The following is a 66421-nucleotide window of genomic DNA, read 5'->3' as shown; positions in this document are numbered from 1 at the left end:
ATTTTTTACTGAATTATCATTATTATTTTTTACTTTTTAGATCCCTTGTTTTCTTCCAGTCATTATTTGTATGCTATTGTTTGCAGACTTGCTTAACTTGAAGGATTACTTCTCTGAGGAGGTCTGAACTGAATCATGCTCTACAGATGTTAGTTAAATGCAGCAGCAGTGTGGATGGGGAACGATTTGTCCCCTGTGTTGTTACAAACTGTGCTAAACTGCTGATTGCTGGGAATAGGAAACACTGACTAAGACATTTGTTTTCAGGCATGTGCAAAGGAGCTTGAGTTCTACAGGGAAGGCCAGTTGCAGAAATGAAAAGCTATAGCCACACAGGGAGTCTACCGACCTACCATTTCTTATAATTATGTCAAGTCCTTTCCACTCGTGCTTTTCCTCTTGTCTATGCTATGCAATGAAGCCATATGCTTCCAATCCACAGGGGAGAGTCAAGAGCAAATAAACACAAGAATTTACCAGAACTTCTTATCTTCCAAAGCACATATAAACATATCAGAGTGTTTGTTTAAAGGTGGCTCTTGAGATACTGGACAGACAAATGGTTGAAGGGAAGGAGAGGATAGCAAACACATCCCATCCTGGGCTGTCCAGAACATGTCGTTTAAGCGTCAGTGATGATTCACTCCTTCATGTTTTAATCATGAAGCGAGCTTTTTTGGAAAGCAGAGAAAATTTTAGAGACTAAATGACCTCACTTTGTCTCCCCAGAGAGATGTTTTTGCTCTTCTGTTCTTTATGTGAGTCTGTGGGTTTCAACGATTGTTGCATCCCAGAGCCTTTGCTTCCGTGGTTGTGGTATAGTAATGACAGAATCACCGTATCGTGGTGTTGTGATGTTACTTGTTGCCCGGGACTACATTTCAACTCTTCTTTGTAATGTTACTTAGTGGTCTCGGAATGATGATGTCACTGACAACTCTGCAGAGTTTCCACTGCAGCAGAGGGCCTGCAGAGATGAAGCGAATGTGTGTGCGAGTTTGTGACGTGCAGTCAGACAGGCTTTTGCAAACAGACGTTTGCACAAGGAAGAGGGTCGTGTTGAACGGAACCACAAAAGAGACGTGTTGTTTTCATTGGTCTAGTCTTCAGGGACTCACCGTCTGGGTCAGTGTTATTTAAGTCAATAATAAAGTCGTACTCCTGCACATGCACGCACACACGCGGCAGTAAGCAGGTCTCCATTTCATAGCATACTCCCTTAACTTATGGTTACATAACACATTTGCCCTCTCAGAAGGATAGTAATGAGATATGAATAGTGGACTGGACATGGGAAATGGAAAGAATGGCAAAGAAATGACATGCATGAAGTAAATTATTATGTAAATTATGGATAATTCAGCTGGAGTTATTCTCATTTTAAGTTACCTTTGGGGAGGCCCTAAACGTTTAGGAAATATATTGGTGGGATGTGGAGTCAAACAGCCATTCTGGTTTTGTCTCCACCTCTTTCCTGTAATGCAGACAGTTGGAAAAGAGCACCGAGTGAATCTAAAATGTCAGTTCAGGAGATTTTATTAGCCTAATATTTCTGCCAAATAGGGATGTTGTTGAGTCTGTCACTGGCTAATAAGTTCGAGGATGACAAAAGATGTCTATGAATTTGAGCAATTTGGAGAGTAAAATTCTCAACTGAAACAGACAAAACATAGTAGGTTAGAAGAAGCCAAACAATGAAATCACATCGATTAGACACATTCCTACTGCTGTGGATAAACACAAACCAGATGTCCTGCAAGAGACTCATACGTGATGTCAGAGTTATTTACAAGCTCCTCATTTTTCCTAGATGCCATTAATGCTGTTCAAATTAAAAATGTTGCTGTTTCCCGCAAACATCATATCCTTGATTCAACTTCAAAGGCCAACTTTTCAACTTTTATTGGACGTGTGTTTAACTTGCTGCATGGCTGTGTAACTACACTCATAGTGAGGGCAGATGAATTTTCTAAAATTGTGGAGGCACAATAAGCAAAACATTTATTTAGAACATGTAAAATGAGAAAGTAAAAATGACAGTCCTTGACGATGATAATATCTTCACATCTTAAGATCTGACCTCTGGCTATGACAATTATTTTGCATTTCTGCACACAACTGTTTTTCATTTGAAATCTAGAAATGATAAAACTGTTTTTAAAAAGTTTTACTTCCCATTTTCACATACTTTCCTAAATTGTTAGGCAATGGGACCTCTTCTCAGTGACTTTACGTCAGAAACCTCTAGACTTCCTCTTTCACTTAACGACACTCACCGCTGAACTCCACAACAAACACAAACTTTCACACTGACAGTGACAGACAGTCAATGACAATGCAAAGAATACTCCTGCACATTGTCTAACTGGCAGAAAATTTTCGTGTAAAAAAAAAAAATCGTTTGTGTGGGAGTTGTTTTTTTTTTACCTACTTGTCCCCCTCCGACGCACCTGTCTCTGGTTATAGAGGTGCAAAGTAATTAATTAACTGTTCTGAACACTGTCTTACCATGTCATTGTCACATTTTCAACAGCAGAAATTGTATATCTTTTTATATGGTACTGTGTATTCAAATACTTCTGTGTCTAGAGGTCTTTAATCAGTGGCTGCAAAGTTTAGTTCAACTATAGTTCAAACTGATATACAGTATCATAAAAGAAATATCAGAAGATACTTTTGTTTTCCATGTAGGTATGTATTGAAAGGTAGTTAATCACTGACTTGTCACTTCCTCTACCTGTATATGCACTTCACACCATCCTGTTGCGTCACAGTCTACAGTGAGTCAGATGAATGGCAGGTCACATAAGCCTCTAATGTGTAGACATGTGAAGATGTTCCAATTTTTCACCTTTGAATAGTGACAAGCGTGTGGTCTGTTTTATGTCATCTGCTGGATTCCTACAGGGGAGGATGAGCTGTGTAATTATAGGAGGTCGAAAATGGAGACTGACATCAAACACATATACACACATGCATGCACATAGACACTGTGATAATGTCATACTTGTTTCTATGGAACTTCTATGATCATCTGTTTAGCGGTCTTTAAAGCTGAGACAGATAATTAACCCTGAGTTGACCCTGATTTGTCAAATAATTGCAGTGGATGTGAGACAGGGGCAATGTTTGTAAGAACGTCTGACTGAGTTTTAGGCCTCAGGTCCTTTGTGATGTTTGCAGCTTCACTGTCCTGTTACTTGTTGCTTTTTCTCGTAAATGCAGCACAGATCAGTAATTTTCACTTACTGGCACAACTGAGTAGTGAAGTAGTAGTAGTCATACTAAAACTATCCTGCCTTTATTAAAATGTCATTTTGTTTCCATGAGTTTGAGGGTGTTTTAATAGACTTGTAACTCTACTTGGAGTGGTGAACTGTAATGCTCTGCCTACTTTGCATTTAACAGGGAAAGCTTTGGGAAATTCCTTACAGTTCATTCTTAATGCTTTCTCCATACAGAAAAATATTCTGCTGGGAAATAATGTAATAAGCTCTGTCAGTGTGCCCATCCAAAGACTGTGAGTCATTCTCTCACAGTTTGGTATGATTTTTTTGTGCTGCATCACCATCTATGTGAGTTACTGCCAACCTGGAGAATTGTTAGAACCATAGCCAAATCAGCCCTGGAGGTTATTATTGCACAAAATTTGCTTTATTCGGCTGTCTGTTTGATAAATCAGATGGTTTACTGCAGTAAACCATCAACAGTCATATTCAAGTAGCAAACACACTGTAGGCTTAAAGTGTTGTGGTTATAGTGTTTGGCTCTCTGTGGCACACTCAGTAAAACAATCCTACATTTCCCTCAGAAAACAGGACTGTGGCAAATGTTCTGAAGAGCGCTGCTGTCATTCTCACATGGAGAGAGGCGTTCAGACCAAAAAAGGTAGTGGAGAGGAAAGAGGAGTGCGGGGGATGATGATGTGGGGAGGGAGAAGAAAGGATAATACAAGGCAAGGTAGAATGAAATCCTCACCCACATGGAATTATTCTTTGATGATGCTGCTGTAAAGTGTGCCTTCACTTTCCCTTTGCCTGAATACTATTTGCATCATTATATGTTTGCTTGAAAGGCTATTCCAGCTGTATTGTTTGTTTTAGCCAATTAATCACAATTATTATGCATTACTGCTGACCTTTTTTCAAATACCACCATACATTTGATGACATCTATTGCATGTCTGTCCGACCTGGGAGAGAGATCCCCCGGCTGTTGCTCTTCCTGAGTATTCTTCCATTTTTTCCCTGTTAAATGTTTTTTGGGTGGAGTTTTTCCTCATGTGAATCAACGGTCTAAAGACAGACTGTGTTGTATGCTATACAAATGGTAAAGCTCATTGAGGCAAATGTGATTTCAGAAATCTGGCTTTATAAATACATTTGACTTGACTTGGCTTAACTAGAGTCTTTTTTGTTGTATTATTAGTGTAATGGAAGTATGTAGATGTTAAATAAAAGAGGCCCAAAGATTGAGCCTGGGGGAACTCTTGACATCATGTCAGCACTCAGATGCATCACAGAACAAATGAGACAAAGTAGTTCCTGTCTTGGAGATAAAACTTGAACCAATTCAGGGTTGTGTGGGAGAGATAAATGCAGCTTTCCAGTCTGTTTAGCAGTGCGGTATTGACAAGTGTATCAAAAAGTGAAGATTAACTAACCCACATATTTCCATAATCAATTTTAATTTACTGAAATGAACTAGAACAAATTTCTACCTGGAAGGCAGGATAAACTATAAACAAGGGGGTGGAGGTTGGGGTGGTAGATAGGCGTGTAGCGCAGGAGACTTTGTGTACAGTTACAGACTTGCAGTTAACAGTTGCTTTTTTAATTAACTGTAACCACAATCTATCCTTAATCAACTGTTTTAACTGCCAAACCATTGTTACGTCCCACCCTTTGGTGGCAACATGGGACGAACAACATCCCAACACTGACCCAAACTCAACACAAATAAACACCTTTACAACAACCAAATCAAGTGAATTTATTAACATAACTAGACAATAAATTAAGAACACCAAAAACACAATACAAAAATGCCCCAGCTGGGAAGCAGCAAGGCTAGCAGTACCAAATCAAGAAGGGTCCCCTCCTGACACTTGCACAGCAGCTTTTAAAGCCCGCCTTCAAAGGCCAGGTGGACCTTATTCGGTAATTAGCTGGAGCACTTCCAGAACAGAACTGAAAGACAGAAAACATGGACACAGCACAGGGAAATACATACAGCCGTAACACCATACCTAAACCATAGTTTATTTGCCACAACCACAATCTTTTTCTTACCCTAACTGTACTTCATGGCAAATACATGCTCAATAATGAGCATGGCAACTACAGTACACATTTTTAGTAAAGAATTGAAAAAATGTTGGCAATGGTTTTGTAGAATTATGTAATCAGAGTTCTTGTCTGGTGATAGAGTTGTAATATCAGTACTTGTCTGTCTTTGCAGGAGAGATCACACTTTACAGCCCCAACATCATCACTGCCCTACCAATGCTGAGAAATGCCATTATATCCCTCCTGTTAGCCACTGGTAGAATCATTGTCCGGGTGTGAACTGTGACCCAAGCTTCGCTCAGCAACTAGAGCAGACTTCTCTGCCCTTCCTCTACCATCTCCCTCTCTGAATCAAGCCTCCCCACCACTGCTGTGCTCATGTTAGCCTGACATTGTGTATCATTTCTAGTAGTGGTGTCAAAACAGAATACTAACACAGGAGTGTCTGTAAAATTGAAGACAGGGAGGAAAGATTTTGCTGTGGTAAGGATTACCCTTAAGTAATTTTTCAGTTCTTGTTTCATTTACATCAACTTCATGTGACCATATGCAACACACAAATGTGTGTAGAGGCTGAGTACAAACATCAGCATACTTTGCAGACTGTGTTTGCTGAGGTGTCTATGTATTTCTGTGCATGTGCATATTTGTGCAGGTGTCTGACTGTGTGTGTGTGTTGAGTGGACTGTGGTAGTCTGTACATGAGTACTTGTGTTACACCTTCACACAGGCTTCTGTCAGTGCAGTTGCTTTTTTTCAACCTAAGCAGACCTTTTCCAATTCAGGAAGTAGCTACACTGTGGTTCCTTCACCATATAATGTTAATAGAATCAGTGGGGCTTGTCATGCATGCAACAGGCTGACCCCACCTGGGATAAGGCAGGTGGGCCTCCTCCTCCAGCCCCAGGTGAGCTGGCATGTCCATGTTGTCTAGACGGGAACAAGTGAGTAATGGTGATGCTTACAGCAAGGTACCCAGTAATGATATTTCTCGTCACTGGTTTGGAAAGTGTGTCAGTATGATTAAGCCTCAGTTGCAGAAAATATTTAGGGGTGACGCTCTATGAAAAGCATAGCTGAATCACATGTTTGTGGCACACAAAGGGGGTGAGTTTTGACAAACATTGCTGCTTTGGTAGGAAAATTATTTTGTCTTTAGGCCTTAGAAACACACATTGTCAGAGAGAGAGAGAGAGAGAGAGAAAGTGCAGACAATGAGAAAAACACAGCAGAAAAACTCAAAATTAAATTTTTTTACTTGCTATGGTCTCGTAAACATTGATTTTGCTTCCCTGCATTGTCGGCATAGTGAAAGTCTGCTTTACGTCGGTGATGTTGTCAAAAAGTTTTAGGAGGCAGGCAGGAGAGCTGGAATATACCCTATTGTGACCAGCTGTGTGCTATGTGCATGTCGCCCTAACGTAATGTAGTGACAACAACCCTATTGTCTAATAAAACACACAGTGAAACAGAACATAATGCACATAATGCCTACTCATCAACGCTAAATGTTTTAAGACGTGGGAAAAATACCACAAGTAAAACAGCTAAGACTGGGATCCACATTGGCTCAGCATTTGGGGCACAAATAGCTTTTATTGCGGAGGGGAATTAATACTCATCAACAACAATGGCATCTTTGTGTTTTCCTGTATATGTTTTGTCTGACTGTTGGACGGCTTATTTAATTCTACATTGGTCTGTTTCACCTCTCCTGAAGGGCAGCAAATGTTCTGCCCTCTCAAAGCCCCTCTTTGTCTCCTTCCTTCAGGAGCTCATGAGGACAACCTGCTCAGTCAGAGATGACGAGGCAGGCAGGTTGTTGTGAGGGGGGAAGCGGACACAGACACACACCAACAGTCTGAGTAACAAGACTGACCAAGGTCAGGGCAAAATGATTCTCTACCTCGGCGCCTTTGGAGCTTACTGTAACTCCTTTGGAAATATGCCCTGTCTGTGTGAATATCATCACCTTTCCACTGGTGGCCTAATCAGGAATTAATTAATGTGATGAATTGTGGCCTCTGTTTTATAAGACAACCAGTCTTAGTTGGTGTGACAACAGGAAAAGGCACAGACATTTTCACATGGGTCCCAAATTCTGTGCATGTCTGCGAAGCTCATTTTGCAACACTAACAAAGTGGTTATTTTTTCATTTTGGCGGGTAAACAAGTTGCAGAATTGTTTCCTCTATTTTTCTCATTGGCTTTATTAAAACCACAGGGACAGTCTGGGAAATTAACCCCACAGGAAAAGCACAGCTCCTCCTTTTCACATGAGTGAATTCACTATGGAGAAACTGGACTGTGTATGAGGGGACAGGTTAAAGAAGCACACAGTGTATACTTCGACAAAGACCACATTTCCTTTTCTTTCTCTCCTCTGTCCTCTATCACATAAACACACAACACACTACAGAAATGGTTACCCTGTTAGGGTCATGCTTATTTACACCTGGTGTCATGATGTGAAAACGCAGACAAGGTTTCCACATCCCTGTTTGAAGGAGAAATGTCAAAGAAGACTGCTGTCCTGGAAGTGGCAGCACAGCTAATGTTGGCGTAGGTATAAACTGTGACTAAACTGAGGACACACAGCTGTCTGCAGAGGTGGAGGGCGTAGGTCAGCATTCACAAAGCTTTGCAGTGGGATTGCTGTTCTTGGATCAGCATGGTCCACGAGAAAAAGGCTAGAAAGGTGAAAGACATGGGAGACCTCCTCATATTCCACCAGTGAATAAAGTGTCTTATAGAGTAGTGTTGTAGTATTCGAGACCGGTCTTGGTCTTAAGACCACTTTTTGATGGTCTTGGTCTTGTCTCGGACTCGACCACCTTTGTACTTGACCGCCTTTGTACTTGGTCTTGTCTCGGTCTCGGACATTGAGAACTATTTTTTCAAGATCAGTCAAGACCATAACTTTGGGAATATCAATAAATTGCTTTTGCATTGTCTGATTTGTTAACATCCTAACTTTGATTGGAAGTAAAACTTATTGCTTCAAATGCAACCAATAACCCTAATTAAACATGTGTTGTTCCCGTTAACAACTGTCACCCCTCCCTGCGATGCTTACGTTGATTTCAGCTCTTAATGTTTGTATGTGGGTGATTTAATTGGAAAGTGGATCTTTCAGATCACTTTCAGAAGTACCTATGATCTCGTTTCACATTTTATTGCGTGCCATGCAATGCAGGGAACTGGTCTTGGTCTTGAATTGGTCTCGCCCTCCCTCGGTCTTGGTCTTGACTGCATCCTTAACCCTAAGAGTCTTGGTCTTGTCTCGGTCTCGATAAACTCTGGTCTTGGTCTTCACTTGATCTCGGTTTGGGCAGTCTTGACTACAACACTTTTATAAAGTTAAGATTGCACATCCCAGCGAACCACTCTCATCAGAGTTTTCGGCCACATTAACCAGACTAGCAACAAATGGCAAATGGCATTAGTTCAGTCCGAGGGGGCTTGGTTTGGGAACTCGAGGGCCGCCAGTTTGAGTGCAGCACCACGGACCACTGCCAAAGGTTCTCCATGAGCAAGACCCTGAACCCCTAACTGCTCCCTGGGCACTAAGCAATGGCTGCCCATTGCTCCTAATTAGGATGGGTTAATGCAGAGAACATATTCCGCATTCACTGTACTATGTATAAATTGCATGTGGCCAATAAAGTTGATTATCATTATCAAAGTGGAGCATTTAGCAGCTAAAGAGCCAGATACATCCCTGACGAGTTGGTGGAGAGCAAAACAGAGTTAAAGGACAGTTCATATAGGACTGTTGATTTGTACTGGTTAGATGTCTAAACAGGCAACTGTTTGATAACAAGTGTGCCACATTAACTGTATCAGGTTCCACGGCCCCCAAGTGGCCATAAAATCAATTATTGCAGATTTACGTCACAAAATTAAAACTTTTTGAAAGGTGACTTGACAGGTGACTTGGTCTCAACTATATTAAAAACACTTTTAGCACACCTTTGGAAGTAATAATGTACACTTGAAAGGTTATTTTTCATTTTAGCATTGGGAGACCTAGAAGAGGGCGGTGCGGTGGTGCAGTGGTTAGCACTGTTGCCTCACAGCAAGATTTCAAAGCCTGGTTGCCCCGGTCTTTCTGTGTGGAGTTTGCATGTTCTCTCCGGGTACTCCGGCTTCCTCCCACCATCCAAAGACATGCAGGCTAGGTTAATTGGTGTCTCCCTTAGGTGTGAGTGGTTGTCTGTCTATGTGTGGCCCTGGCGACCTGTCCAGGGTGTAGCCTGCCTTTCGCCCAATGTCAGCTGGATACAGGATAAGCGGTTGACGATGGATGGAGACCTAGAAGTCTTAAACCTTGAACATTTGTGACTTGACTTGAGACTTATTTGTCAAGACTTTCTCCCCAAAGACCTAAAAAACAGCTCTGTAACAGCTTGTATGATAAAATATTTTGTCTGGTCCCATTGCTCGTCCTCTGGACACTGAGGTTACCTCATCTCAAGGGTGTGTGAGTGTCTTGTGTGACTCAACATATAATTCAGTCGATGAAGCACTGCCATCAGTATCCATCCCTTGTCAAGTCAAACCCTCGCTGTCACTCTCCAAATGACCCCACCCAATCTTGTTTCCACGGTAACTCTATATTGTAGCACTGTGTTGTGGAATCTTGGGAAGTGCTTCGTCAGAGTGTCTCTGCAAAGTCTGCCTACTCTCAGTGACCTCTGGCATTTGTCATCAGCAGACCAACAGATGCTCTTCACATCCTGTGCAGAAAATTCTAGCTGATTCGGACCTGAGTTATGACGAGGAGCAGTGAGAATGCTGACAACCACACATTGTGTTGCTCAACCATTTTCTATTCACCCAATGCAGGGTATGAACTTCTGCATGTCATGATTTCAGGCCTTTGAATTTCTATTAGTTACTTGACTGTGAAAACTATTTGTTTAGGTAATCTATGCAAGTGAACAACATTGTGTTGACTTTTTAAATCAGTAATTATAGTGTATTAAATATAGTGTGTAAAGTGTACATTATTACTTTAACATTATATTCCATCATGCTTTAGAAAACCCCTTCACTTCTCGAAGCTCACAAATACAAACCACTCACACTGAGGGTCAACAAAAACACTCTGAAAATAACCAGTAGAAATAAATCTTTGTTGAAATATGGATGTCATGTATGGAAAACAGAGAGAGAGAAAAAGAGGTGAGGCTGTTCACTTTGATATAAGCCAGGCAGCCTTCCAGAAGCTTTGACAGAGACAGCTCATAAATCTGATTGTGAGACCGAACAGCCCAGGAAATTAAGTCATACCCCAAATACACCATTCTAGTAAGAACTGAATGTCTCTTTTGTTCACAAATATTTATAAGATCTTTTACACTAGTTCCTCCCTCATACTGCATAAGTGCACATTTCAAGAAAAATGTGTTGTTATAACATCAGTGCATACGGAGGTTTCACTATTAAAAGTAACACTTAAGATTATGCATCTTCAAACCTTCCTGTGTTTTGATCCTGGTTTGGAGTTGTTTCACAAGTGGAACGTATGTGGAGGCTTTTTCCACACGGGAGAGATCTGTGACTCAAATGCATTCGCTTTAAAAACAAGGACAGTGTTTTTGCTGTCTTCTTGTGTTTCCCCAAAACCATCTGTTTTATTCTTCAGCCCTCAGTTACGGCTCGTTCCACAAGCCGTGACAGGAATTATTACGTCGCAGCTTCACACACAGTAGCTGCTCTCCAGGCCCATGAGTAAGTTTAGTGTAACCACCACCACCACCACCACCACCACCGCACGTTTCACTTCTTGGCAGAGAAATTAACTTCCCATAAATGAAACCCACAACCATAATCAACCATGTTATGTACAGACATTTAAACCACAGATAAGATTAAACTACAATGTTTGTCTTAATTACAGTGTAAAGTACATAGCATTTTGTTCTGCATAACTGGAATTATCCATTAAATGTAGCCATACAGATAGCTCATTCAATTTAAATATTAAACTTATTTTAAGTGTTATGAAGCTTCACCTGTGAAGCACTGGAACAATTTAACTTTATGTGATGTGGAATCAGTGTTAAAATGCATTGTTTAATTCGACATCAATTAAAGGTTCAGTGTGTAATATTTAGATGATTGCAGAAATGCAATATAATACACAAAACTATGTTTTCAGTGGTGTATAAAGACCTTACATAATGAACTGTTACTAACTGTACCTTAGAATGAGCCATGTCTATCTACATACACTGCAAGTCCTCTTACATGGACGTCGCCATGTTGCGCCGCCATGTTTCTACAGTAGTACAGTAGTACAGGTAGTAGTCAACTGGTTTATTAGAAGCTTAGCTTCTCCTGCCCGCTTGGAAAGGGAGGGGTGAGTGGTGACTAATAGTGAATTCATGTGGTGTCAGAATAATCAGAATCTTTTTATCCTCCTTAAATCTTTAAATGAGTAATAAAGTGCATGGGACATAAAGAAGTATACAGAACTTTGATTCGTGCAAGATCACGTATTGCATATACATATTTTGCAGACATGTAATTTTTAATATGGTGATAACAGTTCTGGTTAGATGTCTAACTGTTCATGTAGAGTGAACTTGATGTCTGTGTTGTTTATAAGCTCTGATAATGATAATCCAACACATCTTTGTAGTAGCGTCCATGTTGATTCCACATTTCAATTTAAGAGCACAAGAACAGACACTGAAGTCGGAAGAACGACTTCATAACTGAGGAGCGTGTGAATGCACCATGAGTGGATGGATGGATGTTTTTGCTCATTTTAAGATGATAATTTCAGATTGTAACTTCACTGTACACGCCTACATCTTTACCGAATTGCATATGTTTGATAGGGGTCCCGCCCTGGACATATCTACAGGTCAAAATTCACTCATATTCATAGCGCCACCTTCTTGCATAAGGAAGTCAACCTTCAAAGAAGCAGTCCCCACATCCTGTTTCACCTCGATGAACAAAACTTTTGTGGCACATGCGTCATCTCAAGATACACAAAATACCCTCCTGGAGCCATACCCTAAACCCAAAGGGAAGTCAGCCACTTTCATTTGGATGTGTAATTTCAGCCCACTTTTTGCCTTTTACAGGATCCATACTTTTACGAACTCCTCCTACAGAAGTAATAGTATCGTCTTTAAATTGTGTCTGTTTAATCTAAAGGCAATGACAATGAAAAGTTGTGCTATCTTTGAGTTTTCCTTGAAGGACGTATCTATAAACAGGAAGGTGTTCTAACTCATGTGTCCCACCCTTAACATATATAGCTACACGCCAATATTCACTCAATGCCATAGCACCACCTACCGGCAACATGAAGTAAACCCTTTGCGAAAAATATAATTTGATTTACGTGACATTTTCACAGCATGGTCCACACTTCATGAACTGGTACACAACATAGGTATAATTAGCGGATGTTGTCTAGCGCCACCCAAGGGACACAGGAAGTGATGTTAAACTCCTTCATGACCAGTCCAAAACACGCGATGATTCAGAGCCGCGACCTCCGGCCATTGCGCAACAGCCGCAACACCCTCATGATGCGCGAGGGCCCGCTCATCGCTGTTTGCAGTTTTAATGTTAACATTTGGTTTTCCGCTGATAAACAGATGTAGTAAAAGACTTCCCCTGACCCCATCACAGCAGGTAGACTATGAATTATCCTGGTGACATCTCACTTGGAACTTAGCAGACTTCAATGCTCATTCATCTTTATAACTTGCTGTTTTTTTCTAGTCTCCTGGGTTCACGATCGACTCTCAGTAATGCCCGCACTCGGGCGGGTCATCCAAACTCCAGTTAAAGCCCTCCCCTTCAATAGGCTGCAGCGGTGTGCCCGGGTATAAAGCCATTGCTCTCCCCTCTCCTCAGTCTGGTGCAACAGCTGCGAGGCGGCAGTGGGGAGTTGAGAAAAAGGGACAGAAATAAGATCTCTCCAAGCTAAACCATAGTTGTGCACTTGCTTAATTTTTCTTATTCTTTTATTTTTTTATTTTTTTGAAAACACTCCTTTGTTAACTAGCTTTTTCTTCTTTTCCACAAAATGACTGGTAGCCCACTCATAGGGTTACTGGTTGCGCTGTGCGTAAGTAGCGCTGTCTATGGCTTGCCAAAGAAGAGCAAAAGACAATCTGGACAGTTGCAGATGTATCCTGAGCTCCATGATGCAGCAGTCGTCAATCCAGGTTGGTACAAGGACTTCATTTTAAAGTATTCTTGAGTTTAATTCCGCATAATGGGTAAAATGTCAAAGATGTTCTTCGTAGACATTAGAAAGTGATTTCTGTTGGATGACTACCTATACATTTTTACAGTAACTTCAGTCTAATAATTTCTCGCATTTATGTGGTTTAATATTTCTTTTGTGAAAAGCCAAATCAGCCAATATTTTAATGGCCATTTATGGTCCAAATTTAAATAATCTTGTAGTAACAATCTTCTTTTTCTATTACATGATTTCTAGTCGGCTGTGAGGAAAACGGTCGCTCATTCAGACTGAACGAGCAGTGGGATAAACCCTACCTTGGTAGTACACTGGTGTGCACCTGCAATGGAGCAGCAGGCATCCAATGTAAAACTAAACCTGAAGGTCAGTGAGAGACCAACCGGTTTAATACAGACATGTCTTAGCAAGCTGTTTCTTGTCACATTTCACATCTGGAAACGAGTGAAAACCCGACTTTGGTGTTCTATCTCTCCCCAGTCCACTATCATTTGTTTTAGAACTTTTGTGTGGTTACTAACAAGTAAGCCTAAAGTATAAGTTGTACATCGCATCATAACGAAAACAGAGTTGCTTTAAAGGCTCGCGTGTTCAGTTATCAGTGCGTCATTACGCAGAAATTGAACTATCCGCAGCAGGTTCGCAATAACAACATCTTAACTTTTAAATATTTCCTCTGTTTTTCTCTCAGTGGAGGAGTCCTGTTATGATAAGTACAATGACCGGACATACCGAGTCGGTGAAACCTACGAGAGACCAAAGGACGGAATGATGTGGGACTGCACTTGTATTGGTTCTGGTCGGGGCAGGATCAGCTGTACCATTGCGAGTGAGTAAACAGAATACTAAACTGCTTGCCGTTCAAAAATCAATACTAAGCAATACCAATCTATCTATTTCAATCAATTTCATCATTCAGTCATTTGTCTTTGTATATTTTTATATATATTTTTTTTAAATTTGTGTTCCCTGCTTATTTCATGAATTTTATGCACCTTATCATGTTTTAATTAAATTTTTTTCCTACATTTTAATCACTAAATACAACATTTGAATGATGGATGAAGGACATGTTTTGAAACAAATAGAGCATCTACATTTTGTTATTCACAGATCGTTGCCATGAAGGTGGGAGGTCTTACAAAATTGGGGACACTTGGCAGAGATCTCATGACAGGCTGGAGTGTGTGTGTCTTGGAAATGGCAAAGGAGAGTGGACTTGCAAACCTCTGGGTGAGTATTTTTACCATATAAATTTAAACCTGCAGGGCAACCAGGATGTTGCCGCTTTCCATATTGCCTCTGGAATTCAGATACCTGTGAAATGTTGCAACTTAAATGTGCAAATTTGACTGTCCAGCTGCCACCACACGCACACAAACATACACAGGGTTATTTTTCAGAAGCATGACTATGCTTGATACCAATGTAAATATTTGACAACATACCAGAAAAAACAAAGTGAGTCTGTGACAGAGCATGTCTCTTCTCTTTATCCATCTTACGCCACAGCTATTGCTTTTCACTTGGTTAATTTCTCCTGGAAGTGACTGGGGTGATTTAGACACTTTTCAAGTTGAATCTTACAGTATCTTGTGTCAAACTCCAGGGACAATAAATTAAGGCTTTCCTGTGTTTTTTGTGCAGCTGAGCGGTGCTTCGACTCTAGTACTGCATCGACATACCTTGTTGGGGACACCTGGGAGAGACAGTACCAAGGCTGGATGATGCTGGACTGTACCTGTCTGGGAGAGGGAAATGGACGCATCACATGCACCTCAAGGAGTAAGAAAACATAAACACACACATGAACACATACTTTTACATTCTTGAGTGGCGTCTGTTGACCACTGTTGTTCACCAACCAGACCGCTGCAATGACCAGGACACCAGGAGGTCCCACCGTATTGGAGACACATGGACTAAGAAGGACACAAGTGGAAACATTTTGCAGTGTCAGTGCTTAGGAAATGGCCGTGGAGAGTGGAAGTGTGAAAGACACAACGCAGGCCGAAGTGAGAAAATCTAAACTTAAATTTAATTTAAATTTTGCTGAAAATGTCAAACACTGTACTCTGATCTTCTCAGAATTCACAACTCTGACATTCATCATTCTTTCAATCTGTTTGGTGGTATACAACAACAGGCGCTCTCGTGGTAACCCCCACCAATTCACGGACTCAGCTGCACACAGGTCTCCTCAACCAGGGTACATGCCGCACAGACTCTGGAGTCACCTACTACGACGGGCAGCGCTGGTTCAGAAGTCAGGGCAGAAAGCAGATGCTCTGTACCTGTCTGGGCAATGGAGCCAGCTGTCAGGAGTGGGGTGAGTACAGGACGGAGGGAAGAATAGCAGGGGTCTCAGTACAGAAGGGGGGGAAGGGGGAATTATGATGATTGTGACTCTGATTTTAATGTAAAACTCATCAAACTTAAATCACTTTTGTTGTTTTTGAAAAGAAAAACCTTTTAGAGGAGATACGTCAAGACAAAATCCTTTCAAATATGACTTTCTGATTCCTTATGTTTCTAATTGACATTAAATAAGTTTAAGAACCCCTGATTCATGTCACACCACTCAAATAATCATCATTATTGGATGCACATTGCTTTGTCTCTGCAATAATTACAATTTTCTCCTGTCTGTGCAGAGGCCTGGAGCCAGGTATATGGTGGCAACTCTAATGGCCAACCGTGTGTGTTCCCGTTCGTCTACATGGGAAAGACCTACTACTCCTGCACCTCAGACGGACGCACAGATGGGCAGCTCTGGTGCTCTACAACCTCAGACTATGAAAAAGAACAGCAGTACTCTTTCTGTACCGAGAAGAATGGTGAGACTGGTTGTGGAATGGAAATGATCATATTTAAAGAGAATATTGGTGCAAACATTGGCAAATCTTTCAGAAGTCAAAGTCCCCAAACTCTAAAGAAAACATCACATGGTAGTATGGTGAGATAGGTAAGAAACAGAATGACTGTTGTATTCTCTTCATTCCAGCCATTGTGACAACAATAGGTGGAAACTCCAATGGCGCTTTGTGCCACTTTCCCTTCCTCTACAGTGGCCGCAACTACACTGACTGCACCACTGACGGGCGCCGTGATGGCATGAGGTGGTGTGGTACCACTCACGACTACGACACAGAGCAGCACTTTGGGTTCTGCCCCATGGCTAGTGAGTGTTTGTGTGTGCTGCTTTGTTTGTTCCACATCATGCATGCATGCAGTTGCTTTGAAACTTGTCAGTTACATGTCTAATAATATAAAGCAAGTGAGTTTTTCTTTCTAGAGAAAGAGAACAATAGAGTTTCCAGTTTACATATATTCATGTAAAATATAAAATCACAATACTTAAAGGAAGATCCAAGGAAGGTTAAAATCAAGGCAACTGGACGTGGTTGAAGATATTAGAAGACATTTCGCCTTTCATCCAAGGGGCTTCTTTAATTCTTCCTTGGATGAAGAAACATCTTCAATTCTAATATAATATTATAATAATACCATCAAAAATCTACTACTTTCTGCTAACAACCCCACAACACAATATGTCACTTTTCATAGACGCAAAAATTACAGTTGTGCGACACCTGTGAGTGATGACACAAAATGACTGTGTTCTATAGAGTAAACTACTGAGTGTCTATTATATAGGGAGTAGTGACTAACTAGAAGAGGGAGCGAACTCAAATTTTTTGTTTTACACTTTGGGTTTTGTACGGGTTAAACAAATTATAACGTGAATTAATGAACTTTAGAGGCGTTGGCAGGTGTTTTGTTACCTTTGGACAGAGCCAGGCTCGCTGTTTAGCCGACTGCTGACTGCAGCTCAAAACAGACATGAGAGTGGTATCAATCTTCTCATCTAACTCTTGGTGAGAAAGCAAAAGTTGGTGTACTCTATATGTTTCCTGCAACCAACAAGTCCTCAATGATTCTGGGTTGTATGGCCAAAAGTCAGAATGTTCAAATGCTAAACTACCATACTACCACATACTTTTTGGGTTTGGATGTAATTACACTAAATGCTTAGTTCTTTATCTCATCCAGTTGCCAGATGCTAATGACTGTTTGGTTGCATGGGTGAGTTGTCGACAATTGGGGACTCAATAGCTGTCCCCAATAGCTGGCGTTGAAAAGAGAGAGGGGTTATGGTCATGGGAGAGTAATGATTCTCCCTTGACTATATAACAGCATTTGATTTCATACATAGTTTTAACACTGCGCTAACGGGACCAAGGAGAATTCCCTGTCCACGCACACACTCCAGCATGTGAATGCACAGATGCATCAAAAACACACACTGCTAGCACAAAGAGCAAAGTACAGATTGTATATATTATATATATTTTTATTCCCTTCTTTCTTTATGTAGCCCATGAGGAGTTATGTACAACCAACGATGGAGTGATGCACCGTGTAGGCGACAAGTGGGACAAACGCCATGATGTCATGGGTCACATGATGGAGTGCACATGCCTGGGCAACGGCCGTGGGGAGTGGAACTGTGTTGCTCACTCACAGCTGCGAGGTCAGAGAGCTAATTCTATCTGGATATGAAACAAAAATGTTTAACCCTTGAAGTAGTTACAGTGGTCATATAAAATAAAAGCTTTATGTTGACTTTGCCCCTTTGTTATGTATCTAGATCAGTGCATTGTTGATGGCTTGTCCTATGAAGTAAACCAGGAATTCTCCAAACTCCACAACGAAGGCTATATGATGAACTGTACCTGCTATGGACAGGGACGTGGACGCTGGAAGTGTGACGCTATTGGTGAGTTCATGGCTCAGCTGTTGGGGAATTCAATGCTAATGCACTTTTCAGCTGAGAATTATAACCCCACCCTTCTCTGTCCCATTCAATCACCTCTTATTTTTTCTACCATAGATCAGTGCCAGGAGCCACAAACCAGGGCGTTCCATCAGATTGGTGAGACATGGGACAAAGTCATCCGCAACATCCATTACCGCTGTTATTGTTATGGTAACGGGATTGGAGAGATAAGATGTGAACCTCTGCAGAGCCACGAAGGTAGGAAAAGTCCACATAGTCTGTATATGAAAAAGTGTTTATCTACAGTAAATCACACAACAACAAAAGTGAAGACTTTATAGTGTCCTATTGATGCAATTTGAGCATTCCTTCTCCTCAGAGTCATAACTTAGTCCAATCTGAACACAGAAAGGACACCTCCTACAAAATTTAGAGTAGCATGACTTAAACCTAAATACATACACATCTCTGATGTCTATTACAGACATACATGAATAAATTCACAGAAAAATCACAGAAAAAAGACACTCCTTATAACTTAAAATCTTACTCATAAACATTGTATATCCAGTGATAGCAGGAGGTCAGTGAGTGCAAACAGGAACTGCAGCGAACTAATTTGGATTTTCATGGTGCAAATTCGCTAAAATGTAAACACGTATAGTTGCATTCAGATTTCAAACAAAGCATAATTTGTGGAGAATCCAGTTGTTAATATCACATAAACATTTGATATAATTGTGATAACTTTGGCTGGTCTGAGGCTCAATCAGTGGGTGAGAGATTTAAATCCTAAACTTGTCTCGTCGTCAACTGTCTGTGGTGACCCTCAGGAGGTATATTATGTATAGCTTTTTAGTTAATTCCTTTAATGCCTCTCAGTCTCAGCCTTTCAAAAGATCAGTTTCCAGGAGTTTTTCTAGCTACTGTTAGTGCTTAATATGTGTTTGCTGTATCCCTAATCTCCCATCACACATCACTGAAGTGAAAAGTTTACTTGCCAGGTTATTGGGGGGGGGTGGGGGGGGGGGGGGGAAGCGGGGATTTGGGATTTTTCTCGACTTTGAAGTCTGGCAAATGGAGAAGTGTTGGGCAATCACATCACCCCTGTCTTCCCCTTGGCTTTTGAATTTGGTGAGGTTTTTCCTCCCCCCGCTCAGTGTTGAGTGTTGTTGTGCTCACCTGCTGAGGGGAAAGGGACGCTGGGCTGGTCGGGGGGGTAGCCTTATACACACTTTCTGCCTCTGATATCTTCCTCTATTTGAGTAAAAGTTGCTTAATGTGATACTTTGTACTGCAGCACATTGTGTGTCCTGAATCAAACATTGACCTAAAAAGCTGCAGTTGCAACATTTATCTCACCATGTTCAGTAGCAGAGGAAAGTGTGCTTGTAGAGCAGGACGTTTAAAGATATATGTGTGTGTGTGTGTGTGTGTTCTTGGGGGTACTGAGGCTAGACAAACTGTGAGGAATATAGTACTCTGGTGTTATGTCACACTGTAAGATATCAGTGGGTGTTTCGGCTGGTTTAGCACCGTCTGGTGGTTTGGTTCTGTCCCGAAAGGATGAATCTGTCTGACAGAGGCTCACACAAAAGTGGGCCAACTTTCACCCTCACTTTCGACAGGTAACAGTGTTGTATTATATGTCTTTGACAATGTGCGAGTCTTTTTCTCATTGCTTATAGCAGCTGTGTTCATGTCTCTCCTACTCTCTCCTAATGTCTTCCCCTAAATCTTTCCCTACACATGTTCCCAACTTCGCAGATGGCCACAGACCTGTCCAGGTGATCATCACAGAGGCAGGAAAACAGCCAGACTCCCACCCCATTCAATGGAGCCCCCCTTCAACTGTTCAAATTATCGAGTACATTCTCAAATGGAGAATTGTGAGTCACTACTTTGGTTTGTTACACTGGTTAGAAATTTCCTTTGTAAATGCAAGTGAGCTCTCATTTCTTTCTCAAAAGGGTGTTTGAAATTTGCTGGCCAGTAGCATTAGTAAAGATGACCAAACAGTCTGAATGAGGTCAAGTGCTTCTGGCAAAGTTGACTGATGTTTCAGCATGGACAAACAAATTAATTAGAGGGTACATGAACTCTCCATTACAGTCTACATATACAAAAACAGTTTGTAGTTGGTTCCAAGCAAAATACTCCCCTCACTCTGATTTTCTTCACACATCTTTCTCTCTTTGAATACCTCAAAGAGTGACAAGCTGGTTCAAATGTTTATGGAACGTAATTGAAGTCAAAATGATTTCCTCTAATGGGGTTTGTATATTTTGGATGGCAAAGTCACTCAAATCCTTCATCTAGCCCTCCTGCTGGGAAAGTTTGCAGTTTTCCGACAGAGTGCAAAGCCAGTCCAAATACTCCTGAAGCAGGATGTGGCAGTAAATGGGCCCGAGCCAGTGTCCACTCCATAATATACAGGGTACCATATAAAGTCTTACTTTTCTGAATTAATTAACAATTCCAGTAAATCAAACTTCATCATATATGTGCTGAAGATTTATGCTTGCCACCAAGAGTTTAGAAATCAGATTAATCCAGTTGAGAAAACGAAAACTCACCACAAATTCCATTTAGTAGCTGTTCTGAAGCTTTCAGTACAATAACATGGTCTTCTTCAGCAGATGGAGATGCTTAGTTATAACATCATAGCAGATGTTTATGTTTCACTTTAAAGCACTTTAAGGGACTTTAGTTTGCTTAAAAGCTGAGGTGGGAAACAGCAGCTGAGAAAAAACTTCAACTTTCAATCATATTGCATGAATTTAAGATTTTCCTCTCTTCATTGTATGCTTTATGCCGTTAAAACTTGACTTAAAACCCATGAGCTTTTTATCTTTTTACCCCTTCTGTTAGAAAAATGCCCGTGACTCCTGGAGAGAAGTCACTATCCCCGGCAATCTCAACTCCTACACCATCAGTGGTCTGCGTCCAGGCATCACCTATGAGGGTCAGTTGATCAGCATCTTTCAATATGGACGCCGTGAGGTCACACGCTTTGATTTTACCACTACCCAAGGGTCTTGTAAGTAGACTTCAGCAGTGACATTCCCTCAATGCCAAAAATCTAAACAAATATTCACGTGATCATTATATCCTTTTTATCTCTTAAGTGGAAACATCAGAGGGAGAGACAACCCAGCCTGTTCCAGAGGTAGACACTTCTGAGTCTGTGACAGAAATCACCTCAAACAGTTTCGTTGTGTCCTGGACATCAGCCTCTGCTACCATCTCTGGCTTTAGGGTGGAGTATGAGCTCAGTGAGGAAGGTGCCAAGCCGAAAGTCCTGGGTAAGAGCCTTTGGCCATCACTGAAACCTCCACAATGCCTCCATAATAATTCAAGTAATTGATTGAGGTATATTAGGTTAAATGTGATCAACAGATTTGTTGTATTATACACCGTGACACCAATCCTATTAGTAGTGGGTAATATGGATGAAATCCTCTATAATGGGATATTATGTGATTTTATCAAGGTAGTAGATGGTAGATTTTCTGGAAAATGATCAGACAAGTCTGTCCATTTTTGGCTAACCCACTCTATCAAATAACTGGAAGTCAAGGTACTTCATACAAGAAATCATATAAAAATCCAATATTGCCACTCATTGATTTGCAGCATTGCCCAAATGGTCTCAGCCACCCAGAAATATTAAAGACATACTGTGGCTACAGTGGTGTAAACAGTGTGTCTACATCATAAAAAACTAATTTATGCTAGTATGTGTATTAACAAATTTTCTGTCTGCTTATCCAGATGTTCCTCGCACAGCCACCTCTGTCACCATCGCTGACCTCCTGCCAGGACGTCGATACAACGTCAATGTCTACGAGCTCCCAAATCAGGGACAACCAAACCTCATTTTGTCTACCACCCAGACTACAGGTGGGAGAGTCCCACTCCTCCTTGTTATCATGACAATGAGCTCAGGATTATTCAAATTTTGTACATTTTAACACAAAACACAATGTTAATGACTTCCATCCTTTCCTCAGCTCCTGACTACCCTGCCCAGCATGCAGTCGATGAAGTGGGAGAGACATCCATCCGAATCAGCTGGTCCAGGCCTCAGGCTCCTATTACTGGTAAAGAACCTGTCTCTGTATGTGTAGTTATATGTGATTTAAATTAGTATTTTTACATAGAGATCCGTTTTACTCTGGCTGTGTGTAAATGTATGTTTGTGCCTGCCAGGTTACCGTGTGGTGTACACGCCGTCAGTGGAAGGCAGCAGCACTGAGCTGACCCTGCCACAGTCAGAGACCTCAGTGAACCTGGGTGACCTTCGCCCTGGTCTACTTTACAACATCAGCATCTACGCTGTGAACGAGGACCAGGAGAGTGAGCCTGTTTTTGTACAGGTCAACACCGCCGGATCTCCTCTACCAGGTACACATTCCTAAACAAATACTGTATCTTTCCGGTAATAAAAAAGCTGAAATAAAAAACCTTTATAAATGGTGTAATTTAGTGCTTCAAATCTTAAGCCAATGGCAGTTTTTTGTTTTATTAAGACTGTAATAACAGTGTGTTATTCTATATTTTAGATGGTAAATTTTTCTGTTTAGATCATTCTTTGTCCTTTGGCTGTCAGTGAAAGCTGAGCAGATAAAGTTTATACTCACAGCTAAAGATGCCTTATATGGCCAGGGAGCTTTAGGAGGGGCATTCCAGTGTTTGGGAAAGACTGAACTTGTCAAAACATTGCTTTGTCAAAATAGGCTTTTACAGCTAAAGCTATAACACTGTAATATCTTTTCAGAGGCTTCTTATCTTCATCTTAGTCTATCGAGGCCCCTGAACGAACTCTCTTTAATTCATGGTGGGCTCAGAAACAGACACCTGTTCAGACGCAGTTAAAACAAAGCAAGCATGCGTACAGCCCACACCCAGACAGAGGCACACACACTTCATAAATCCTCATATATCTTAAATTGGATTTCCATTTTTGACTCTTTCCTTTCTGTGCCGGGTACTGAAAAATGAACTATTTTATTATGCTCAAAAAGAAAACCAGATGCTGTAGAGAACTGTTTTATATTCTTATATATAAATATATATACTTTCTAGCCATGTCTGGTTTGCTATTTCTCTCATATTTTCTGCTTTGTCTGAGCCATTATTGTTGAAATCTGTAAATATCTCAGCCTCAAAGTTGTTTAAGAGGTGGTGTTAAGCTTTTTGTCTTTTTCACGTGTCGGACTAGCTGCTTGGATAGCCCTCAAAAACACCGGTGGAAAAACACTGAGCTGCAGCACGCACCTCTTCTCTCCCTTCCAAACACTAGCTACCCCCCAGGCAGTCAATGGACATAAAGTTGTTACTGTGATGTAGAGACAGAGCTTGGTTAAAACTTTATGGATGAAAGATACATTTGTTACAGATTAATAACTCACCACTCTGCAACATGGACAGCTGAAATTAAGCCGTGTTTAGCGGCTTCTCACTGACCCGCCCTTCTCTGCTTCTGATTGGCTAGTAGTCTACTACTAGGAACTGCGCATGTGCAACTCCCAACAAAGATCATTCAGAGACAAGATCTATCACTCCATAGCTGTAATGAAGTGTTCGACACACAGGGTGAAGAGAGGAGCTACAGCAATGTGCAATGAAAATTAAACCATGTATACCTGTTATGGTACAACCCCTAAATAGGATTTTGAACCTGAAAATTAGCATAATTATAATAAAGCACCTCTTTAAAGCCTGATTTCTTTAAACTTATAGATTTTTGAAAAGCTGATTAAATAAAGCCACACAGATTTTTAGTTATACTGTTCTTAGTATTTTTAAGTTAGCCTTGTAAATAACTAACTAAGTTAAAGGTGTTCTGTGGAGTTTTCTTTAAATAGTTATGGTTACATGCAGTGTTTCTGAACAAAACAAATTGTGGGTATCCTTGAGGCCTAACAAATATGTTAAATGCAAAACAAATGGGGACCCTTGTAAGTCTGATTGTGACTATACCTTTTGTCAATCAATCTACCACTTCCTGTCCACAGAGGAGGTCCTGGCGCCCACAGACCTGCAATTCAACGAGGTGTCAGATGTGAAGATCACCATCACCTGGATCGGTCCACCTAGTGAAGTGACCGGTTACAGGGTGACCTTCTCCCCTGTTGGTCCTCACGGCACTGAGACAAGGCCGATGCAGCTGTCCATCTCACCCAACGCATATGCTGAAATCAACCACTTGGAGCCGGGCACACTCTACCGCTTCTACATCTATGCCATCAATAGTGGAGTTGAGAGCAAGCCTCTTGTGGGAGAAAAGTCTACCAGTAAGTATCACCATAGTGAAAGGAGCTCGAATGACACAGAAAAACAAAATACAAAATACAAAACATGAGTGATTTTCTGCCTTACATGTGTTTTATTTTCCAACCCCTCCAGAACCTGATTCACCCACCAATGTGCATTTCACTGACATTGGCCCAGACAGTGCACTTGTTATCTGGGAGTCTCCCCGCGCCATTGTCAGTGGCTACCGTCTCTTCCTGAGTATCGAGGGCTCCAACCCCATCGAGAAGAGGATCCCGGGCAGGGTCACTCAGTACCCTTTGAGGAATTTACGTCCAGACACCCAGTACACTGCCACCCTGCATTCTGAGCTGGACAGTGAGCTCAGCGAGGGCGTCACTACATATTTTACCACCGGTCAGTACTAAAAGAAACAGAACATCACCAGAGAGAATAGTAAGTTGTTGCAATGAATTTAATTTGATTTTCCACACTCCATCCTCCTCCCAGCTCCCCAGAGGGGAATTGCACCTGCTTTCAGCACTGAGGTCACTGATACCTCTATCATTATCACCTGGATACCTGTCCGCAGATTCAGCTACAAGGTAAACACCTGCATCATACTATGAAATAACTACACGTAGCCTAGTTTAAAAAGTGTTACTCATAATGGCAAACCCTCAGATAATTATCCCCCAACTCTGTACTTCCCGTCAGCTCTATGAAGCTTCATAGCGTCTTTTAGCTCATTGTTTTGGTTTTATGGCCCGCAACTTTACTGTTTTGACTCATACTCATCACTCAGCTCTGGTAAACGCACTGTACACCTCCTGCCCAGCACCAAACTGCAGACAGTGTTTGCAACTAGGCGGTGAACATAGTGGAGCTTTTAGCAGCTAAAGACACAGACATTTCACTCAGTTGGTGGAGAGCAAAACACAGAATAAAGGAGAGTAAAAATTGTACTTAAATTTGTTCGGTGACCTTAAATGAATGACAATGTTGCTCTGTGTCTGCTAGATGTGTAAATAGGCAACAGTTATATTAACATGATCGCCATATCAACTTTGTAAGGTAACGATATGTCAGTGTTGTGTTTGCAGCTGGTTGTGCTGCCCCCAGGTGGCCAAAAAAAATCAATTCATGCAGAGTTAATGTATTTGCTGTATGTTTTAAATGTATTTTCTAGGTTTCTAAACTCTGCTTGTCTGCCTCTTTATCCCCAGCTGTCTGTGCTTCCCAGCCAGGAAGGCGAGTCTCCCAGAGAAGAGACCTCTGACTCTGGACGCATTTATATTCCTGGTCTGATTCCAGGAACTCAGTACACCTACAGTGTTCAGCCTATCTTCAACGGACGCAACAGTGGAAACCCAATCACCCGCAACGTTGTCACTTGTGCGTGTCTAATTCTATTTATTGCAATGCAGCAGCCAAAGAAGTTGTATAACTAATCACCTGATTGATTTAATACTGCTATGAGCTCACAAAGCATTGTTGAATCCATTTGGCATGAATTTGTGTAAGAAGTTACTGCTGCATCGAATCAAGTTTCTCATGCTTGTGTCATGGTCTTTTTTCCTCTCTTTGCAGCCCTGTCTCCTCCCACTAACCTCAGAGTGGAGTCCAGCCCCGACACAGGACGTCTAACTGTGCACTGGGTAGCCTCCAAAACACCAGGTAAATATTGACTGTGCTCCCCACGCTCTGCCAGCCCATTGGATCACGCCAAGTCTAGGCCATGGCCTTCAAATGGTATTTTCTGTTCTCAGTGACTCATACATTGCAAACACCTCTCGACATGATGTTTTATCTCCTGCATATTTGTTATGTTCCCCTACCCTCTGCAGGCATCACAGGTTACAGAGTGACAAGCAACCCAACTAACGGCCAGCGAGGAATCACCCTGGAAGAGATTGTCCGAGCTGATCAAACCTCATGGTTGATAGAGAGCCTGAGTCCTGGGGTTGAGTACAACATCAGTGTCTACACTACAAAGGATCATTTGGAAAGTGTACCTGTGTCCACTATTGTCACACCAGGTAGGAGCCACCAGGAAAGCATTCACACTTGCTGTTAATGGACATCAAACACACAAGTGTGTCCACAGAAACGTGAGTGTGTGTATAAAAGAGAGAGAGATGATAGAAGAAAAGAGATAAAGAGATGAATTTGCCATTAAAGGCTGGGTCTAAGTCAAATTGGAGCGAACTCCAATATTTCCCCTTCTGTCATTGTGGTAATATTTTCACTATTCCCACCCTTACAATGTATTCCTCTTCATGCTGCAACTATTTCCATAACAATACATAATTTTTCTTTCAAAAGAAAAAACCTGGGATATCTCAAAAATGGATTTTCTTAAAGCTGCGTTAATAGAGTCCACTTCCGACCCATGGGACCTTATTTTGGAAAAGATAAGTACAGTAGTCAATGGAGAGAGGCAACTAATGTTTTATCTAGTCTGAATTATGCCCATTAGCTTCAGCCATTGCGAGAAATAGTTCTGACATCATACTTGTGACTTTTGGGTTGAGTCTTATAACTGGACTGTTCTACAACAAACTGCGGCTTTCTTGACTTTCAAAATTTTCTTTCAAATTGACAAACATCAATCATTGGCACAATTCAAACTGGATCAAAAAAAATTGTTGTCTCTCGCCATTGACAACCATACATATTTTTTCCAAAATAAGGTTCTATGGTGGTCCACTGGAAGGCGACTTTTTAGGCTCTCTATAGATTTTTGGCCACTAGCAGAATACAATGACCTGACAGACACACAGCCCTGATATTATCACCTTTTAAAGTTGCTATGGCTAATGGTTTAGCAGAAATAATGTCAACTTGCCCATTCAGCAGACACAGAGCAACATTATCACCCCATTGAATGGCTACCTAGTGATTTAAGTTCAACACTCACTATCCTTTTACCTCTGTTTGGTCTCCACCATATCCACCAAAAACATCTTGGTGGGCTGCTGGGCAGATAGGGTAGAGCTGCTTTATCACTGCTTGTTTGCCACTAACAGCTGTCTACTACTGCTGGAATCGACATCAATGAGAGCAGTGATATCCAATCCAAATGTAAATGAGCTTTAAAACCAAAACAGTGAGCTAACAGTGAGCTAAAATAGGCCACTGGGAAGGGCATGGTTTTTGATCTGAGAGAATTAATGAAGGCACATTAACAGCCTTTTTATTAACTCATATGATAAACTCAAAAAATATAGTAAATTTCATAAATCTATTCTGTCATTTATATTTTCTTTATTCCACTGTAAATCTACTTTTATTAAGTTAACCTCTTTGTTTTGCCTGTGTTAGCTATAACTTTTAACCCTCTCTCCTCCAGCCATTCCTGCTCCCACCAACCTTCAGTTTGGAGGAGTGGGTCCTGACCACATTAGGGTGACATGGACAGTCCCCCATGTTGCCACAGCAAGCGACATCTCCCGGTTTGTCATCCGTTACCACCCTGTAGCCACAGACGACGATGTCAAGGAAGTTAATGTTGGCGGAGCAACCAACACTTTCCTGCTGCAGAGTAAGACAACATACAGATAGTGTGTGTTTAATAGTGTTTGACAGACTGCTGGTGTTCAAGTCCAATATGGGCTGTTTTTCTTTGCATGTCAAGTCATTCTAACTGTATACTTACCTCTCCATTTCCATATAGACCTGCTGCCCAACACTGAGTACCGTATCAGTATTGTGTGTGTGTACGGTGAACAAGAAAGTCAGCCTGTCACAGGGACTCAGAGTACAAGTGAGTATGACAGTGGTTTCCAAAGCGGGTCCCTTAAGGAGGGGCCAACAGTGCTGGAAGATTTGACATTTATTACCATTACCACATTTTTAATGATGTTTCCATCACATAAAAACAGGCAAACAAAAAAAGTATTTATGTATTAAAAACTTAAATATGCAATTATACTGCAGCTAATCTTAGTGACATGTCTGTTCTGTTTTTGAACAAAACAAAATTAGCATACTTCATTTTTGTGTCTTGTATTAATCTTCAAATGTGTAGCAACATGGCCTAAAACTGCTGACTGTTTTCAAATTCCTGAGTTACTTAAAAGTACTTACTTACTTAGTACGTACTTACTTAAATTATGTAGTATTCACTTATATTTGTCCATTAAAAAAAGTCTTATAATGTCAGTTTTTAGGTAAGGTTGTATATGCATGTTTTGTAGGAGGGCTTGGGGGGCTCTCATGAAAAAAAGATGTGCTATGGTATTAAAACATTTGGGAGCCACAAGTCCAAGTCAACCCACAAATTGTTAAAATGGATAATTTGTGTTGTAAATTTTGTAATTACCATTATGATTACCTTTCCCTCCAGCTCTGGACTCCCCCACTGGCTTGGACTTCTCTGACATTAGCACCAACTCCTTCACCATTCACTGGCTGGCTCCAACTTCTGCTATCACCGGCTACCGCATCCGTTATCAGAAGACCAGTGGTGGGCGGGCAAAGGACGAGAGGCTGCCCCCAACCAGGAACCACTTCACTTTGACTGGACTGACACCAGAGACAGAGTATCTGATATATGTGTATGCTGTCAACAACAATCAGGAGAGTCAGCCTCTGACTGGCACTCAGGCCACCAGTGAGTTTCTATACTGGTTTCTACTATAACCTCTTCTTTCATTTCTCTTAGTGACATTCCCCATTTATAATATATTTTATAATAATGCACATCCTTCTTCTTCTCTGCTTTCCTCTTCTAATCCTCTCCAGTCTCTGATGCTCCTACTGACCTGGAGGTAACATCGTCCACCCCCACCAGCATCACCATTCGCTGGGATGCCCCCTCTGTCACAGTGAAGAACTACAGGATCACCTATGGAGGAACAAGTCCGTACACGTGTTTTAATTCATAGATTCCCTCTAAACCTCAACCATCTTCTGAGTTTAACACTCTGCCTTTCTTCACTGTCTTTGTAGGTGGCGAGACTCCTCAAGAGTTCACACTCCCAGGCACTCAGACCACCACCACCATCACTGGTCTGAAGCCTGGTACTGACTACACCATCACAGTCTATGCTGTTACCGGAAGAGGGGACAGCCCAGCCTCCAACACCCCGGTCTACATCACGCACAAGACTGGTATAGAAATGTGAAAAAAATAATTCTGATTGTTGAGAGGTTAAACTAAGTCTAAAGCTTGGTATATGTCTTGTCTCTCCTTTAGATACCGAGCCCCCAACTGACTTAAAATTGACTGATGTGAGTGACAATGCTATCACAGTACGCTGGTCTCCTGCTCAGGGACCAATCAGAGGTTACAGAGTAACCAGTGTCCCCAAGAATGGCCTGGGACCCTCCTACTCTGAGGTGTTGGCCCCTGGTAAGACCAGAACCAGGCTGTCATTCTATTTTATATATATAATTTCATATTCAGTATCCTCTTCACATTGGCTCCTTTTCTGCTCCTTCGTTACAGATCAGACAGAGATGACGTTCACAGGTCTGATGCCAACTGTTGAGTATGTCGTGAGTGTCTATGCTCTGAGCAGTGATGGACAACCCTCTTCCCCTGTGGTGGAGAATGCTATCACTGGTTAGTTTGACTCAATTAAATGAAAACTGATCCAAGAAAGACTTCATTTAGGGATTGTTTCAGTATTAGTGATGCTAGTTACTCAGCATTATTCAGTGCATTTACATAGTACCTATTAATTTAAATTCAATTCAAAGTGCTTTACTGCATTAACATTCTTATCTGACCATGTTTGCTGCTGTTCATATTCTCATTTAACTGTCTGCTAACTGGCAGATGTCTGACCAAGAGTCCTGCCTGTCCTTGCTTCTATTGCTCTCAGATTAACTCACAACAAATGAGACAAAATAAATCAGAAGCGTCACTTTAAGATATATATGTTCTTTCATTAAAGATAACTGCTCAGCGCTGATGAAAACTACCAATCTTCCTCCTTTCCTGCAGCTATGGACCGTCCCAAGGACCTGACCTTCTCTGACATCGAATCCACCTCCATGCGTATCACTTGGGACAGTCCAGAGGGCACGGTGACATCATACCGCGTCCTGTACTCCAGCTCAGAGGAGGGTGAGAGAGAGCTGCATGCAGCACCCAGAGGTGACCGGGACAGTGTGGTGCTGAGAGGCCTTCGCCCTGGGACAGAGTACACTGTTAAAGTCATCGCCCTGCATGACCGCACACCTAGCACACCGTTGGTGGGAACCCAGGCCACAGGTAGAAAAACACAAAAAACATCAACACATTCATGACTTATTTGTATGTTCCCTGACTCCAATTCTAAATGTGTTTTTTTGTTGTCTCAGTAATCCCTTCTCCAACCGGCCTGGAAATCTCAGAGATCGGTCCCTCCTCCTTCACTGTGTCATGGCAAGCCCCCAGTGCACGCCTGACAGGCTATCGTGTGATCGTCAGCCCCAAGAACATCAACAGCCCCAGCAAAGAGATGAACGTTGCTCCACACACCACACGTGTCGTTGTACCAGGGCTCATGGTAAACAGAGTTCTTGTATCAGTATTTACATTGATTCACAGTCAGTCAGTGAGTAAATATGAACTGTATGTCTGTGTGTCGTAGGTGGCAACCACATACCAGGTACACGTCTACGCTCTGAAGAACTCTGTCAGCAGCAGACCGCTTGTGGGAGAGACGACCACACTGGAAGGTAACTAGCTGTACCATAAATGGGCACATTTCCAGTCAACACCAATTATTATCCACTGCTCTGTTTTATGTTTTTTTTCCCTCCTCGATGCAGATGTAAGTCCTCCTCGCCGTGTTCGTATCTCTGATGTGAAGGATACTTCTTTCACACTGACCTGGCGCTCCAAGATGGAAACCATCACTGGTTTCCTTATTGAAGCCACACCCATCAGTGGCTCACGCCCCACTTTCAGCAGGACCATCCCACGAGAAACAAGCACTTACACTCTCACAGGTATGCCACACCTTCCTGCTAAATAGACCTTTAAGAAGTTGGAAATGGTTTATAGATGTAAGTTTCATTGAAGTATGATTTTTGTGTTTCAATTTTGCTTCTGCTTTTTGTTTTTCTAAGGTCTGCAGCCAGGCACCACATACTCTGTTAGTCTGTATACTCTGAATGGCAACACAAGGAGCGCTCCGTTTACTCTCATGATTAAAACAGGTACAATGCAAATCTGTGTCTAATCTCTCTGTTTCATTGCAAATGCATTTCAGGATTCATAATGTGAACTTAAATTAAGATCAGATTTTTCCATATCCAGAAATGCTGATTTGAATGTGGTTGCTGATGTTTTATCCTTACATGCAGTACATAATGCAGTGTGAATACAAGCAGTATCAATAAACAACAAGAAAGAAATGGCACAAATAAGGCACACAATGTTTTAGATAAATACAGCAACAGCAGAAGCACCCATTTTATATATGAACAACAATATGGACAAAATGTAGAACAAAGTGCCATGGTCACAAAGGGAAACTGTTTACAGGTCTTGGGGTGTACTACTACATATATGTACTGCATATGGCTCCAGAAGGAATTGCGTAAAGTCTGATAATTGCCTCAAACAATATCTCTGGGTCTAAAGACTACAAGTTTGAAAATGAGAAATATCTAGGGGTATGGAGTTAGAAAAAAGTGAGCTTATCACACCTCTGTAGCGCACTCCTCATATCATTGAGACTGGCGGCTTGAGGCTAGCTAACACATCTCTCTTGCTGAACTGTCAGCTGTCTAGTTGCATTATGGGTAATTTAGGCACCAGGTTTTTACGGCATTAAGTTTTACAATGTTATAGCAGAGCAAAGCTAAATCAGTGATTTTAAGTTGGATCTTAAAAAACAAATTGAAACGACAAATGTATCTGTAGCCTTTGACACAAATCACAACTGGAAAACCCTACAGTGCACGCTGAGACGCAACAAGCAATCAAATGATCTAACATGATATTTTTCTTCACAGAGGAACCAGTGGTCCAGGCTCCCACCCACCTCCAGTTCACATCTTTGACCCCGACCTCCATCACCTTCACCTGGCAGCCACCTGCCACACAGATCACAGGATACTACATTACCTACGAGGAGTCAGGAAGAGAACCACTAGAGCTCATTCCACGACCCCACACCGGCCAAACCTATGCCACCATCTCAGGTATGCGTTTTTCTACCTGTAATTTTCACTACAAACGATAATGCCACTGAAGATACCGTATGGGGCATATTTGTCACTAAAAATTGTTTATTTAATTAGGCTTTAGCATATTTCATTTTTCATTTTTATTTTGATGTACAAACATGATTTAGATTTATGAATAAGTCAGGTGCAACCCACTAATTCCACTATATGATGATTATTCCTCTCCTCAGGCCTGAGACCATCCACTGAGTACATCATTAGGATCGTTGCCATCCAGAACTCACAGAGGAGCGCACCTCTGGTGGGCAAAATCAGGACTCGTGAGTATTTTGAGACTTCTGATGTGTACAGTGACAAATGTGATGGTAAAGATGAAGCATTCAAATGAATTACGAGCAAACACCTTGTAAAATGTCAGGGTTTGAATGGCAGCTTTAATCTGCTCAGCTGAACCGTTTTGCTGTAATAGCTCAGAGGCCTTGAGAAAAACTGTGCAGTCAATCAACATGAGCCTCCTAAAACAATAATACCCCTTTTTATTTTGAATGTCTCCAGAAATGCCATTCAAAATATCTCTTGTGGGTTTGTAATACTGCATCAAGACACACTTTGCAATGAAGTAGTACCCCAGCAATGCTGCTTATACGTCGCCTCCTGTTGGCTGAGATGTGTTACTGCAGCGCTGCTTTACCTCCCCCCTTTGTCTAACCTGCTTGCTTTCCTAACCCTGTCTCTCCGCCCAGAACCAGGCTCCTTGCTTCCCCTGCCTCTGCCCAACCGCCCTGGAGGTGTTGATGACAGGCTGGATGTGCCTGAAACTGATTTGGACAACAGAGTTCAGGTAGTGGGCAATAGTGGCGACGATGGGCTTGGTGGTCAGAGTCAGCATGTGGAGTACAACAACGGTGGCGACCCACAGTATCGTGAGCCCCTGGTCTTTGTGCCCCTTCCTGATGCAGAGGGCCGCAGATTGCCTATTGTAAAGCTGAACGTGCCCATCGGCTCCACGTTCGGTAACGAAACAGGAATACCACAGGAGGCCCAAACTCGGACCTCCATCTCCTGGAAGCCTTACAAGCAGAGTAACGCCTACCTGGTGTCCTGCCATCCTCTCACGCATGTAGATGAGCAGATGTTCCAGGTAAAAGACAAGGGCTATGGCTTCTAGCCCAGCTCATCGTGCTGTCTAAACATTATTTATCAGTCATATTTGATGAAATCTGTTATTTCATGTGGACAAAACCATGCCTCGCTCTCTACCTGTCAGGTTCGCCTGCCAGGCACAGCTACCACTGCCACCCTGATAGGACTTACCCCTGAAGCAAACTATAATGTGATTGTGGAGGCTCTGATGGGTATGCTCAAACACAAGGTTCTGGAGCAGGTCATCACTGCTGGAAACACAAGTAAGCATCCGACAGCAATGGTTGTGTCTAAACTAGGCTGAACTACGTTGAAATTCAATGTAACAGTCCTGTTTAGCTGGTGACTCTGAGTGTCGCATACCAGACCTTATAGTTCAGTAGATACATCAATTCTCTTATAGTGGACAAGGCTTTTATTTACCTCTGTGGCCTTTTGATAGTAGAGGCAGGCTTTTTTAACTAATTTTCCCCGGTTAATGCAAACTCTCAAATTCAAATGTGTAATGGACATGAATTCCATCAGTTCAACAACAGAGTCGTGTCATATTCACCACTCTGTTGCTCTGAGTTTATCATCCCTAACAGAAGTAGTTTTACTTCACTAAATAATTCCAGTTATGCTGGCCATTTCATACAATGAAATCTCAGCAAAAATGATCCCTTGATGGAAACTTGGTTTTTAATTATTTTTCTGAAATTTATATTATCCTCTTAGACAAATGAAAAACATTTCCCTGACTTAGTTCATTCAAAACGGGTTCTGGGGCTCTAGCAACCAATCTTCACGCAGCTTGTGGCTTACACAGATTTTTCCTCACACCTTCTGCAGTCCCAGAGGGAGTGCCGTCCACTAAGGACTCATGTTATGATGCCTTTACTGCAACCTACCATGATGTTGGTGCTGAATGGGAGCGGATGTCTGAGACAGGCTTTAAGCTCTGGTGCAGGTGCCTGGGCCTGGGCAGTGGCCACTTCAGATGTGATTCATCTAGTAAGTTTGTTTGGATTTCTCGGTCCTGGAGCACATTACCATATTTGGGATTTGATTATATTTCACTTGGTTTCTCTGACTAATATTTTATCATCAGAGTGGTGCCATGACAATGGCAACAACTATCGCATTGGAGAAAAGTGGGACCGCCGTGCAGAAAATGGTCACTTGATGAGCTGCACTTGCTTGGGAAATGGAAAAGGAGAGTTCAAGTGTGAACCACGTAAGGCCTCTTAAGACCCCTAAGAAATGTGTGAAAATTTTTTTTAAATAAAGTGCAAAGACATGCCAATTCTGCCGTGAATGTGTGCCCACGCAGATGATTCGGTGTGCTATGATGACGGCAAAACGTACCAGGTGGGAAACCAGTGGCAGAAGGAGTACCTGGGTGCCATCTGCACCTGCACATGCTTTGGCGGACAGCAGGTATGACTCATCGTGATACATACTGACTTATATTGGTCATTCTGTGAGTTAAATTAAGCCTTTTTAAATGAACACTTGTATGTATCAGGGCTGGCGATGCGAGAACTGCCGCAGACCAGGTGCTGATGTCGATGCCAGTCTGCTGCAGCCTGTTAGATATGGAGACAACTCACTACACAAATTGGTGAGCTGAATCAAATCAAATAAATAATAATTCAGTATTATAAGATGTATCACAGAGGGTTTGAGCATTTTCTGGCCCTTGATACCATGTTAAGATGACATTCTACATTTTAGCATATATTATTTGATTTTGATGTGTGATCACAGAATTGGCATGTAATCTCACCTCTTCAACTCTTCCACCAGAATATTCATTGCCCCATTGAGTGCCTCCGACCCGACCTGCTGGCAGACGCACATGCTCCTCAAAATCGTCGGGAGTAAAGGATCGATTGTCTGACATCTGCTTTTCTCCCTTACCGTTCAACTGCTACACTGTCTCACCCTCTAGAAGCCATGCTGTCTGTGATTGAACTGAACTAACTTCCTTATCACTTTCTGACACATTTAGCTAAAGATGTTTATGCATAAGATGCCCTGCTGCCTGATCAAAGCAACCCTCTTCTAAAAGCCTGTCTTTTCACCCCTGACTGTCACGTCTCTACATGCTCTATTGGAAAATGCAGACTCCGGCCATTACATTTCCCTCCACATACTTGGGTATACCTCAATAGAAGTTATTTAGGACTTGTCACCAGTCACATTTATATACTTGTCAAATTGGCATTTGTTTTCCATTGAAATATTCATAAACATTTCCTAATCAAAGAGCTGAAACTGTCAGAAAGTAAGCACTGTTTTAAAGAATGTTATTGTAGTTATTAACAATGTTGTTTAACTTGTCCATGAAAATGTGCTTCTCTTTTCTGTAGCCTGTGTGATTGACACATTCTGAATTCTAATGTCTTTTTACTAATTTATCCCTTCAGTCTCAACGTGTGAATGTGTGAACTGGGATGTGAGAATTTGAACTGTTCTATTTTTGTACTTGTCGCCCATGCCAAAGTTTCTACCTTTGATGAAAAGAAGTCCATTATTTTAATAAAGCTGGAGAGATCCTGAAACCTAACCCCAATGTGACTTTTGTTCTTTTTCCAAATAAGAGGTTTACTGTAAGGACGTGCTCTGGTTTTGCATTCTATATGAAAGTGCTTGCAGAAGACTTAATGGATGGGCTGAGGGGCTCTCCCTGAATTTCTGTCTATCTGTCTAATGCTTAACATGTTCACCATCTTAGTTCAGCGCATATAGCATGCTGACAATTTGCTAAATAGCACTAAACACAAAATACAGCCGATGGTAATGTCAAACCATGGTAATCCTTCAAACTTTGGATCACCAAAATTATCTGGGGAGCATTAATGACGAAAAATTTCCCAGGAATCTATCAAATAGTTGTTAAGATGTTTCAGTCTGTACCAAAATGGTGGACTGACAAATGAGCCACTGCAAGGCTAAAAACAGACAAACACTCATGAACTGTCTGACAGTTTATTTCACAGTGAAATGGGACTGACCTACAATGAACATTAACAGTTACTGTAGCTCGAATGTTAGGATCACAAGTCAGGAATGCAGTTAGTATGTTACAAAGTGCATCTGTGATCTCTACACTATACTTCAGCATGATGAGGGCAGGAATGTTTTGTGTATCAGCAATGTTAGAAAAAGACTAAATCTGTAATAATGCAAAACCGAGTTGGGTTTAAACACCTGGAAAAGCGTTGGAGGTGCTCAGTGGTGGAAGAGCCGCAGGCTGGTGTGCACCAGAGTGATGCCCTGCTCATTACAGGCATTGATCACAACCTCGTCAGCAGCAGAGCCCGCTGGAGCTGCGATGTACTCAACACCACTCTGCAGACGGACACAGAGGGAAAGAACGTTAGTAAAGATGGTCTGTTAGAAAGCTCGTCAGCACGCCACTGTTTTCAGAGTCAATAGCAGCGATACTTCTGCATACAAAAAGGATTTCAGCAGTTATCCGCAGGTATTTCCCATGCAATGTCTTAAAAGTGCATACAGTATAAACTCCTGTGAATGGTGTGCTTTAGTTACCCGTTTTGCACGATCTATGTTATCTCTGAAGGGGAAGAAGGCGTCAGAGCTGACAGCCACACCCTGCAGGGAGCTGATCCAGTTCTTCTTTTCAGTGTCCGACAGAAGCTCAGGCACCTCTTCATACATCGACTTCCAAACTGCCAAGTCTGGGCCCTGTCACAGAATAGGCAAGCAGGCTATGTGTACTTGATGACCACAATTTTAACTGATAGTTTTTTTTTTAGTTAAGCAATAAAGTGAAATCTAATGTAGCCATTGCCAAGTTACTGCTCTGTTTGGTGCTGTAGCCAACCGGAAATGAATTACCAGCCACCGACATGAAAATTACACAGCTTAATTATCCAGTTAATAAAATACTATCTGCTGCTAGCCATCTTAGCGCTGAGCTTACATTGTGACTATGTGGCACTCTATTTGTGTCTCAGAATAGATATTTGTTTGCTCAAATGACATTATTCTTTGTGTGATAATTCCTTTACAAGATACAGTTTGTGCTTGCAAAAAAGCATTGCCCACAAAACATAATCCACATAAACCATAATCTGTGACAACAGACTATGATCCACTTATAGCAAACAACAGAATAGCAACTGAATTCTCTCTCTTGTTCAGATGCCCTGTGTGATGTGATAATTTCCCAAGACATCATGTGTGCGTTTATGCATATTTAAACAAGCAGGCAACCAGTAATGGAAAATAGCAAATACAGAAGTGTGTGCAGAATGCAAATTCATTGAATGGCTATTCTTCCAAAAACATCAGTGAGAAAAAGACGCATTGCATTTATTTGGTTGGTTATCCTGCAGCTACAACTAAACTACTGTTCATCTTAAAAGTACCTATTGCCCATTGTTCCCACCATACCTCTCCAATGGTGTTGCTGACATACTGGTCAATTGCGTTGGCCATCTCCGCTCGCTTCACACCACTGCGAAACTTCATGTTCAGGACACAAGGGTTGTGTCTCAGCCACCAGTTATCAGCTTTGTCACCTGCCAGCCGTGTGCAGTGGATACGAGACTGCTGACCTGCACCGATGCCAATAACCTGCAAAAATACAGACAAGAGAAAACCTTATTGCTAAATTCAGGTTCCTTTCTTCTCCTCTGACCTGCCTTTTCTTACCTGTCCATCTTTAGCATAGCAGACAGAGTTGGACTGAGTGTACTTGACAGCGATGGTGGCCACAGTGAGGTCACGCACGGCTTCCTCGGAGAGCTTGCAGAAACAATGAAAAGAGTGAACACTTGATGACAAAAGCAGGTTGAGCCCAAAATGCAATATGAAAGTGAAGACTCACCGAGCCCTTGGAAACAATGTTCCTGAAGAATTCCTTATCAATGAGCCCCGTGTTCCTCTTTTGTTTGAGATAGAGACCAAACAACACTCGCACCTCAGTCTCATCAGGCTCGTAGTCTGGATCCATCTGGGACAAAGACGCACCTTGTTTCTAATCATCCTTATTTAAATACAAAATTTATCGTTTGATCGTTTAAAAAAATAAAATAAAAAAAAATCTCTCACCTGAAGGACACAGTAGTTGCCACTCTTCTTTTTGGAGAGGATCTTGAGCGCCTCTTCATCATAACCAGGGGCAATGATACCATCTGACACCTGAGAGCAATCAAATTTAATCATTGTTTAGGGAAACAATGTTGCAGCAAATGAACAAAAACAAATTCTTTATGTATCTGTTCTATGACACGTTTTACCTCTCTTGATATAATCTTGGCGGTGGGAACGTCACACACATCTGAGACAGCAATGAAGTCTCCAAAAGATGACATTCTGTCTGAACCTAAGGATGAAGAAGGAGTTAATAAAATCCCGTGTAAAAATATATCAAATACTCCAGTTTATCTACTAATTAATCCTTTGTTTCGGACCTCTTGCCCTGGCGTAGGCTGAGGCCAGCGGGGTGAGATCCTTCAGCATGTCGTGCACCATGCACACTTTGGCTTCCTCCTCAGTCAGAGGAACTCCTACTGCAGCTCCTTCAGAAGAAGAAAAGAGTCATTTTCACATTTAATGCACTTAATTCCAAGTCCGCAGCGTGTGCGCGCACATGTCTCTTCTGGTCTTACCAGCAGGGCTGACATGTTTGAAGGAGGCGGCAGCAGCCATGCCGAGGGCACTCTTTAACTCTCTGACCAGCTGCCAGGCGTTCAGAGCATCACACAGGTTGATAAAGCCGGGGGAACCGTTGACCACTGAGAGGCGGCAGCGACAGGAGTAGAAGCAATAATCAAAATGAATTACCTTTAAAGGATACATTTGTAGTTTTCAGCATTTCTACGGAAATTAGCAACATCTTTTTAAAAATACCTCACGTCAAAAGAAGTACCTTCTATCACGTATAGAAATATTCTCTTTTATTAACTGTTCTCTATTATTGTCCATCATGTCTGTTAAAGACTGGGAACGGCTCTGTAAAAACATAACAAAATTCACCTACCAGCAAAGTTAACTAATTAACATAATAAATACTATAAAACAATATATGTTTGTTTAGTTTGTATAAACAAAATTTGCCATTTTACAGGTGGGAATATGCTGGAATATTTCTTTGCCCTGAGACTCAGCTGAGACCGCAGATTACTGTGCCAGGCCAAAACACTGTCTGCCGCGTAACAATCTGTGAAATGGTAAATTGTCATTTTTACAATTCGGTCTTTGTACAAATTAAACAAATTGCACATAACATACTAATTAGTTTGCATTAGAAGTGCTGGTAGGACGATATTACCTTTACAGATCCAGGCTAGCCAGTCTCCCATTTTGAGTCTTTGCTAACCAGCTACTGGCTGTAGCCTTATATTTAACAACACATGTGAGAGTGGTATCAATATTCTCATTCCTTAAAAGACAAGTCACTAAACAATGCTGACACATCTAGGTCAGCTGAGACAGTTGTGATGGACTGTGGGTCTACCTTTCAGGGGGAGGGCTGGGCGAAGGGTGTAGAGTTGTGCGGGTGCTTGGTGAGGGTTCATGCCATAACGCAGAGGCAGCTGGGAAACACCACGACTGTACTGTCCCCGAAAGTAGTCCGATATGGCCTCATCATACTGTGCAGTGTGTGTGAAGGCCTGAAGAGGAAAAGAACAAAAAATACACTTGGATGGAAAAAAAAGAAATGCATTAATGTCTACCAAAGCCAGAGTTATAAACCTTAATAAGCATTAACATCCTATCACTTGGCAATTAAGAATTTAATACCAGGAGGTGACTATTATATGACAAATACATCTGCATAATTTATGTAGGTATTGTTCTGAAGCAAAGGAACAATCAGTTAAGAAGATGAAAGTTCACAAGTTGGCAAAAATAAAACTATATCCTAACCACATATTTCAGCACTTGTGCTAAAAAGCCTACAGTGGACTTGTTTTGCACGAACTGTTACAGCTACACCTACAGCCACCACCAAGAAAAGCTGCAATTTGGTGGCTTTGAAGGAGAATTACCTAAACTGAGCGTTCAACATGTTTATTATATTAACTGATGTTTGCCTCAGAAACCTGCTGGCCTTTTCTTGTGTTGCGTAAGCATCTAGCAGCATGTTGTTGCCACATCATTTTAAGACGGGTGCCTGCTCGTAGCTTTAAAAAAAAAGAAAAAAGGCATGATTCACCTGTTTTTCCAAACCCCAAGTCTTTGCCTACAACTGAAGAGAGACTGGAAAAGTCTGAACAGTGACAGGGTGGGATTAACTGATGTCAGAGGTAGATGTGATTAGAGGGTCAAGGGAGGTTGGATAGTGACACACAGTTTAAAGACCTTCCAACATCAGGGAACAGTCTGTCCTTGTCCTTTTTTATGTCTCATCAAACATGTTATTATTACTATACTAACAGGGGCATCAACTGGTTCAAGTGAGAATTTTAAAAATAAAACTAAAGATTGTTTTAAAATCAGACTACAACTGATTTGATTTATAAGACTTTTTTTTTTTTTTTTTTAATTAAGAGGGATTTTAGAACATTAACTTGTCCACTTTCAGTATGAATCAGAAAAGTCACCCTTAAATATGCTAACCTTGTACAAATTCAGTCCATATACTTGAAAGTTAAAGTGTGGGGGCGAAAAGGACAAAAGTCATGTTACTTTCAGAGCCAGAGTCCTGCGAGTTTCCGGGGTTGTATCTTTGTCTTCTGAACTTGCAATCTCCTTGGCAACCAGCGAATAGTCAGCAGGATCACACACTATGGTGACCCGAGCATGGTTCTTGGCCGCAGCTCTCAATAGAGTTACGCCACCTGGGGTGAAAGAGAGTTAATGCACGTGTAGATAAGAAGAACAAATAACTTTTTTAATGCGATGTGACACAATAACTTTTGGGTACCCTGCATTACGGCCATTATTGTTTACATTTATTAATCACATTTAGCTTAATTTTCTGAAACTACACGCACACAATCTCATTGGCACGACTCACCGATATCTATCTGCTCTACAGCATCTTCCACTGTAACATTCGGGTTAGAGACTGTCTTCACAAATGGGTAGAGGTTGCACACCACCACTCTTAAAAAGAGCAAAACATACAATAAATGTCAGTCTTCATCAAGATCCTCATGCTTGTGGAGCCTCACACGCTCCAATTTATGCATTTAAATCCATTCACAGTTCATTTCTGAAGGTTGATTGAAAAAATAACATCTCGCTCATTTTTTGTTTGTTAGGAGGAACTACTCGCCGTCTCTCTCCCAAACTGAAGTCACCTGACTTTTCATGACAATTTGCTTTTTCATCTAATTTGAGCCTTTTGAGTGGAATAAACTACAGGACTCTGTCCGATCAATGTAGCTGCTTGGGCAACAACGACTGTCACTAATCAATCTTGTAATCATTTTTCACAATTAATCACAATTGTCTAAAATATCTAAAAATAGCAAAAGATGCCCTTCACACGTGACATCCTCCAATTCTTCCTTTGTCCAACAAATAGTCCAAAACACAAAGATATTAATTGAGCTGTATAAAAACAGAAAAGCAGCAAATCCTCAAACTGAAACTAACATTTCTTCTTATTCTTCAATAAATGACTAACAGAGCTTTTGATTAACTAACTGATTCATTCACTAATCATTTCAGCAGTTACAGTTGCCTTCAATAATGCAGCATTACAACTGACTTGTGCACGTTTCTTTGGCTTTTAACAGTAATTTCACTAATTACAGTTTCAACATTTTTTAAAAATTAATTATTCTTATATTTTGGCTGTTTAAGTAACAATGATCTCCTGAACTGCTTGCTCTCAGTGCAATTCCTTGTATAAATATCAACTGTCCTTCAGTGCGAGCTTAAGAGTGGAGGAAACATAAAGAGATTGATTTGTCTATCAAACGTATGTGCAATCAATGTCCAATCAGATGTTAAACATCTAACAAGAACAGAACTGGGTTGATTGGACATTGATCGAGTTGAACTCTCCAATGACAATCTAATCACATTCTTCTGGTGCTAAACAAATGAGAGTCACAAGATGAGCAGCAGTTTTCCAATTAACCAGAGACTAAATCAGTACACATGCTTCCTAATGGCACAACACAAGCCTATATTGTAGCCATATTAGCTTGTGCTCTGCCACACATGCTTTGGCTTTACAATAAATATTTCTAATTCAGCTTCCCTCCTTTCTTCTGTATATAAATATCCAGCATGTTATTATATGGCTGATTTTAAAATGTGACTTTGTGTGTTTAAATGTTTTCTATGGTAGTTTGCAGTGCTTCTCTCACCTGACCAGGCTGTAGCCCAACTTCTCCATGTCTGCAGTGTCAGGGGCGGTTTTCCTGGCCAGGATGCCTCCATGGACAGCAGGATGAAGGGTCTTCACTCTGCCTCCCAACATCTCCGGGTGTCCAGTGAGCGCAGACACATCCCTTCCACACAGCAGAGACACTGGCAGGTTAGAAATGTCCGACTGACACACACACACACACACACACACACACAGTTTAACTTTTAATTGCTAGGACAACTTCAACACTCACCTGACAGCCAGTCCAGCATCACGAAGGGTTTTGGCTGTGCCACCCGAGGCCACCAGGGACAGCCCCACATCCACCAGGCTTTTGGCAAAGTCCAGCAGTCCAGTTTTGTCTGACACACTCAAAAGCGCTGCGAGGACAGACAAATGTTTACAGACACAAAAGAGAAGTAAAGGTGTGTTTTAGCAGAGACGTTTTATTGAAGGACCTTGGTTTTAAGGAGGTAAAGCGGCCCACGTTGGCTAATGTTAGCCAGAGCTAGCATCCTGCATGTCGCAGTACAAAACTTCATAGTGACGAAAGCAAATTAATTAAAATTCTTACCAAGCTCTGATGATGCCATGTTAACAGTGTGCAGTCTGTGTGGGTGTCCAGCGGGTTTCTGCTCAATCTTCACTCAGCGTAAATGCTTCAGAGGAAGAGTGTGGAGTTTGAGACACATCTACAAGACTTTCATTGCTTCATCATGCGCTTCAAAACTAGAAAGACCCGCCCTGCTGAATTCGGCCCGCCCCTGACACACAAGCGCACCCCAGAGAGCCAAACGGCGCAGAAAATGCGCATTATTATTATTGTTGTTGTTGTTATCAGCATAGGCCTATAGATATCCAAAATAAATGTTATGGCTCTACATCGGTGTAGTTCTAACCCTAACCTGTTATAATGTAATATCTTTAAGTTAACAATTTAGAAATGTCGATTATCTTTTAATAGAACTATATTACTTGTGGCCAATAATAATAATAATAAAAAATAATAATAGGCTACTATAGATATCGTAAGTTAAAATTCAATTGTAGCTATCTAAAACTGGAATCTATCTATCTATCTATCTATCTGATATGAGGACAGATTGCTCCTGATTTAAGTCTCACTTTATTAATTCTGAACTAATCACAAAAATCCTAACTGACATATTTTTGCAATTTTGAGTCAGATGAAGTGTCTTCTTTTAGTTTACCACAAGAGGGCAGACACGGACCTTGTTGGGAGCCTACACATGCACCATATACAGGTGCTGGTCATATAATTAGAATATCATCAAAAAGTTGATTTATTTCAGTAATTCCATTCAAAAAGTGAAACTTGGATATTATATTCATTCAGTCATTACACACAGACTGATATATTTCATGTTTATTTCATTTAATTGTGATGATTAAAACTGACAACTAATGAAAATCCCCAAATCAGTATCACAGAAAATTAGAATATTGTGAAAAGGTTCAATATTTAAGACACCTGGTGCCACACTCTAATCAGCTAATTAACTCAAAACACCTGCAAAGGCCTTTAAATGGTCTCTGTCTAGTTCTGTAGGCTACACAATCATGGGGAAGACTGCTGACTTGACAGCTGTCCAAAAGACGACCATTGACACCTTGCACAGGAGGGCAAGACACAAAAGGTCATTGCTAAAGAGGCTGGCTGTTCACAGAGCTCTGTGTCCAAGCACATTAATAGAGAGGCGAAGGGAAGGAAAAGATGTGGTAGAAAAAAGTGTACAAGCAATAGGGATAACCGCACCCTGGAGAGGATTGTGAAACAAAACCCATTCAAAAATGTCGGAGATTCACAAAGAGTGGACTGCCGCTGGAGTCAGTGCTTCAAGAACCACCACGCACAGACGTATGCAAGACATGGGTTTCAGCTGTCGCATTCCTTGTGTCAAGTTCACACTCTTGAACAAGACACAGCGTCAGAAGCGTCTCGCCTGGGCTAAAGACAAAAAGGACTGGACTGCTGCTGAGTGGTCCAAAGTTATGTTCTCTGATGAAAGTAAAGTTTGCATTTCCTTTGGAAATCAAGGTCCCAGAGTCTGGAGGAAGAGAGCACAGAATCCACATTGCTTGAAGCCAAGTGTAAAGTTTCCACAGTCAGTGATGGTTTGGGGTGCTATGTCATCTCCTGGTGTTGGTCCACTGTTTTTTCTGAGGTCCGAGGTCAACGCAGCCGTCTACCAGGAGGTTTTAGAGCACTTCATGCTTCCTGCTGCTGACCAACTTCTATGGAGATGCAGATTTCATTTTCCAACAGGACTTGGCACCTGCACACAGTGCCAAAGCTAGCAGTACCTGGTTTAAGGACCATGGTATCCCTGTTCTTAATTGGCCAGCAAACTCGCCTGACCTTAACCCTATAGAAAATCTATGGGGTATTGTGAAGAGGAAGATGCAATACGCCAGACCCAACAGTGCAGAAATGCTGAAGGCCACTATCAGAGCAACCTGGACTCTCATAACACCTGAGCAGTGCCACAGACTGATCGACTCCATGCCACGCCGCATTGCTGCAGTAATTCAGGCAAAAGGAGCCCCAACTAAGTATTGAGTGCTGTACATGCTCACACTTTTCATGTTCATACTTTTCAGTTGGCCAACATTTCTAAAAATCCTTTTTTTGTATTGGTCTTAAGTAATATTCTAATTTTCGGAGATACTGAATTTGGGATTTTCATTAGTTGTCAGTTTTAATCATCACAATTAAATGAAATAAACATTTGAAATGTATCAGTCTGTGTGTAATGACTGAATTAATATAATATCCGAGTTTCACTTTTTGAATGGAATTACTGAAATAAATCAACTTTTTGATGATATTAATTATATGACTAGCACCTGTATGTCCAAATAACGTTTTAGATCATTGTTTCTTCACATAGCCTACAATCAGTAGCCTAACATAGGAAACGTGAACGATAACGTAGGCTGACTGAACTTTTGAGTTACTGCTCATCTTCTATTTTTGATACTGAGACTTAGCCTACAAAGTTTTGTGCATATTTCATTTTTTTAAATAATCATCTGAAAATCTGCTGCTCGTTGGTGCTCTTTATTTATCAATATCAAAAAAGCTCAAGCTTTTTTTATCCAGTTTTTCATCTCAAATTGATAGACTAGTATATAGAATTAACCTACGAAAAAGGACTAGCCTACATTGAATTTTCTTTTGTTCGATGCAGGTTCAATCTTCTTGCTGATCTGCAGAACTGAAGGTTACAGTGACCCGAACATCATGTCCACTATTAATTGGTGAAACACCTGTAACATCCATTTCCTGCCACAATAAATGGCGCTCATGAACGTCCCCACCTCTCCCCGACGCTACCCGACCACGCCTTTTCAGTAAAGTTTATTGGGGGAAAACGGTGGCTTTTTCATGCTTTGGAACAGCGTTTTAAGTCGGACAGATGTGAATTTATTGGATCCCGTCACTCACTCCCTTACTCGCCCATTAGTTAAGTGACAGGACAGGGCCCGGGGAAACCTGCACCAATACGTGTGATTACGTTAAAAGATCGCACAATCTGTTCATATTTACGTAATGAGCCCGACATTTTGCTGATTGATTAAACTACAGGGTGTAAATATTTTAAGGGCGCCCTGATTTATAATCCAACAAAGCAAAAAGAGGCCGATTTATTTGTCCAACTATGAAAATGGGAGTTTCTGGTAACTGCTCTGTGTTTGAGGGCCGAGCTGACATCTCAGGGGTGACTTGAGTGATTCAATAGACAGTGAAATTTTTTTTATAGAAAGACACTAGCTTCACTATGCATTATTGGTTAAAAAAAAAGACAGAGCTATAAAGGTTGTCAGCACTTTTGTTGGGGCTGGCTGTTGAGAAAATTGACAGCATTATCAGCAGTGGCCTAACTGTAATTTACGCAGGGATTTTTTAATCAACATGACTGGTGTATTCAGATTAAATTAGAAGAGAAATGGAATCAATGACCTCCATATATTGCTCTGCTGCCTTATCAATTAGCTGTGATTTTTGTACTGTGTCAGAGGGGCCTGTGTCATAAAACGGGCCAAATGGCATTTGTCATACAGCTGACAAGTCACACAACTAAATGAGCTCCTATTGATTCGCATGAGTTTTCATCAGCCAAATTAAAAGCTGTGGTTTGATAGAGGTCCAGTCTGCAGGCTTGTTGTGTTTTCTGTTCTCCCCTATTAAAACAAGTCTAAAAAATTCAATGAATGACTCCTTTGAAGTCCTTTAAGTTAGAAGTATAGCTGGTAGCGTTGTTTTGATGAATTGAGATTATTTGATGATGCTGTTGCATGCGTTTGCAGCTTCAGATTAATCAGTTAGTGATAGGCCTTCACCAGATTGGTTAAAGCTGTGCTGTCACATAAAGGATTACATGTTCAGCTGTTAAAATATAAACAAAGTTACTGCAGAGCATTTCTTTTTATGTAAATCTTCATTTTCCCATCCCTCTGTTGCTCTATCTGAGGTTTCTTCCTGTCTTTTCAATATAAAGTGTATTATGTTAGCACAGATTGTAGCGCTCTTTGAGGTATTACACCGTATTCTGTGACATAAATAGGAATTCAGTATTAATGCCACTGAAAACATGTTTCATATACATCCTTTATCCTTTCATTTCACAGAATCTGACAGGTCACAAATTTACATCCTTAACAAAATTTGGAAATTAGGCCAACTTCTGTTGCAGAGACTCATAGATATGAATAGTGTCATAAAATTTTGCTATGCAAATGGTGTAAAAACATTTCTGAAAACAAGAGCCCCTCTTTTTTATACAACCATGAGACTCTTATCATTTTCTTATTGTTTCTGAGCTGAACACATCATTCAGCTTGACCTGCAACCATGACCCAAAGTATCTGCTAAAGGTCCCGTCGGTGTCAAGAGGCACTACTGCGCAGCCCTGCTTTGTTTGTGTATGTGCAGCCAGTTAAGAATGCATTTAATCACTATATAAGCATGTGACTGTGGTCTGAGAAGGGGCTAAATGACACCATACTGCGTGTCCTCCAATCTCCTCTTTAATCACAACCCTTACATGGCTGCCCAATAAAATGCCCCGCTGCAGTTACACACACTCATCATGCTGTTGCTCTTGGAAATTAAAGTGGGCCTGTGTGACATCACCATCAGGCTTTTGATTGCTTTACTTCCTCTTCATTAACTTAATTATTTGGCTATCAGTAAACCCCACCGAGTAATTAATATCTGAGAGCCTATGTAATAAATTAAAACTGTGAGAATGACTTTTGCTTTGCCTAGCAGACGCAGCGCAGTGAAGGAGATGAAAACACAAAGTTTTTTTCTTTTCCATTATCACATACTGTTAATGAAAACATGGACCTTTGTGGCATTTCTGTCTTTTGATCACAACTCACAAGATTGTTTCAACGTAATTTTTGATGGAGAACGGCCCGTCACTTTGGTCCATACTAAAATTCCAGCTATTGGATGCATTGCCATGAAATTTAGTTCAGACATTCATGATCTTTTTCTCTAGCACCAGCAGGTTGATGGTTCTGAGAGAAATTTCTCTACAACTACTTGATGGATTGCTATTAAGGTATTAAACATTAATGTCCCCTGACTTTTCAATTGGCTCCATCGGACATGATTGTCTTATTCTTTGGTTTATGACAATATTATGACAACAAAAATGACATTCCCATCAACCTCAGCTGCACTTTGAGAAGCAAATTAGCAAATGTTGGCATGCTTAACTCAGATGGTGAACAAGATCAACATTATTCCTGCTTTGTTAACATGCTGATGTTTGCATTTAGCTCAAATGTGTATAGACTTTTATAGTCTTCTTTGTTCTTTTCTTCTTCATCTTACAATATAGAAGCATTTTAAGGAGAGCAAGACAACATCATTCAACCCAGAAAAAATGGGTCAGTTTTACCTTAAAGACCAATGGCATTGATCTAATGTAGGCCTAATGGCTGCCTGTTTCATGCTGCTCCTGTGTTGTTGTTATACTCATTGATATATGATGGGACATATTAAGCAGGGACATTCAGTTTTTTCTTTTTTACTTATTTCTTTATTTCACAGTTACACCACAAACAAGTTTCAGATAAATACATGTATGATTTATCTTTGAAAACGTTCAAATAAATTAAGTTAATTTACATGTAAGTGAAAGAACAAAGAACAAATTCATAAACACCATCAAGAACAAAAAAACTGCATTCACAAAAAAAACTGTATTCACATAAAAAGGCCAAATGTAAATAGGCTACATGGGATGTTCTGCAAAGTATTTGCCCAAAAACATCCAGAGCAGCAGATGCTTCTAAGCTTGTATTAGATCACACAGCTTGTTCAGCTTCATGATGCAGTGGAGGCTGCGCCTACTGTACATTCTCACGCTGTCTGAATGCACGACTTGTCTTACTTCAGATCCTTCGTTAACGTAGTCATGTGTGTTCACTGGGTGGAGCTCCAGCTGTCAGTAGATGGAGCAAAGACAAGGTGACCAGAAGGTGATTGGCAGATACCCATAAAACCAGCTTAATTTAGGGAGGAAATGAGCACCTTTTTTTTCAGCATGCTACGAAATGTACAGTACTTAGAGATGATTTTATTAACAGACAGTTTATACAGTATATTTGTGTCATAATCCTGTGTGTGTTTGGTAGCTGTGTGAATAATTAGTAATTCCAACAAAGGTCCTGATTGGGATACTTAAACATTCACAGAGCACAGCAGACAAAGATCTTCTTCTCTAGTGACCACAAACACAGATATGTCCCAGTGTAATGTCTCTGTAACACACAGGAAATCAAACCAGTGTTTCCTGGGTGTACTTCACAGTCCTGCCCCAATCTTTCTGTCACTTGCTCCTACTTGCACCCCCTCTAGCTCCTCATCAGAGAAAGGGCTGTGGGGATTGTAGCCAACGTTGGTGCTGCACTGCAAAAAGTCCGTGGATTGTGGCATCTCAGTGCCATTACCCAAATCAGCAGGAAAACCGTGCTGGGCCTCATCCTCTTCTTCATCCTCCTCGTCCTCCCCTTCCTCCTCTTCGCCATCCTCCAGATCAAGATCCATCCCCCTGTCGTCTGGATTCACAGCTCGCCTGCTCTCAGTAGATTTGTCAGTGACTGTTTTCCCCCCGCTGCGTAGTCGCTGTGTCTCAGATTGGGCCGAGGAGGTGGCCTGTTCCTTTGCCTTCCGACTGCGTTTCCACTTCATCCTTCGATTCTGGAACCAGATCTTGACCTGCAGAGAGGATAGAAAAAAGGAAAGAAAATGTTTTCAAAAGATGGTCAAGTTTAAGGAAACATTTTTGTTATTACGTCAATCATTTGCAGCTCAGAACAGAAGTCATTCTTAAAACTACCCTCCTTAGTTGCTCTTCCTTCTTTTTTTTTTTTTCCAGTTTTGCCAACGCTGTTCTGATTGCAAAAGCCTCAAAGATAAACCAGTGATGTTTCCTTTAATAATGCTGAATAAAAATCTGTAAAAAACACTTTAATATTCACTTTCCTTTCCCCATTGACACTGAAGGAAAAAAAACATTCTTCAGTCAAATCTGATTCAAGAAGTGCAGAACCTACAACACAACTCTATAAAACAACTATAACTAATAATAAAAGTCCTGCTCTCGTTCTTTAAGCACCCTTAAACAATGTACCAATGTGGACTCGAAGCAACATGAAATACATCACTATTTATGATCAAATAATTCATCAACTCTACCAGAATTATTAAGGAATATCTGGCTACAATGAAAATAGATACACAAAACATAATTTTAATCTTACACATAAAATGTAGAGAAAGCAAAATGCACTAAAGGCTTTGTTCAGTTCTTTGGGAGATAAACTCACCAGTTCAGACTCTTGTGTATATACAGTATTGTGGCCTCCACATGACTTGTTAGTAATGTATTTCAAATAATATATTGACTCCTCTTTGTTAAATCTGTAGATAAGGTGACTTTTTAGCACACATCAGTCACAATTTGTTGAGCAATTAATTGATTTTGCACAGCGACACTATTTGCTGGCAATGGCCACTATATGCTATGGAAAAGAATGGATTGTTTTTACTTATTTTCATGGTTTAGACAGTACATAAATTGGTTTAAGACGCCATTTATGATGTTTTATATGATGAAATCTTTCAAATGATTGTATTGGAAATGTCATTAATGATTCATGAAATGTTATTCATCACATTTCTGTTTCAGTCTGCATTTGTCACATATTTGTCGAATGTTCATATTATAACTCACAGCTGAAAAAGAGATTGCTGATTTCCCTGCTAGGCTTTCCCGGTTAAATAAAAAAAACAACTAAGTTGATTAAAAGTCTGTTACTTAACAGGAGATAACCAAGAAATATGCTTGCTCTTAGTTACTAAAGAATAAAATCCAGTTGTCCTGTTGAGTGTGCTGTCTGCAGATGCAATTTATAATCACTTCATTGTTCATTGGTTCTCGCCTCATTCTTGTTTCTGTAGTTGACCTTTTTTGACATTTACCTTGAAATGAACCTGTTGGCTTGTGAGGTGGAGGACTGATCTTACCTGTGTTTCAGTCAGCATGAGTGAGGTGGCCACTTCAAAGCGTTTGGGTCTGGAGAGGTACTTGTTGAGTTTAAACTGGTTCTCCAGCTCCAGCAGCTGCTGACTGGTGAAGGCGGTGCGGGGCCTTCGGCACTTCCCCAAAAGACCAGACTGAGGGGCTTGAGAAGGAGGAGAAGTTAGTACGTATAGGTTACATTTACAGTTCACATCAGTGGTGTAAGGACTATGTGGATCTTTTAATTAAGTAAAAGTAGTATTAGTATAGACATACTCTGTTACAACTCCTGAATTCAAAAGTACCCTACAAAAATATTAGTGTGTATCATTTAACTGCATTATAATTAGTGATGCATTAATGTGTTCATCACTTTAATGTTGCAGCTGGGTGTAGCTACTTTTTGTACTGCTTAAATTTTGGATTAATAATCTGAAAAGTAGGCTATAGTTACTAATGTTTTCAAATAAATCTAGTGGAGTAACAGTAATATCAGCCTCCAAACTGTAGGAACCAGACTAGAAATATAATAAATGGAAATATTCAAGTAAAGTACAAGTACCTCAAAATTTTACTAAAGTACAGTAAGCCAAATAGTTTAATTTGCTTAGTTGTTAGTGGAGTCTTTATATTTGATGCACAATGTCTGCATGTTTTTGTTTTGATTATTCAAAGGTATTTTGAAACACCTGCCCTTTGCAGAAGATTCATGTATTCAATGTGTCTGATAGATTTGACCAGTAACTTCCACTGTAGTCTTATTTATATAATACCAAGGACATAAGAAGTTCAATGTATGTTTGTGGGAGGGAACAGGCGGACATATGCCCGCACTCTCTGGCCATCATTAACTATAATAGCTTTACTCCAGTTTATTGTTGACGGGGGGACATGGCAGAAGCGGGCGCAGAGGCCATAAAAACACAGGCATGCCATTAACTTAATGAAAATTCAATGAAGGCTTTTGGGATTTTATTGATGAACTACAGAACGTTTTAGGTGTTTGTTTATAGTTCCTTCATCACACAAAGACAATTTCCATCGGGTTGGCGTTTATAGAGGAATAAATGGGCCAAAATTAGAATATGACACAGATAAGCAGTAAACCGAGGCCAGTCTACTGAACAATATGCGACTGCACAATATATATCCGGCATTACCTTGAATAAGTTAGCCTGTTAGAAGCTACAAAGCATAGCTTAGAAAACTTATAAGTTGTAAATTATAATTAGGCTATAGGCCTACTGACTGTGAAATGAATTGAAGACAGAGTGCTTTTTGAAATCCAATCGCTTAAACTTACTCTGTCTGATCTTAGAGGACGTCATCGAAATAATTTTAGGCCTGGATTTTTTATTTAAAAACTCTGAAGCATTTATGAACAAATCATCTGCAGCAAACGTGCTAATCAGTGATATTATTTAAAGACTATATCAGTGGTATCACTTATTCATTTATTCAGAATTATTATTCAGAAAATGTAAAAAAGGAAACACAAATAATCAGGATAACATAATTATTAATTACCCCATTATAGTATCTATAATAGTTATATAGCCTATAGGCTAATATGGTAACATAATAATAATAATAATAATAATAATCGAAACCCATCACACTTGGAGCTTAGTCAAAAATTAACTCAGTTTCATTGTGTTCAAGGAGTTTACACCTCAGCGGTTCAGGTCTTCAGAAGTCAAACTGATCATCATCTTATTCTATCCTGTAAAAACTGATAACGGAAAACGGTTCACAAGCAACACAGACTCGGGTCTGTATTTTTGCACCTGTTTATTTGGCCTTTGAGTTGTCAAGTGTGGATATTTTTTACCTATAAAATAATCGTATCTGATCATACTTACAGCTGTAATCTGGCAGTCTTGGCATCATGATCCCAGCGCGGATCCAGTGCTCCAGTGGCAGAGATCCCGCCATGGCAGCCGCCTTCAGGTGCTCTGGGTAGGTCTGTGTTAGTTGTGTGAAACCGGAGTATGCGAACGCAGGGTGCTGACCACCCAACGCTGATAATGGGTACATGGGTGCAGGATACATGCCGGGAATTGAAGCGAGTCCTGGATGTGGGAAATTTAGGATACCCGGTTTGGGGATTATTCCGGTCTGAAGTTGTACGGACCGCGGAGACGGGGTGTCCGAGCGGCGACAAGAGACCGGGCTTCCTGCAGGGCTGTCGCTGCTCAGACCGGGGGAGAGGTCTCGGCTCCCCCGCTTACTCTCATCAGCGAGCAGGGCGTCAATTCTGAAGTTCCTCGATTTCTCCATGACGGCTTCACTCAGGAGGACAGCAGAGTCTTACAAAGGCGTCAAGCTTGGCGGGTGCGCACCTTTGCCGTGCGTCAGCGCGTAGACAGCGGAGCCTCTTGTCAAAAACTCATATGTTATCCTATCTCAGCACAAGTTATGCTTATCAACTTGTATGTTCATGTTTAATGTCCTTAGAAAAAACATATGACAGACTCTAAATTACTGACGTTTGTATGCGCATCCCTCCACCACTTTCTTTGAATTGTACAACTATACAACACACACTTCGTCCCGGTGTTTAACACTAACTTCACAAACTACAGAGGTATGTCTCACTCCAACAGCCGTCCTTCTCCACCCCTGCAGACCGGTGTGAGCTGGGATTGGCTGGAGGCTGAGCTGCTCTGACGGGACTCTAATCAGCTAATTACTCGCTCGTTTCTCCCCCCAGAAAGCATTCAGAGTGAGGTAATGTCCAACCCCTGTCCCGCCTGCAAACACCTTCAACTGCATCAAAACGCAGAGGTACATTAGAAGATTAGGCAATTGTATTTTCAGTATCTATCTTACTGCCAGATCCTCATACTCACCACAGATTGCAGCCACCTTGCCATTTGAATTACAACGCTTTGATTCTCCAAACTAATTATTAGTGCTGCGAGCATCCTCCACACCTTAGCACTAAATGTTGTTTTTTCAGCAGTCTTAAGGTTATTGGCTACCTCTGATATGGTGACATTACGAAAAAAAATAGGTGTATTTAAATCATTAATATTAACGGCTTGCTTCATTCTCATACTAAGGCCACACCAATGTCATTAAAGTTTACGATCAAGAACTGCACACAAACCGTATAAAAGTGTAATGACTTGGCAGAAGAGGCTATAAGTTAATTGGCCTTCTGCTTTGGTGAACTGATGCTATTTCAAGACCTGAAGCTGAAGTGGAGTCTTTCTTTTCAACATGGTTGAAAACAATAGGCTACAAGTGGTTCCACTTACTCCCTGTTGTTTCATTGACAAAAATATACCCCTGTCAACATAATAATAGGGGTAAGGTTAAAAACCTGCTGCAACCACAATCAGTTTGTTAAAATGTGAATTAAGACAAGGCATCTTATAGGAGACTTTTCATCGAACCATTTTATATTGAAAATCAAAACGCGGCACCAACACGGATACTCAACAAAGGATTAAGCATCATGTAAAAGAAGATACTGAATTTTTTGGAAAATGAAACGTTTCGTCATTGGTCTCTAGACCAACAGGAAACTTCGTTTTTTAAAATAAAGACGCTCAAATTTTAAACAGATTAAGATTAAGAAATGTTGTTAATTTAATAAAAAGTTTAGTTAGCCTATATTTTCGGTAAATTTGGATTTGTCCGCACAAATGTCTCACTGCTGTTTCAGCTATTTCGTCTGGTGGGGAAATACTGAAACCTTATATTTATTCATTATTTGCTTTTGTTGTCCCAAAAGTAATCAAATTTGAATAGGCTATGCTGAGTATAAAAATACTGTAATCCTGGAAGCCTCTCGGTGTGTATTTTCTGGTTGTAAAAAATAGAGGACACCTCAGTGTCCTCAGGCCCGTGTGCGCATCTTCTTTTGCGCTACTTCATTCACCTACCTGTCAAGTCACCAGAGGTGATCATTAACTCGATTGACATAAACTTGATCGCCAACTATTTTGAAATAGTTTAATAGCTTCTCAAATGTGAAAATTGTCTGGTTTTCTTTGTCTTCTATGATTGTAGGTACCGAATGATCAATCGAGAAAATAATGAAATTAACTGATAATGAAAATAATCGTTAGTTGCAGACAATATTAATTATGCTGATTAAACATTCCTTTCAGAAATTAACGTTTTATGCAGAAATGCACGGAGCCGGTGTTCAAGGACTTTCAACAGTGTTTAAGTGGCTTCAACTGTTCTTCACCACAGCAGCCGCCTTCAATAACAAACAGCCAGTGCAGAAGTCTTTGTTTTAGATGTCACAATGTTAAGGGCTGATCGTGTATCTCAGGAAACTGAAATCCATTCTGCAGATGTGAATGAAACAGAATCTTTCCAAAACCCTCACTCATGCTATGTAGCCTAATTGGCTGGTGCGGGTGCGCGTGTGTAGTTGACCTTCAGAAAATTGGAGCGGTCTCACAGATCCGCCCTCTCTCTCTCTCTCTCTCTCTCTCTCTCTCTCTCTCTCTCTCTCTCTCTCTCTCTCTCTCCCTCAGCTCTCTATCAGGCACATTCCCGCCTGTCTCCGGCGCTGATGTAGAGGTAATTTGCTCCTGGGAAATCAGTGTCGCTTTCTGCCTGTTTCTCACAACCTCTTCCCCCTGCAAAGCCTCGTTTCCTTGCTTTTATGATTTGAAAGAAATTTAAATAGCCAGGACAGGGGTAAATCCGTCACCAGGGCCTGTTGACAGGGGTGCACAAATTAAATTGAATTGGTGCCTGAAACTGCGCTCCTGCTGCCAGAGTCAGCTGCCTTCCTCTGAGCGGCACTGCGCACACTGCCATCCTCCTTGCAGAGATCAAATGGTGCTGTATGTGTGCATATAAGCCATGATAGTCATTTTAATATTAAAACAGCAAGATGCCTAAATTCGCTAAAAAGGTTTGTTCAGCCAGTCAACAAAACCTCCAGGCATGTTTTGTTTGCAGGAACTTTATTTAGCCTTATTCAAATTGGTAGAAAGCAAGCAAGTTAGTAAGCAGGGAAGTCAGTTAAATAATAAATAATAAATCGTTTGCAGGCAAACAACATGAGATGCAGGGACTAATGTCTGGATTTACAAATTGCCCTAATGGAGAAATTTGACTAAACACAAAATTTTGAACCAGAGCCCCTCTTCAGGACTGATGCAAAAATTGTCTTAGATGATGCCGAACTTCAGTGTTGCAAATTCAAATTGCAACTGAACTGACATGCAGTTAATCAAGGGATATAGAGGGTATGCCTTGATGTCACTTCCCTTTCCAGTACAGGCTGGACTGAGTGGCAAAACATCTGTTACCATAGCTGCGTTTAGCAAACCGGGAGTGATTATTTGGTCAAATTAAAGGCAGTCGGACTCGACAGTGATCCTTACTGCTTACCAAAGAACCAGTGGTCAAGCTCTTTTAAATGTGTTGTTTGTGTTTTTGCTGATTCAAGCTAACACTGCTGCTCGTCTTTCTGCCACTCAGTGAGCTTAACTGCGTACGGTGACGTCATGCACATACCTGCTATTGGGGCTCCTGGGGCCCCAGGACAGTTGTTGGCAATCCAGCCTTAAAGTGGGCCTGAAGCAATTTTCCCAATTTACAGCCCAATAAACTATTTATCTTTCTCACCTTCCTGCCAGTACTACAGGTGCAATAGGTTTCCTGACTTTGCTGGCACAATATAATCCTTTCTACATAGGAAACCATTTGAGTTTGTGCTTTTTGCCCTTCAAAATGCAAAATGACAAACTGGACATAGGCTATGTGACACAGGTTTTTCAAGACATTTGTAGTTTGACATTTCAAAGTTATTTTTAGCCATGCAAGAGGTGCTGCCATGTCGGTCTAACTTTTAACTTTTCATCTAGCGCCATTATCAGGTCAAAATTTAAATTTGCCCAATATGGTTTATGACCAAATACCTAAATACTACTAAGTGAGTGACTGATAAACACTATACCTGTTAAACATCAGCTTGTTAGCACTGTCATTGTTATCATTTTGATGTTAGCTTTTAGCTAAAAGGCCCACAGATCTGAGGAATCTAATGAAAGCTACACTTAATTGAAAAAGCCTGGTCTGAATTTACATCAACATCAACAACATTAACTCAAACCAGGCTTGAACAATCTTGCATTGTATGACACAGAGAACATAAGCAGCCAAGACCAATCAATTGTTGAAAAAAGTATGGTATGTCACAAAACAAAAGGAAAACTAGAGTGGTGTTTTTCTGAGCGGCAGAACAAACCCTGCTGATGGAACTCTACGAAGAATATAAAGGATAAATCAGCAAAACGGGCAATACTGCCGCAACTAACAAGATGAGGGAAAAACAGCAGATATACTAAATGCGTATAGATATAAATGAGTATAAATTTCAACACTGTAGAAAGTCATGAATTGGACTGGATTTAATGGGGGAGGGTTGTGTTTACAGCTTGAACAAAATTAATGACATTATAAATAACTTCAACACAGTTTTGGCAAACTTTTCTTTCTTAAATAATACTTACTAAGCTTTAAAATAAAAATGGTTACTTTATGAAGGCCAGTTCAGCAGCGTAAGTTACCTTGGTTACTGAACAAGCAATCCTAATGCAACGGATTTCTCACGTAAATTAGCGAGACATAAGAAAATCAGCTAGATGAAATACCCCCCCGCTTGCCTGTCTACAAGACTCTTTGTTTTATTATCAATTTGTGCCACAATTATAAATAGCATATATAGTAATAAGGTCTTATATTGATCCATTAGGGAAAAAACGTTCAGAGGTCAAGGTCAGACACAGTGCAGCACAATGGAACACGTGCAATTTACTGTGTTGCTGATGGACAGTGTGGATGATGCTCACAGCTGAGCCAAAAATTGCAATTGTAAGTTGTAGTTCATCAGATGGATAATCTGATTGCAGGCGGAAGGTCATTTTTAAAATCTCAATGTAAGGCCTCTTAACACTGAACCTCATCTGACCGTCCTAAATTCTTTTTCCCTTCTAATCACACATGTTCTCACACACACATGCCCTCTTGAACCTTTCGCAGAACTCTTAAGATGCAGCGCACACTCTTCACACCGTGAGAGGACAAATGGTTCAAAGAGACCGCCGGCCCTTGACGTTGCACTACAAAGCCAGAGTTTATCGATGAGTTATACGTCAGCCAACAGGAGTTTACTGAAACATTAAAGAGCTTATCAGCAATTACAGGCATATTTTTCAATCATTACCACAGCTCTGAGACAGCTTGCCGTGTCCTAAAACTTGGTGAGCTCTTGTGCTCTCTGTTCACTGGCCTAGTCAGCACATTATCGGCTCCCACTGGGACACTGATCCTCGCCGGCTTATTTAACCTACTGATAAGATACTTCAAGTTGTTAATAGATGAGAACGTTCAGGAGCTGAAATGAAACAAGGTTTCTGGAGCTTAGATTGACAGTCTGATAACGGATCAAATGAAAACATGTCAACACCAAGGGACCACGCAAGATACAGGTTCTTTGATTCACTGTCATCTACAGTAGGCTATCCAGTGTAAGATAACTTTTCAGTTTTGTTGATTCATCCAGAATCACCTTGCTTTGATGGTGTGTGTTGTTAGTTGGTGTATACGCATCCCTGTATATGCTCTTCCGTCAGGCTTGTTGTGACACATGTAGCTTTCAGGGATGCTGTCGACCAGCACCAGTTTTCCCACCAGGCCTGGAGTACTGTGTCCGGACCGCGGCTGTGATAAATGATTTGGGCGCACAATGGGCTTTCTGTGAAGTGAAAATCAGCTCTCCATACTCCTGGTAATTAGACTAATTCCCACAATGTTTAAGGCAGACAATAAATCAGCTCACTTTCTGCCAGACCTTGAGACCAAAATGAATGTTGTCTCATTAAGGAGATAAAGATAATTTATTAGAGTTGCTCTTCGCTTCTAAATCTCTGTACCCCGGCCCCATCATTTATTAACTAATATTGAGCTTTGCCATATGACATCTAGTCCACTGGATGTGAATCTTCTTTTGTCTGTCTTTGCCACTTTGGCTCCTTCCCACTGCTCTCTCTCTCATCAGGTGTGTGGATGGTCCCCATTCATAACAAACGGGAGGTTTCACCTGATCTTCCCATCCTGCCAAAATAGTGTGACCACAGCATTATGTCAGACTTGTGATGTCTGACACCGGACAGACTGACATTGCCTGAACCTGGTCCGAATGCTGCTAACTGGAACTAATTGAGACTGTCCTGCCAAAACAAGCAACATCAACATCACTAGTTTCACAAAGTGCCCCAAACTGACATATGTATACATTCAAGTGAAATAGGAAGTATGGATGTTATAGAGCAACGAAATGTTGGAGTTTTGACACAGGAGACTGTTGTTTGTTGTCCGTTTCCAAGTGGCAGTTAACATTAGTTTCATACATTTACTCATTTGGCCGACGCTTTTATCCAAAGCGATTCACATTTGAGGAACAACATACAGTACATTAAGACAATCTACAAGTGACAATAGATACTAGTAAGAGCAGTAATAAATACTAGTAAGAGCTATTGGCATGTACGGCATCAATGGAATACTGTAAATACCTGAAGGAATAAGTAAGACTTAACAAGAATTATAAGGAGATAGAAGAAGAAGAGCACAGGAAGTGCATATTAGAGGTTAGGGGTTAGAGGTGTTACAGGAGGAAGTGTTCTCAGAAGAAATTAGTTTTCAAGAGCTTCTTGAAGTTAGAGAGGGACACCCCTGCTCTGATGGCATGTGGTAGCTCGTCCCACCATCATGTTGTCACAAATGAGAACAGCCGGGAATAGGATTGCTTTGTGTGTATGGATGGCAGAGCAAGAGAGCATTCGTTGGAGGAGCGCAGCGGCCGAGAAGGAACATACAGTAAGCTTGTATTACAGAGTTTTTGGATGCAGACCCATTAGTCACTCTGTATGAAAGCAGTAGTGACTTGAATTTGATTTGGGAGGCCATGGGTGGAGGTCTTTTAACCATTACCATCATTGTTCCCTAACCTTAACTTTAATTTTTTACCCAAACCACAGTCTTTCCCTAAACCTATCCATCATATTTGTGCCTAAACCTAAACAAACCTTGACCGTGGCATTGTCAAATTGTGAAACAGTTATTTTTCAACAGTCAGTGGCAACAGATCAGAAAACGCTTCTATGTGCCATTTTAAAGGTCAATTACAAACTACCTATAACTTGTTGAACAATTCCCAAATTTAGGATATCTACAAAAATGCACAGTGCTGAAAATTAAAGGTGTCACTCTTGTGTGTTAATCTAACCACAGATTATCTGATCTGAATGATCTTAGCCAATCAATAAAGTGGACACCCTTGATAAACCACAATAGAGGGAGGCCAAATAAAACAGCTTGGGTTCAGAGTCTGCTTAACAGCTAAATTGGGGAATTCCAACCTTGTGACTCTCCAATCTCTTTCCCAGCTCACCTGTTTATTTTTTCCACAGTAGAAACAAACGTTCCTTTCAACATAATCCAGTCCAGTGTGACTTTTATGACCATTTAATGGGTCCCTCCATCTAACAGCCCCGTGTTTTACAATCACCCACACAAGGGGCCCATTGTGCATAGACATGGGAAGATAGGAGATAAATACACCTTATCAGCCACAACAACACATCATTACTTTCACCCTGCTATCTCACTGCCCCTCTCCACCATGCATTATCTGACCACTTATGAGGACATTCAGAGCCATCAAGTGCTTTGAAGATTTCCGCCAGTTGGCTGTTTGCTCTCTCTGTTTCTCTCTTCTGCTGATCAACTCGGTTTCAACTGTAAAGATAAATACAATGCCTTTCAGGCCACTGTGAGCTGTACTTTGTTTGCTCTGTTTAAAATGACATTTAAATCTGCATCTAATTGTTACTTTGGGGATGAGGCTTATTGCTTATGAAAGCATATCTTCTACCTTGCTTTCCGCTGTGAGGAAATCACCCATGGCCATTAGCACTCAGGTAATGTCTTCTTATTGCCCAATTTACCTATTAACACTAACCAAAGGTTAGGGACAGGGCCAGACAGTCAGTGAAAGATAGTGACAGCAAGGCAGACAAATTTGTTTCTTTAATTAATTCCATTTGCACAAAACATATTAACGAAATACCAAGATTTTTGAAGTTGGTCCACAAGGTTTTTCAATGTGCAGTGAGACCTTTCATCATTTTGCACTGCATGGGTTTGACGAGCACTCGACTGAATAATACTGCTGCTTTCAAATAGGTGACAGTGCTAAAATGATCTTCTTTCATTTTTGCACATTTAAATATCCTTGATCATATGGGTAATTTTGTTGATTCTGCTGTAAGCAAGTTTTAGATTTAACAAATACACTACATCTGTCACCTTTTATTCTAAACATTAATATTTGTGTTCAGTCCCCCCTGCAGAAATTATGTTCCAACACTGCTGATGTTAGCATTTAGTACTCACAGAGCCACTAAGGTGGCTGTAAAAGATTAGTTAACATGACCCACATACAGTTTTTCTTTCAGAGCTGATCAAATCACATACACACCACCACAGACACTCACACAGAGAAAGACTGAGAAAGAGGAATTTCACCAAATTAAACTGTAAGATTTTTCTTCACGGACTTGTGGATGATGTGGGCCATGCTGATTTATAATGCAAGTAGTGCCACCTCCCATCAGGTAATTGCTGTTAAGACACAGTCAATATTCCAAAAATTTTAATGAATTGATCAGTCACATGACTTTGTCAATAGGCTAATGGAGTGCTGTTAACATTTGTCAATTCATGAAGTTATGGAGGAGGTAAATCACAGCATTGTGGTGGATTTTAATGGCTCTCAATTGATCAAAACGTCGCCAGAGGTGTGATAAAGTGTGGTCAGTCCAGCTCCTACAGCACTGATAAAGTCAAAATATATATTTTTTTAACTTTCAATAACTTTCTAACTAACTAAAAGTATCCAGTCCTGCTATTTTAATCAAAATAAAAACTTCTGTAGCTAATTGTATGCTTTAGCCTTAATTCACAGCAATTATACTTGTAGTGGTTATATACAATACAATTGTCTTTGCGTCTTTTCTTCACTCCCTGTTCATTATATTTGTTCTATTTATGGCTACAAGGTTAGAGAGGTCAGGGTACTCATACCTCTCTGTCAGTGTGCTAATTGGTTTGAATAAGCTGCCCCTCCTCCTGATAAACTACATGTGCTCAATCTTTAAGGGAGCCTAAATAATTTTTAGTCAGCATGTCACAAATAACTATAACTTGCTCAGATTAAAAATGTTCTTTGCAGGTGTTAAACTTTGAATTTTGTATCAGTACAAAGACATAAAGGTTCAATATTTAGTTTTCTTGTATTTTAAAAATCACCATATTAATTTTAGGACATAAACACAGTTATTCAAAAAGTCTCAACCACTTTCTACACTGGTATTTCCCAAAGAGGTATCAGCAAATCTGAACAGGTGAATCTGATAAACCATCCAAACTATGATACTGCATTTCCAGTTATCACTCAGGTAGTGGCACCGTTTGAACTTCCTTAGTTAGTTGACCTAACTTATATTTAAATGAAAAGTAAAATCACTGTTGAATCTGAAAGGTAATGATCACACACGGTGACAGCAGAGTTTCAGCTCCTGATTTCTTTTATTTTTATGTTTTAGTTTTTCTGTGATAGCAGGAGGAGCTTCTCCCTCCTCAGATCTCCTCTCCTCTGGGGTCAATCTAAGGTCTGTTTTTTTGTTTCTTAAGGTGCCAATATACTTGGATGATTGAACAGTGTCTGAACTGGAGATGAGAAAGGAAGCAGGGTTTGTGTGTACAAATGAGTGCAACACTTACTACAGTGAATGTCTTCCAGGAAAGTCTAAAAGTGGGAACCATTAACCCCCGTATTTTAACTATTATGACCACTCACCTCACTCTATGATGGCTGGCCTTTCCACGAGTGAATATAATAGTATACTTTATGAATCAAAATCTGCCCACCCTTTGCAGCTGTAACAGCTTCAACTCTTCTGGGAAGGCTGTCCACAAGGTTTAGGAGTGTGTTCATGGGAATTTTTGACCATTCTTCAAGAAGCGCATTAGTGAAGTTGGGCACAGATGTTAGACAAGAAGACCTGGCTTGCCCTCTCCTCTCTAATTCATCCCAAAGGTGTTATATCTGGTTGGGATCAGGACTCTGTGCAGGCCAGTCAAGTTCTCCACACCAAACTCTCTCATCCATGTCTTTATGGACCTTACTTTGTGCACTGGTGTGCGGTCATGTTGGAACAGGAAGGGGCCATCCCCAAACTGTATCCACTAACTTGGGAGCATGAAGCTGTCCAAAATGTCTTGGTATGCTTAAGCACTTCTTTTCACTGGAACTAAGGGACCAAGTGAATTGGCACAATGCAGTCAGGCAAGTACCGTTCTCCTGGCAACCGCCAAACCCAGACTCATCCATCGGATTGCATGACAGAGAAGCGTGATTTGTCACTCCAGAGAACACGTCTCCACTGCTCTAGTGTCAATTGGTGGCATGCTTTACACCACTGCATTCGACGCTGTGCATTGCACTAGGTGTTGTAAGGCTTGGATACAGCTGCTCAGTCATGGAAACCCATTCCATGAAGCTCTCTATGCACTGTTCTTTATCTAATCTGAAGGCCACACAACGTTTGGAGGTCTGTAGCTATTGACTCTGCAGAAAGTTGGCGACTTCTGCGCACTGAGCGCCTCAGCTTGCGCTAACCCTGCTCTGTGATTTTATGTGGCCTATCTCTTCGTGGCTGAGTTTCTGTTGCTTCCACTTTGTTATAATACCACTAACAGTTGACCGTGGAATATTTAGTAGTGAGGAAATTTCATGAATGGACTTAAACAATATAAATATATTATGTTATATATTTTCATGCCTAATCTCACTTGCCTGTAAGTTTTAGAATACATTTTAAAGAGTTCACTATTGATATTTACAGGCTCAGGCTTACAGCTAATTTACATACATTTTATCCCCTATGAGCTGAAGCATGGCTTCTGGTGTTTTTGTAATTTGATTTGTTTTTCTTTAGCTTCTTCTCTCATCAACACCATATTCATTTTATGATTCTAACTAACTTCAGCCTTTGATATTGTGTTTGTGTTGCTCTTGTGGTTTTTATAGTCTTTTGGTATTGTAAAGTGCTATATAAATTATGTTGTTGTAATTATAAATACTAACATCATCTTTCCCCATGTCCCAAAGTGATTCTGGGAAGCAAAGTTCTACACCTGCCATATTTACATAGATCTCATGTTTATTGACATTTGGTTTTGTTCAAATATCCTTATGAGATTAGCACTGTTTGTGATATTCTGTTTGCTCTCTGTGACGTGTTGAGTTTCAGGAAAGGTTCCAGACATGCCAAGCTGGGACTGGATCAGAGTGAGCCAACTGAGGAATTAGCAATTCCATAATTGGCCGTTCTGTCAGAGGTTCTGACAAGCTGAGATGATGGAGCGGCTGCTAAGAGATTTGTCTCCTTCTCTGTCTCATACTGTGCCTAACACAAAGTTTCAGTCACTAATTAGAACATCCACTGTGTCACATCCGAGATTATGACTCTTATCCATCAGAGCAAAAGACGAGCACCGGTGAAGTTATTATAGAGCAACAAAGTCTGCAGAAGAAGGACGTTGGGGGGATGGAAGGGTCAGCAAAATTTCAGACTTTAACACGGAACCTGCTGTTTGTTCCCTGTTTCCTACCACAAGTAAACTTAGTTTTCCTTTAACCATGACTGTGATTGTTCCCGAACCTTAACAACCATGACTTAACATGATGAATTTATGTAATTGTAAATCAGGATGTCACTGTGACATCACTGTTGGGCGTAGTTAGAGGTGCAACAGAACACACTTCTGACCGCACCCATGAGTGATGCTTTATGTGTTCAGAAGATGACCACATTTGAACTTTTCAACCACAGAAGGAAGTGAACAACTTTTCAGCCTGCCTCTTTGAAGTGCCCCTATCTGTGTGACGCTTCATGCTTTGCTTGTACTAAACATTCGAGAGCAGCAGCGTTCAATTGGGCATTATTCATCTTTTTTAAAGAAAACTTTGAACGTATCTATAGCAGTGAACCTCAGGATCAACAGGTGTCTAACCCTGGCCTGACAAAGTCCCCTGTAGCATGATAGGCACTCACTGTTTGCCCAATAGCTAACTGTCTGAACTAATGGGGATGGCTGCCACCTAGAGACCACAGCTTGTTGGGTTTATTGTTGAACAGATTGCCTTTTAGAAATTTATGGTGGAATTTCAGATTATACGGGTAAAAACATGAACATGCAAAATATAAGATCATCTTCATTCAGTCTACAAGTTCTATACCATTGAATATTACTATGTACCCACTACTGTTTTCAAAACTCACTGAATTTGTCTTTAATGTCCTTCATTGTCCCCTTTCTTGCACTGGCACCCTCTCTTGCGCTCTATTCTGTTCCCCCTCCCCGAGGCTGTGTGGTTGCCCTGACAATGCAGCATTATGGAAATAAATTGTTCCATTAGGTGCATTGTGTTCTGTCATCAGGCCAACCACACAGGATTATTAATGGACACAGCTTACGCTTTGATTAAGGCTGAAGATTTATGAAAAAAAAAACACACTGGTAGCATATCACCCAACACACTTTCCTTCATTGAGGTGTGTTCACACTGAGATACACCCGCAGGACGTGACCTTATGAATGTCATCAAACTGGAAAACACCTATT

General features: G+C 40.9%; 3 protein-coding genes across 3 annotated transcripts; 1 reads left to right on the top strand and 2 right to left on the bottom strand.

Moving 5' to 3' along the window:
- The first annotated feature begins 13169 nt into the window (after positions 1–13169).
- Positions 13170–36389, top strand: fn1b (fibronectin 1b). Its single transcript, XM_038701274.1, has 45 exons — positions 13170–13489; positions 13768–13893; positions 14219–14356; positions 14641–14760; positions 15175–15312; positions 15396–15542; positions 15674–15856; positions 16182–16364; positions 16532–16708; positions 17906–18061; positions 18179–18307; positions 18422–18565; positions 20075–20196; positions 21179–21347; positions 21436–21612; positions 22082–22210; positions 22321–22410; positions 22520–22714; positions 24328–24606; positions 24719–24982; positions 25076–25170; positions 25792–25960; positions 26156–26242; positions 26413–26604; positions 27918–28109; positions 28242–28331; positions 28914–29180; positions 29312–29428; positions 29519–29680; positions 29766–29921; positions 30018–30134; positions 30519–30788; positions 30878–31065; positions 31150–31237; positions 31331–31510; positions 31631–31720; positions 32522–32710; positions 32926–33015; positions 33439–33836; positions 33963–34101; positions 34670–34831; positions 34929–35054; positions 35151–35257; positions 35346–35441; positions 35627–36389. Exons 1-45 carry the CDS (start codon positions 13348–13350, stop codon positions 35702–35704), a joined length of 7053 nt encoding a protein of 2350 aa, XP_038557202.1. The 5' UTR covers positions 13170–13347; the 3' UTR covers positions 35705–36389.
- A 408-nt stretch (positions 36390–36797) lies between these two features.
- On the bottom strand, positions 36798–43860 carry atic (5-aminoimidazole-4-carboxamide ribonucleotide formyltransferase/IMP cyclohydrolase). The gene is made up of 15 exons (XM_038701275.1): positions 43699–43860; positions 43378–43504; positions 43123–43266; positions 41817–41905; positions 41486–41637; positions 40311–40467; positions 39463–39588; positions 39265–39372; positions 39091–39176; positions 38903–38992; positions 38679–38804; positions 38504–38596; positions 38243–38425; positions 37376–37531; positions 36798–37174 (listed from the first exon to the last, which is right to left on the bottom strand). The coding sequence occupies exons 1-15, from the start codon at positions 43715–43717 to the stop codon at positions 37055–37057; spliced, it is 1776 nt and encodes a 591-aa protein (XP_038557203.1). The 5' UTR covers positions 43718–43860; the 3' UTR covers positions 36798–37054.
- Positions 43861–49198: 5338 nt separating this feature from the next.
- Positions 49199–54210, bottom strand: mnx2b (motor neuron and pancreas homeobox 2b). The gene is made up of 3 exons (XM_038701728.1): positions 53551–54210; positions 51694–51851; positions 49199–50382 (listed from the first exon to the last, which is right to left on the bottom strand). The coding sequence occupies exons 1-3, from the start codon at positions 53966–53968 to the stop codon at positions 49969–49971; spliced, it is 990 nt and encodes a 329-aa protein (XP_038557656.1). The 5' UTR covers positions 53969–54210; the 3' UTR covers positions 49199–49968.
- Positions 54211–66421: the final 12211 nt, after the last annotated feature.

This window comes from Micropterus salmoides, unplaced genomic scaffold, assembly GCF_014851395.1.
Source record: "Micropterus salmoides isolate LMB-PRFRI ecotype aquatic unplaced genomic scaffold, ASM1485139v1 Ms_hic_scaffold_6, whole genome shotgun sequence".
Taxonomy (NCBI): domain Eukaryota; kingdom Metazoa; phylum Chordata; class Actinopteri; order Centrarchiformes; family Centrarchidae; genus Micropterus; species Micropterus salmoides.
This window is presented reverse-complemented; position numbering and strand designations above follow the sequence as displayed.

Excerpts from the sequence above, each read along its gene's own strand:
- fn1b (XM_038701274.1), top strand. The coding sequence starts at position 13,348 with ATGACTGGTAGCCCACTCATAGGGTTACTGGTTGCGCTGTGCGTAAGT. Across the intron at positions 29,181-29,311 it reads GACTGGCACTCAGGCCACCA|TCTCTGATGCTCCTACTGAC; the intron begins GTGAGTTTCTAT and ends AATCCTCTCCAG. Across the intron at positions 33,016-33,438 it reads GGTGGGCAAAATCAGGACTC|AACCAGGCTCCTTGCTTCCC; the intron begins GTGAGTATTTTG and ends CTCTCCGCCCAG.
- mnx2b (XM_038701728.1), bottom strand. The coding sequence starts at position 53,968 with ATGGAGAAATCGAGGAACTTCAGAATTGACGCCCTGCTCGCTGATGAG. Across the intron at positions 51,852-53,550 it reads AAGACTGCCAGATTACAGCT|CCCCTCAGTCTGGTCTTTTG; the intron begins GTAAGTATGATC and ends CTCCTTCTCAAG. Across the intron at positions 50,383-51,693 it reads TCATGCTGACTGAAACACAG|GTCAAGATCTGGTTCCAGAA; the intron begins GTAAGATCAGTC and ends TCCTCTCTGCAG.
- atic (XM_038701275.1), bottom strand. Across the intron at positions 39,373-39,462 it reads CAAACATGTCAGCCCTGCTG|GAGCTGCAGTAGGAGTTCCT; the intron begins GTAAGACCAGAA and ends CTTCTTCTGAAG. Across the intron at positions 38,597-38,678 it reads ACATTGTTTCCAAGGGCTCG|CTCTCCGAGGAAGCCGTGCG; the intron begins GTGAGTCTTCAC and ends TGTTTCTGCAAG.